General features: G+C 44.2%; 3 protein-coding genes across 3 annotated transcripts in view; all 3 read right to left on the reverse strand.

Annotated features, from left to right (window-relative positions):
- Positions 1-1621: 1621 nt before the first annotated feature.
- LOC114595453 (matrix metalloproteinase-20) lies at positions 1622-27298 on the reverse strand. Its single transcript, XM_077926782.1, has 10 exons — positions 27173-27298; positions 26072-26316; positions 22112-22260; positions 20231-20356; positions 19916-20077; positions 17591-17741; positions 15533-15669; positions 7586-7742; positions 5115-5218; positions 1622-3041 (listed from the first exon to the last, which is right to left on the reverse strand). Exons 1-10 carry the CDS (start codon positions 27296-27298, stop codon positions 2941-2943), a joined length of 1458 nt encoding a protein of 485 aa, XP_077782908.1. The 3' UTR covers positions 1622-2940.
- A 12367-nt stretch (positions 27299-39665) lies between these two features.
- Positions 39666-53255, reverse strand: LOC114595662 (matrix metalloproteinase-27-like). Its single transcript, XM_028726162.2, has 10 exons — positions 52934-53255; positions 50305-50543; positions 48163-48311; positions 47954-48082; positions 47104-47265; positions 44591-44711; positions 43529-43659; positions 41899-42058; positions 40784-40887; positions 39666-40123 (listed from the first exon to the last, which is right to left on the reverse strand). Exons 1-10 carry the CDS (start codon positions 53132-53134, stop codon positions 40023-40025), a joined length of 1497 nt encoding a protein of 498 aa, XP_028581995.2. The 5' UTR covers positions 53135-53255; the 3' UTR covers positions 39666-40022.
- A 7395-nt stretch (positions 53256-60650) lies between these two features.
- LOC114595663 (uncharacterized) overlaps positions 60651-71218 on the reverse strand; it is a 49610-nt gene continuing 39042 nt past the window's right edge. Inside the window, exons 15-20 of the mRNA XM_077926801.1 lie at positions 68397-68558; positions 66463-66574; positions 65786-65916; positions 63914-64073; positions 61492-61595; positions 60651-61001 (exon numbers count right to left, since the gene is read on the reverse strand). Coding sequence (XP_077782927.1) covers positions 60898-61001; positions 61492-61595; positions 63914-64073; positions 65786-65916; positions 66463-66574; positions 68397-68558 — 773 coding nt within the window. The 3' untranslated portion in view covers positions 60651-60897. The remainder of the gene's footprint in view (positions 61002-61491; positions 61596-63913; positions 64074-65785; positions 65917-66462; positions 66575-68396; positions 68559-71218) is intronic.

The following is a 71218-nucleotide window of genomic DNA, read 5'->3' on the forward strand; positions in this document are numbered from 1 at the left end:
CGGACAGTCCTGGCCGCCCCATCACAAGAAAGGGGCTTGGGTGGAAGAGGCTGATCATCAGGAGGAGACCAAGCACAGAGCCTGACTCTGCACTCAGCCTCCTCTGTCTCCTCAAGATTGAGGGGGCTCAGCCCCATCCCAACAGACTTTGCAGGGGCTGAAGATGCCTCAGTCCTATAGAACTGGTTCCTATGCCACCAACTACCATCCCTCCGTTGCCTGCAAACTTGCAACGATTAGAGAAGGGGGCAACTCGTCCTGCTCATCCGTATATTCTCAGTTCCACCCACCTACTGTTTGGACTTCCTGCATTTTGCCCTACCATTCTCAATGGGCCCCAGCCGCCACTGAGTGAGCCCCATTGAATTCAGTGTTCTTGCTTCTGAGTAAATATGCCTAGGACCGGGGCTGCTGTGCCTAAACATTGGTACGGTTTAGAGAGCTGCAGGCAGGGGAAATTTGTACATCTCTGTGGCTTGGGCAAGACTATCCAATGTAGTGTTGCGGTTTCCCCTCCTCAAGTGTTTGGGTTCTTTATCAGGATTGCTCAACTTCCGCCATCCCTGCAGCTTAAAAAATAACACAGTAATTGAGGTTGCAATCACTGCAGAGACAGTGAGCATGTTTGCCATCATCACTGTGATTCTCAGTACATATTGTGTTAGGTTACTTTCCCCGCTATAATAAACTGGAAAGCATGGAGAAATGCTTCCTTTCTATGATGTCAGGCCATGCCTGCCCCCCCCCCCCCACTTGTTGGTGAATACCAAGACTTGTTTTTCTAGGGGGAAAAAAAGCACTGGGTACAAAAATCACCACTAATGTCCGCCTGCCACTGAAAGGTTGCCCAGGAGCGAATGCCACCCTTAGACTCAATACAATAAGTTCTCTACTCTGGTGTAGAGTGCAACCTGGCCTCAGGTGTGGTGTAGTGGTTAAGAGCGGTGGACTCGTAGTCTGGTGAACCGGGTTCGCTTCCCCGCTCCTCCGCATGCAGCTGCTGGGTGACCTTGGGCCAGTCACACTTCTCTGAAGTCTCTCAGCCCCACTCACCTCACAGAGTGTTTGTTGTGGGGGAGGAAGGGAAAGGAGATGGTTAGCCGCTTTGAGACTCCTTCGGGTAGTGATAAAGAGGGATATCAAATCCAAATTCTTCTTCTTCTTCTTCTTCTTCTTCTTCTTCTTCTTCTTCTTCTTCTTCTTCTTCTTCTTCTTGAATGAATACTCACCTGTGATCTGAAACTAGAGTGGGGTGAAAATGGCCACCACAGACATGTCGCCCCCATTTGCAAGCAGTGAATGTGGGTCATGTGCTGATTTTCTTTTTGCAGGAGGAAGTGGGGAGATTATTTTCCCGAGATGACGTATGGGGTGGCAGCAGGCTTTCATTTTTGTTACTTCTGGTGCAAGCAGCAGCTGTGACTTGGGATGGGTGACTCTGACCATTTCTCATTCCCCCCCCCCCCAATCCTAAGCCCAGTTTCCCACATTTTCTCGTCAGTTTTATGCAAATTTATTTCATCATGAAAACTCTCCAGCATTTTAATGCACTTTTCTATGCAATTTTGCCTAATATGTATACACATTTTTGCAAAGCAGTTTCCCCAATATAATACATTTCTATATGTTGTTTTCATCAATATATTATTTATTATTTATTAATTTGCATACCACCCTTCATCCGAAGATCACAGGCCGGTTCACAACATAAAAATCCAAGGATTAGGCAAGTCGTTAATCTATACTTTCCCTCGTGAATTGTTTTGCATCCATTCCTCTGGGTAACAATTTGGTTTGCTCTCCCATCTCGTTTGCCCTAGACATTTTTCTTCCTCATTTTCAAGGCAAATAAAAAGCCCCCTCACTGCATTCCAAAACTTTAGAGGGACATTCCAGCCTTACATATGCATTTCATTGCACACTTTTGTATTATTGTATACATTTCTTGGGAGGAGAAGGGCAATGTTCCAAGGATGGCTTTTGTTACCGGTTTGTGTATTGTTTCAGAAAGCATGACTTAGGCAAATCTGTCTTTAAATATTAACTGAGGTGCCATCTGCACTCTGCATTTAAAGTATTATCGTACAGCTTCAAACAACCACAGCTTCCCTGCAGATTGTGGTGTGTGAAAGTTGTTTGGAGTTCCCCTCACAGAGCAAAAAAATCCAAGAAGGGGCATTTTACAACCATTCTGAGAATTGTAGAACCATACTGTATAGGGAAAGGGACCTTCTCACAGCTCTCAGCACCCATACAATTCCCAGGATTCTTTGGGGGGAAGCCATGATAGTTTAAAGTGGCACAATAATGCGTTAAATATATGGTGTAGAGGGGGCCTGAATGGAACTTCTCTCCCATCCTTAATAATAATAATAAAATTTTATTTATATCCCGCCCTCCCCAGCCAAAGCCGGGTTCAGAGCGGCTAACAGTAATCCTTGACTGAAACACACAACCAGTTGCTATCATTTGCACTTCAACACATCATCGCACACTTTCAGTGATGCTGTGTGGTGCTTAGTGTGGTTCCAGGGGCATTATGGGATTGAAATGGCACCCCCTCAGTGGTGGCGATCATCCCCTATCCCTATCCCCTGGCATAATGCGACCGTTGTTCTGAGGAAACATTGTTGGGTAGAAGTGTCAGCAGAGCATTGGGGTTCATCTTTCCTTTCTATCCCTGAAGATACCAGACTTTTAAAAGATGAGTACATGGAATTTTCCCCCTTGGGATTTCCCCAAGCTATCTTGAAATGCTATTGTGTCATTTATTTTGATGCGTTCCCCCTCTTCTTTTTTTTCTGGGCTTGAGCAATAACGGCACATCCTTTTGCCATTGTGCTTCTGGAATCAAATCCACAGAATGTGATTTTGCTTGACAGGCTCCAAAGTTTCCAGTTATCTTCTAGCTCACTGTGATAATCCACTTCCCACTTCAGTTCAGCAGCCCACCCAGGAGCTGGATTTCACAATATTAACCACATCTTCCTTTTCCTTGTCGTATTTATAGGCTTTGGGGCCTGAGAAGAAGTAAATGTGACCTAAAAAGGAAAGGAAACAAAAGTAGGAACTACTAATCAGGGGGCTTAATATTCGAGGAACCAAACAATACTATAGACTTCTTGGCACAGTTGTGAAATACGACCTCTCTATCCCCACTCACAAAGTTCCTTCTTTTCTTTGTTTAATCAGCTGATGTACACGTTTACCATAAAAAAATAACCAAGCAGTGTACAATAACAAAAAAGGAGAGGCAATGATAAAATCGACCTTTAAAAGAAAATTACGTAAGAACATCCATCAAGGTAACACAACAGCAGCAAGGAAATGTTCATGCCAAAAGTGTGTCACAAACTATGCAAAACTGTAGAGGTGTGGCTTGACAAGCCTCCAAGAGGATGGGGGTTCCACAGCTTTTTGGTGCCACCACTGAAAAGACCGGATTTCAGATGCTCTCCAGAGAACTTTTCACGGGTTCCCTGAGGAAAGCCGCTTGAGATGACATCAATTCTGAAGGCTTTGATGGGAGATTGTGCACCCTAAACTGGCCTCAGTAGCACTACTGCATTGCGTACACAGCACTTAATAACTTATTTCAAATCTGAATTCTTTTTGCCTTTGAGGGAAGCAGCTCTTCAGAGTCTTAGCCTTAGGCTTAGGCTTTATTGATCTTAAAGTTGCACGAGTGATTGCATTTCTTATTCCGGGGATAGAGTACCAAATCCCCCACATGATATGCATCTAGGTATACGCAACCCCTGATTTGCTCAGGGATTGCATTCGGGGTCATCACATGCATCGGCAGAATGCGCAAAAGCCCGCCCCACTCTCTTCTGGATCCGAAAATGGCCCACACGTGCACATTCGTGTGTGCTTTGAACACATGCAAAATTGGGGTGTTATATATTTTTCATGCGGGTGGCGCTGTGGGTTAAACCACAGAACCTAAGACTTGCCGATCAGAAGGTTGGCGGTTCAAATCCCCATGGCGGGGTGAGCTCCCATTGCTCGGTCCCTGCTCCTGCCAACCTAGCAGTTCAAAAGCACCTCAAAGTGCAAGTAGATCAATAGGTACCGCTCCGGTGGGAAGGTAAACGGCGTTTCCGTGCGCTGCTCTGGTTTGCCAGAAGCGGCTTAGTCATGCTGGCCACATGACCCGGAAGCTGTACGCTGGCTCCCTCGGCCAATAAAGCGAGATGAGTGCCACAACCCCAGAGTTGGTTACGACTGGACCTAATGTTTAGGGGTCCCTTTACCTATATTTTTCACTGAAAATTTCCAACTCACCATTCAAATGCGTTGATTCCTCTCCTCCCCCAAACCCACTCTGTCTTATTGAGCGGTAAAGGAAAGACTGTGTCTCCAGTGGGCTTGTATTACTGCACTTTACTGTGTTCAGTTCTGCTCTCCTTTACTTTGCAAATGCTTGCAAAATCTGTCCTCTGTGGCTTGATTTAAATATGAGGTAAAAGCACTTTGTTTTATAAGAGTTTGGTGCAAATGTACTTATCCCTTGCAAACATTTATATAGGCAGAAGAAGACCCTGCTGTCCAGGATCACAGATCATGGGTGTATTGATCCTGCACCCACACCAAATGTGTAGGTGTATTGAAATTATATAAACCATATGGAATTATTACACGGCCAAACCTTGCCCCCCAATGTCACATTTTAACTGGGCCTGAGAAGGAATTGTAGGGAAAGTAAGATGGACGAGTCAGTGATGCATTAGTAGGCTAAGGGTGTCTTGGTTCTTAGTCTAAATGATAGTTCAGCCATCTATGTGATGGGTGGGCTGTGGCCTCTGGGACACCAAGGCCATGTGTCTGACACTCCTAGGAGCAGTTGGCATGCCTCCCTGCCACCTACAGGGATGGTACCTCTGTCCTACCCCACTGCGTCCTGGTAAGTGGCAATGATGCCTTTGCCAGGAAGCCCTGCTTTTGTCTAAGATGGGGCAGCCAATGTTGTACCCTTTGCTGTTGGACTCCAGTTCCCATCAGCCCAAGCCACCTTGGCCATTGCCCAGGCATAATGTAAGCTGTCGCCCAGTCTGCAGTGCAACATTAGCTACCCTGTATTGATGATGCATCATGATGGAGTAACTACTTACCATTTACTTCTACTGCTGCATCAATCCTGCCGCTGATTCCCGAGAACTCGTCCTCAATGCTCTTTGGGAAATCCTTCTCCATTTTTCTTTTGGCTTCGTCATAGCTGTTGAGAGAAAGGAATGCCATAAAAGGAGAAATTCAAACCTGTTGCTCTTGTCTATCAAGATATAAATAGGTTTTGACCCATGCTTTAGAAGGTTTATTTTTATACCATATGCAAGACGTTCTTGGAAAAGCAGTTTCGCTGTAATGATTGCAATGGGACAGCAAGCTTTGAGTCAAAAGTGCTTTTGATTGCATGAAAGAACTGCCTAGCCAGGTCTCATCTACAGTGGTGCCTTGCAAGACGAAATTAATTCATTCCGCGAGTTTTGTCGTCTTGTGATTTTTTTCGTCTTGTGAAGCACGGTGTCGGGAAAGTTTTGGAAAAGCTTCAAAAATCACCAAAGTCTTCAAAAACCTCCAAAAAGGCTACCACACCACGTTCTATGAGTTGCTCCTCGAAGTCAAGTCGCAACTGTATTAACGGTGTTAAGAAAAAGGAAACAAACTTGCAAGACGTTTCCGTCTTGCGAAGCAAGCCCATAGGGAAAATCGTCTTGCGAAGCAGCTCAAAAAACAAAAAACCCTTTCGTCTTGCGAGTTTTCCGTCTTGCGAGGCATTCGTCTTGCGAGGTACCATTGTACTTTGCTGCTTAGTTGTGACTTGAGGCTTATCATTGCCTGATCACTTAGTTTGTCGAAATAGACTAAGGTCCATCTTAGCACACAGTTAATATTTCTTTGTAGAGGGGCATGGAATAAATCTAGTAAACAAACAAACAAGCCCAAGCCTGCCATTCTGTTTTTAACAGCAGTGAGCCAGATAGCTTTGGGTCTTCATAAACAGAACATGGAGGTAGTGATACCTACCTTCTGTTGCCTGGTATATACAGAGCTATACTGCGTCTTGTATATGGAAGTTCCATTAGGTAACGTGACTAATAGCTGCTGACAGAAGCATCTGTGTCAATGGGCATCACTGTATCTTGTGGTAGAGAACTGTGCATTATGCAAAAAATTACTTCTCTTTGTTCTAGGCAAGGGGCAGATTTCTCACATTCCATCTTGTTAGTCTTCAGCAGAACAGTGGTAACCCACCTTTGATTCCACCTGCCCTTGGATTTTTTTTTAAAAATGTCTAGGGTTAATCGGGAATTTGTGCATGTTTGGTTCTTCCACTAGTCAGTCTCTCTCTCTCTCCCTCCCCCCCCTCTCTCTCTCTCCTGTGCACATTAAAAAGTGTGCTTTGTGAATTTTACCTAATCAAAGGTTTAATAGTTTTTTTAAATGTATTTTTGTTAAAGATTTTCTTAGTTTACAAAAGTATGTGCAATGTCTCTCTCTCTCTCTCTCTTTTTTCTCCAAGTAACTTTTTTCTACAGATCAGTTTCATTTGTTGAGACATTAGGAAGAAGAAGGGGAAAGGGGGGGGGATGTTTCTATTATACTTAATATATGTGGGGTTTTGTGTCAGCGTTGCTTGTGCAGGTTCTGTGCTATTCACTTGTGTTCCTTTGGTGGTGAGAGAGGTTGGGGTTGCCCCAGGGTGTGGTTGTTTGTTTGTGACTGGCTGTGGTGAGCTTTGTTTTCATGTGTGAGGGGTGTGTGGGTGTGTTTTGGATCAGGTTAGCCATATGCTGTTGGTGGATTTTTGTCATTGTCTTGTTGGGCTGTCTATGTGATAAAGGGGAGCCATACTGGGGTGAAGGCGTCTTCTTCTATTTGTCCCCGTGTCAGTTTCAGTTTATTGGTTAATTTTTCTAGTAAGGCTGTTTCCCATACTATTTGGTATTAAGGTTTAATACTTAAACGGAAGCCCCAACCCTTGCAAATTATCCACTGAGAAGTGTGGATTGGGGACGGCAACAGGTTGTCTGGATAATGTAATAAGTAATGCTAGAAAAGGGGAAGCCATAGTTCCATCCTGATCAAGGTATGGAAATCTGTATTTCCACTCAGAACTAAGCCACACTGAGGGGCTTGTTCCTAGAGGAGTATAAGATTGCAATCTGAATGTCTGTTCAGCTGCAGCGAAACACACTCACACACAATTTAAGGTGACTAGCATAGCTGTAAACTTGTTAAAAATACAGCCCCAGGGCATGGAATGGGCATGCAAAAGATAAACTTCCTGAGCATTTCTCCCTCCTGCTCTCTTTTTTGAAGAAAGGATGCTTACAATTGCATTCTCCTCCATGCAATAGACCTGTTTTGCCGAGGGGCAACTGAAAAGAACCCGCCAGAGCTTACACTTCATTGGTTCTGAACCAATCACCTTAACTAGGTGACTCCAGGTTCAAATATTACAAGAAAGGAAAGCATGTCCTCTTTCCCCTTTCTCCTTTTCAGCACCAAAGGATGATGTCTGGTTTCACAAGGGATCCCCCCCCCAAAAAATGTTTGTATTAAGAAGCAATAACAAATGAACCTGTAATAGTCATCTCCTACAAAGAAGAGCGTCTTCTTTTCATCCCTCAGGTAGACAGCTGCATCTATTTGTAGCACATTCCTAGGAAATCCAAAGTCTGCGATGGCTCGCGGAGAGCCCTGCATTTGGAACCCACGAGTTGTCCAGTAATGGGGGCCTGGCAAACAGGAATCAACAACAGCAAGAACAACAACAACAACAACAACACAACGGTATATTTGCTTCGAGGACATTTGTAGCTTGAATCTCCCGACATCTAACCTTTGATTTATTTACTTGTGTACAGTAATTATAGACCACATAACTACAAAAATTTCAAAGCAGTGTATGGTAGAATACAAAAACCAGCAATGTCAGCAATATTATAAAAACAACACCAGCAAAATAATAATAATAATAATAATAATAATAATAATAATAATAATAATAATAATAATAACGACGACACAGGTCTTTGCTGATTTGTGGAGCCTGCAAACCCCCTTCTGTATGATGTCAGGTAGTTGTGGTTTGGCTGAACTGGCCTTGTGGGGAGTTTGAATTAGGCCTGTGGTTCCCCATAGGTGAATTAGAACAACAGGACAACTAGTATATGATTGAAATGTGGCTAGGTTGCTAACTCAGGAATGCTTGGGAATATTTTATATTATTATTAAGGGCTTTAATATGTGTTGAAAGACCAAAACTGCTGACACATGTCTGATGTCAATGCGAAGAGTATTCTACAAAGTGAGTTTGGATTTGTGCCTAATTCCATGAAAAGAAGAACCCATTGAGTTCACTCATTGGAAGTGGAGAAAATCAACCACAACCAATAGAAACCCTGTAAATTTGCTTGGGGAAGAGCACTGCTGAAAGCTTCATTCCTTTCCCATTGCTGACCACATTCTGAGGAGGCTTGGGGAAATCAAAATGGCGTCCTGAGGTGGTGACCTCCATTATTTTTCTAGAGCCCTCTTCTCAGAATGGTGTTGTGTAAAGGTTATGAGGCATCAGGCATAAGCCTGCATTTTATTAATGTTTGATCAGGACTTGTATATTAAAGAGGGCTTAGATTTTCAAAAGTTTCATGCCAGGCAGACCAGCTGCTTAAGAAAACACTGGCAATGTTTTCCTCCTAGACAAGGGGGCCCCTTGATTTATAGCAGAAAACAATTCTCAAAGTCGTAAAAGCTGGAATTACAGGTTAAAGAGCAAGGTTACGGACCCAACATAATTAAGAGTTAGTAAACAGTAAAATGATACCAGGGGCCTCTCTTAAACTTGAGCCACAGGACAAAAGGTCAAGAGCACATGTTGGGAAAGGCAACTGGCTTGGCTGGGGAAGAAGAAGCTTTTTCCTATTTTATTTTGAGGCTGGAAAGGAGGGTGAAAAGGGGGGGTGAACTGAAGAGGTTTCTTTTAAAACCTGTTTTTTACTGAGTTCCTTCCTTTCAACTTTGAGAAGCTTTATTCTTTTAAAAGGTTACCTATGATAATGTATGAAATATATTGGTTTAAATGTAATTATGCAAAGGATTTAAGAAATGCTAAATTCTTATTTCATATAGTTGTAAGAGTTGTATTTAAGTCAGCCCCCCTGCCGGGAATGAGACGCCATCCGAGCAGTTCTGATATATATGGTTGTCAGACATTTGTTTGGAAACCTTCATATGAAGTAGATCTTTCAATGTTGATGTGAAACTCAAGATCCTTGACATATGTTTAAGATAAAAATTTAAGATTAACCATTTGTTTTAGAAGGCAGTAGGGCAAGGAGGGCAGGAGGTGAGCTGGTAATTAAGATTCCTTGTTGAGACACATGTAAAGATATATTAATACTTGTTTGTCAATTATAAATGGAAGGAAATATAGCTCTTTGTCTCCCATAAAAGGCAATAGGAAATGAGTGTATTTTTGTGATTAGTTATAGCAATCAGCCAATAGGAAATCCAACCAGGCTGGTTGGACAGATGCAGCCCAAGGAGGAGCAAAGGGGGCTGGATTAAGGGAATATAAGTGCTGGCCATAATGGCAGGAGGCCAGGCCAGAGCTTGGTAACCATATACCACTGTGCCTCTCATTTATTTGTCTGACAAATAAATTATTATTTTAATTTCTCTGTTGCTGCGTTGAATATTTCATTCCAGCTAAGCGTTAACCACAAGCAGGGTGCTACATTTTATGGTGCCTGCGACTCGGATCAGTGGTCTGCTGGAACGCAGCCCCTTCGCCTTACTGGACGGGGTACAAGACAGAGGACCACACTGCCTACCCAGCGCGCAATGGAAAAAATTTTTCCAGGGGAACGCAGCAGTCTCGTCTGTCTGATACCCTGCCCACCGACGGCGACGGACCGGGGGGAAACGGAACCAGCTAAGGGTAAGTGCACTAAAGGGTTTTGGCCCTCCAATTAATTGGGAGGAAGAGAAGTCCTGATCAAACTTCTGCGTCTCAGTAAAGGGGAACTGAGTACGCTAGGTGGCTGGGTACATCAGATGGTGATCTGGTGTAGGGCAAAAGGGAAGATTGGGAGGTAGAGTGTGGTTGAAGTATCTAGCACATTGCATGTGTGAGAAAGTACAATGTGTAACTGACCTAAGTGTGGAGTGAGTACTACTTCGTTTCCCAGTAAGGTGTGTGTGTGAGTGACTGAGTGGATACTTCACAGGGCCATACAATGGGAGTTGGGGGTTCAAAGGGGGGAAATACACCTCTTGAATGTATGTTAAATAATTTTAAGAAAGCCTTCTCAGGGGCATATGGAGTCAAAATGACGCCAGGGCGCTTGAGAACGTTATGTGAACTAGAATGGCCAAAACAAAATACTGAATGGCCATCTCAAGGAACCTTTGATATAAATTTAGTAAGCAAACTTTGGTCTAACATCACCAAAGAAACTGGAGGGTGCCCAGAACAATTTTCATATATAGATTCCTGGCTGGCCTAATTCAAACCCTCCACCAGTTGTAACCCCAAGGCAAGAAAGTGGAACGAATAATGGGGGTAGAGACACAGAACTTGACTCCTTGATAGATTATGATAAATATCTTCAGGAGGCATTGGAGTCCTATAATGAAGCCCAAGCAGAAGTGGTTATTCCATCTGTGAGTCCCAGTAGAACTCCATCTACAGTCTCTTTTAGTGGAACAACTGATTGCCTACCCCAAACCCCTGTACATCCAAGTCCTAGAGAATTATTACAGAAGTTACAGGGAGACCTTAATCGGTCAGCAAGCAATACAGCTAGGCGTATAGAGCTGCCAAAAGAACGCCTTGGGACAAATACCATCCCCTATGATTTGAGGCCCCTAGAGCAAAGTGAAGAAAAAGGTCACGTAGTAGCCCCTCTCAGAAGAGTATTTGATGCACTTGAGGAGCCTGTGCTGGTTAATGGGCAACCTGGACCACGGCCACCTCGAACTTCGACCCTGCAATGTATTCCATTCACAACTACAGTCTGATGAATTGGAAAACGCCCCATCTTTCGCAGAAAAACCTCAGGCTATGATGGACTTGGTGACCTCAATAGTAAATACTCATAGTCCTACTTGGACAGATTGTCGCCAGCTTCTGAATACTCTGTTCACCACTGAGGAAAGGAGAGACGTAATTGAAAAGGCACAGATATATTTGCGTGAGCAGGCCAGAGTGGGAAATATTTATAATATTGACCGTCATCTCCAGGACAACTTTCCCTTGGAAGATCCTAATTGGGATCCAAACAATGCGATTCACCTGGCCAGGCTTACCACCTACCGCCAGACGCTTGTGCAAGGTATCTGCAGGGCATGCCAGAAGCCCACTAATATGTCTAAAGTTTCAGGAGGGTAGATGTGTTACCCATAACACTGTTTCGTGTTCGGTGTGCACCCACAAAAAGACTTAAGTTGTCACCTTTTGAGCTCCTGTATGGGAGGCCGCCCTCCTTTGTTCAGGATATTCCAACTGACCTCAAACAAATAGGAGACCATGTGACACAGGGACAAGTGCAATCTCTCTCCCGTGTTTTTGTCTCTCTCCCGTGTTTGTTTGTTTTTTTATCTTAACAGGTGGGCCCTCAAGCACACGCCGTGCAGCATTGCTGAGCAGATTCATCAGCTCCAGGCTGGCATAGCATATGGGTGAAAGAGTGGAAACGTGATCCACTTGCACCTAAGTGGCGTGGACCTTACACCGTCTTGCTCTCTACTCCAACAGCGGTGAAGGTAGCTGAGGTGACCCCCTGGATTCATCACTCCCGTTTGAAGAAGTCCGAAGGCAGTTGGACGTGCAAAGGTGACCCCTCTAATCCTTTAAAACTAACTCTCTCCAAAAACCCCTGTATCTAGCCCTACGGGGAACGGGCTAGGTCACGGGCAACATTAGACGACCGGCCTGCTGCAGCCACAATCTGGAAGCTGGCTGACCTGCGCACGCCTGAAGCTTGAGGAGCGTCTGAACCAGCGACTGTGAGCGGGAAGATTCTCTTATACAATTGATTGACTGCCCCCTTGTGGAACAATTATCAGAGATATTACACATTGGGGATCCTTGGGATATATGTTTTGGTCTTGGTGGTTCCCCATTTCTGTCACTGGGGGAATTATATTGGGACTAATAGTTTTATGCTATCACAATAAGGTAATCTTTTGTGGAAGGAATGCATATGCTAGACATCAACATGATTTTATTATTAATCCTGATCCCTTGGGAAGGGGAAGGGTCCTTGAATCTGACCAAATTTGCTAAATATGGATTCAGCTATGACCACAATATGTGGGTAGGTTTAGCTGAAATGGTAGCCAATGTTGCAAATAGGACCAATTGCCTTGTTTGCTCTCTTGGGCCAGATGATTCAGAGGGAGGTATGCCCTTATTACCGATACCATTAGATGCCATTGGTATGGTAAGCGAAATGCCACACCAAACAGAAATACAGAATTTCCCCGGATGGAACTCAACTAAACCATTACGAGTTATACCTGTACAAGGGGAATTCTGTGTACATAAATCATCAGATGCAGCTGATTCTATCATGATAGGCTCTTCTCATTGTCACTATACTTGGGATTATTTTAAGAATAGTCATACCTGGGCACACGGTACTACCTATCGAACTCGGAATACCTTGCCCTGTGCACCTCCTTTTATTCATGCATGGAAAGTGGTATGGAACACAACTGTGACAGAAAAAGGCAATCTAACATACTGCACTGTGAACTCTCTGCCTCTTTTGATATTTTCGCCTTCTGTACTCCACGTACCAAAAACCTCAGACCCGATGGTTGTGGTGGATATGTGGAGAATGGGCATACAAGAAACTCCCTTCCAAATGGAGTGGGACTTGTTTCCTGGGATGGGTATTACCACCAATGTGGATTTTTGCCCACTAGTTCAGCTAAGCGAACACAAAGAAATGCTGATATTTCTCGTATAGCAGGAGGAAGTACCCAAAGTTGGAGCGGTACTGATGATTGGCCACCAGAGCGCATTATAGCTTATTATGATCCTGCCTCCTGGAATCCTGGTGAGCTCATACAAGGGGCACGGGATCCTATTTATAATCTAAACAGAATAATTCAATTACAAGCAGTAGTGGAACTTGTAACCAATGCAACGGCCCAGAGTTTGAGACTTATTGCACAACAGTTGGATGAAAGTAGAGCCCCATTTTGCAGCTGAAAATGGGAATGGATTATGTACTTGCCAGGCAGGGAGGCCTATGTGGAGTCTTGAACTTGACAGGGAATGCCTGTTGCTTTAACATTTCTGATAATGGTGAGGCAATCCGTGTGTTGGCTACAAAGATGGAGAATATAGCACATGTCCCAGTACAAAAGGATGGGATATGGGATGGCTCACCAATTGGTTACCTAATGTCACAGGACTCAAAGGGATACTATTGTCTTGCTTGTTTTTCTTGACAGTAGTGGTAATGGTTTTATGTATGATGCCATGTATCATTTCATGTTTTAGAAGTACAATTAGCAAGATGGTTTCAAATGAAACTTTACCTCATATCATGGCCCTATACAGAGCCTTACCTCAGGAATGTGGCATAAGATCAAGCTATCAAGGACCTTGGTGTGAAGCAAGGTCCTTGAGCTTGAAAGGGGGGAATGAGGCATCAGGCATAAGCCTGCATTTTATTAATGTTTGATCAGGACTTGTATATTAAAGAGGGCTTAGATTTTCAAAAGTTTCATGCCAGGCAGACCAGCTGCTTAAGAAAACACTGGCAATGTTTTCCTCCTAGACAAGGGGGCCCCTTGATTTATAGCAGAAAACAATTCTCAAAGTCGTAAAAGCTGGAATTACAGGTTAAAGAGCAAGGTTACGGACCCAACATAATTAAGAGTTAGTAAACAGTAAAATGATACCAGGGGCCTCTCTTAAACTTGAGCCACAGGACAAAAGGTCAAGAGCACATGTTGGGAAAGGCAACTGGCTTGGCTGGGGAAGAAGAAGCTTTTTCCTATTTTATTTTGAGGCTGGAAAGGAGGGTGAAAAGGGGGGGTGAACTGAAGAGGTTTCTTTTAAAACCTGTTTTTTACTGAGTTCCTTCCTTTCAACTTTGAGAAGCTTTATTCTTTTAAAAGGTTACCTATGATAATGTATGAAATATATTGGTTTAAATGTAATTATGCAAAGGATTTAAGAAATGCTAAATTCTTATTTCATATAGTTGTAAGAGTTGTATTTAAGTCAGCCCCCCTGCCGGGAATGAGACGCCATCCGAGCAGTTCTGATATATATGGTTGTCAGACATTTGTTTGGAAACCTTCATATGAAGTAGATCTTTCAATGTTGATGTGAAACTCAAGATCCTTGACATATGTTTAAGATAAAAATTTAAGATTAACCATTTGTTTTAGAAGGCAGTAGGGCAAGGAGGGCAGGAGGTGAGCTGGTAATTAAGATTCCTTGTTGAGACACATGTAAAGATATATTAATACTTGTTTGTCAATTATAAATGGAAGGAAATATAGCTCTTTGTCTCCCATAAAAGGCAATAGGAAATGAGTGTATTTTTGTGATTAGTTATAGCAATCAGCCAATAGGAAATCCAACCAGGCTGGTTGGACAGATGCAGCCCAAGGAGGAGCAAAGGGGGCTGGATTAAGGGAATATAAGTGCTGGCCATAATGGCAGGAGGCCAGGCCAGAGCTTGGTAACCATATACCACTGTGCCTCTCATTTATTTGTCTGACAAATAAATTATTATTTTAATTTCTCTGTTGCTGCGTTGAATATTTCATTCCAGCTAAGCGTTAACCACAAGCAGGGTGCTACAGTTATACATCATGCTACCCCCTTCCAGATGTTGTGGGGCTCAAGTTCCTGACAGCCCCAACTAGCACGGCCAGTGTTCATGGAGGATAGAAGTTGTAGTCCAACAACATCTGTACGGCACCCTGTTGGCTACTCCCTGCTGCACCATGCAGCCTGCTAAGCTGAATGCTGCTCCCAGCTAGACATGGCAATTTCTGAGTGGCTTAATCACCCAACAATAATGATATTTCTCACAATGCTGTTTTCAGGATGAAAAAGAACCTTAGTAAGCGCTGTGGGTTAAACCACAGAGCCTAGGACTTGCCAATCAGAAGGTCAGCGGTTCAAATCCCTGTGGCAGGGTGAGCTCCCGTTGCTCGGTCCCTGCTCCTGCCAACCCAGCAGTTCAAAAGCACGTCAAAGTGCAAGTAGATAAATAGGTACTGCTCTGGCGGGAAGGTAAACGGCGTTTCCGTGCGCTGCTCTGGTTCGCCAGAAGCGGCTTAGTCATGCTGGCCACATGACCCGGAAGCTGTACGCCAGTTCCCTCGGCCAATAAAGCGAGATGAGCGCCGCAACCCCAGAGTCGGCCACGACTGGACTTAATGGTCAGGGGTCCCTTTAAGTGTTGTCAATATGGAAATGATGCACAATAATCCTTGGTATACTTAATATTCTGGAGCCAAAGTGCAACAGCTTTCAAGAGTCACTCACCCTTGAAAAAATAAGCAACTCCTCTGTCAGCTACTTCGTAGGCAGCGTCCACGTTCGACATGAGCTGAGGGAAAGAGCTTGTGATGGAAAGTGGCTGTACACTTGACGTCAGCTGAGCCTGCCTTCTCCAGAAGAGCCTATTCAGGGGGAGAAGAAGGAAGAAAAAACAAACTGAACAGAAAATGTTTGCATCTCAAGATGCTTTTAAGTGTCAGAATTCACTGGCTTGTCAACCAGAACGAGACATGCAGCTAGTAGCATGGACAATGCTTTTGCTTTCAGGCTGTTTGCCAGACAAATCAAGGGGGCAAGAGCAGATTATGTCCTACTCATAGAATCATAGAGTTGGAAGGCCCATCTAGTTCAACCCCCTGCAATGCAGGAATCTCAACTAGATCATACCTGAGAGATGGCCACCCAACCTCTGCTAAAATCCTCAAATGAAGGAGAATCCACCATCTTTAAAGGAAGTCTGTTCCACTGTTGAACAGTTTTTACTTTTAGAAAGTTCTTCCTGATGTATAGTCAGAATCTCCTTTATTGTAACCAGTACCTTAAGGAGCAGGAGAAAGCAAGCTTGCTCCTTCCTCATGTGACAGCCCTTTAGATATTTGAAGATGGCTACCATATCTCCTCTCAGTCTCCTCTTGTTGATATTTAAGCGAGAGATCTGAGGGGAGTAGATAGCTTTTTTTTGCTGTTAGAAACTGAAACATTTCATCCATCCCTGCTCCTAGGCTTGAGCTAACAAATGTGGGAGAAGAGACTAGTCCTTTTGACAACAGGAAGCCCCCCCCCAATACACAATCCACCCTCATTAAACATGAACATAACATACAGTGAGAATAACATACAATAATACAAACAAGGAAATAAAAGACTTCCTTTATCCTGTATCTGGCCTCCTTATTTACTTCTTATAAACTGTTTCCTTTATGAATAATTATTAAGATTTTTCTAATTATAACTTAAATATCCATAAAGTCTCCTGCAGACATTAATCGAAACAACTCCAGGTATGTATTTTAGGGCACTATGAAGCTATGTAGTTTCAACAACAAGGCCGCTCACCCCTTTTGCATGTGTTGGCATTGTGGGACGGAGGAGGCTTCACTGGGGCCCCAACATGGGAATTCAAACTGCTGTGCCTTTCCTGATAGGTGGAGGGGGCATGAACCCTCTCAGTCTATCAGGAACCAAATCCTAGCCTGCCCCCTACTTTGACAAATGGGGCAGCAGGCTGGGGCTTGGGCTATGCTGGGGGCAGTGCAGATGGAGCCGACGGTGGGCTTCCCTCAGATCCGCCCCTTTTTCATTTAAGCAGCCAGCACCTTGGGCTCAATCTGTTTGTTCCTGCCACCCACCTACCCTCAGTTTAAGCTGATAGTCAATGACTTTGCTGTAGCTACGGTGGTCGCCGTCCTTCAAGGGGCCGGGTAGGAATTTGCCCACACGGCTAATTGGCACTGACCTGGTGGTTTTGCCTACTTCATAGCAATCGTCACAACTGGTTGGGGATTGGGGCAATCCATTGTTTTGGATGGAGGGGAGGTTGTAATCTCCACCTGCCCCTCCAAATGCTGGGGTATCCCGTTAATGGGATCCAGAGGGAGTGGCCATGTCTGCGTGCCCAGGGGGGCCAGGGCTGAAGGCACTCCCCCAGATGACGGGGGTCACCCTATTGGATGTAAGTCTTAGGAACCCCCACCTGGATTGGCCATGCTTCACTTCTGGAGGCGGGCCAGAAGTATTTAGATTGCTCCATGCCCAAGCCAAACCTCTTTCATCAGTATTCAATAAAGTTGTGGCCTGTTTTGACCCAAAACCCAGTCTTATTGGTCTCTTATTATACAGGTTGGGGTATGGGAAGTCTGATGTCTAGTCCTGCAATCAAGGGATTATTTCATTTTTCTTTGCAAAGGAGGGGCTTTGAACTCAATTGCCATATTTGGATAGCAGAGTTGGGAGCTTCTTTAGAAAAGCAACAATCCCAAAAAGGCTTGGAAAACACAAGTACTGATATAGCCTCTCGCAGGTTGGATCAAGTGGGAATCTCACCTATCCTTGAAGAAAAGAAGTTCTTTCCCTAGCATCGTAACAGCGTCAAACGAAAACGTGGCGTCACAGTGGTCTGGATCAGCTGGAGTTGGTGGTTTGGGAAGAGGCGGATGCGGCACTTGTGGTACTTTGGATCCAGATAGCCGTGACCCTAGAATACGACACACAAACCAAGTTAAAACCGCACTTAGTACATATATTGACTTCCCTGTGGCCATGTATCCTGAGTGAGTCCCATTTTACCCCATCCAATATATTGGGTTGCATTCAACTAAAGTTTGCTCAGAGTAGACCCAATGCAATTGATGAACCTAGGTTAGTTATGTCCATTCATTTCAATGGGTGTATCCTGAGTAAAACATGACTGAATACAACCCATTGATTCTACCCTCCACCTCATTTTTATATTTTCTGCAGTATGTTTAACGTAGGCCTTTGCCAACTATTCTCCTTTTTTGCTTTTTGGGATACAAAAGAGCAATTTTGTTTCACACAGAATATTTTGTTTGGCAACTTCTATTGGCACAGACCCAAGGATTCCTCTTTAATCAATATCAACATCTTTTGTCATGTTAAGGCCTCTATCCCTGATCTGGAAAGGAAGCTTAGCCTGTATTTTTGTTTTTAGAATCTTCCCTTCAGTACTCCAGTATTATCTAAATTCTACCATTTTACTAGTTTCTGACATTCACTAACTCCATATCTGTAACAATTCAAAAAACTGCATTCTGGAACTTCTGGTGGATCGTGATATTTGAATAGTCAGGCTGAGAATTTTATGAAACATTGCATGGCAGAGGGCCAGTTCACATATGCCGACCATAACATCAAATTATAACTTGTTTGTAAGAATAGGTCATCCCAGATTAACCCAACACTGTCTTAAAGTGGAGATAATTCTGTACATTTAGCTGAAAGCTATTACGAGTTGTGCAATTAAGTGTTGGAAGTGTATTCATTGTATGTCTTCCTATGAGGCCCATTGCATATGGTTATGTTGGTAGAAAATATTCAATAAATCGTAGCCGACAAGGACTAGTTGCAGGCTGGAAATGAACACAGGAAGAAGGCACCTAAGGGGTTTAAATAATTATGGGAAGACTTGTAATTCACGAGGTTGGCCGCTGCTGCTGTGCTGTCCTCCTGGTTCTGATGCCAAGGGCTGAGTCTGGTGGGAATTTATACCTGAGGAGTGGACCCAAGAGAAGCCTGTTGGCTCGGCTGGGCCTGCCCCTAGGGCAGAGCCAGCCTAGCAGCCTGCCTGCAATTGGCCCATTTGTGGGCAGGCTACATTCTGGCTTCCCAGCTGGTGTGAGGTCCCTCTAGGGCAGGCATGGCCAAACTTGACCCTCCAGATGTTTTGGGACTACAGTTCCCATCATCCCTGACCACTGGTCCTGTTAGCTAGGGACGATGGGAGTTGTAGTCCCAAAACATCTGGAGGGCCAAGTTTGGCCATGCCTGCTCTAGGGAATCATGACAACCAGGGAAAACTCCAAAACAATTGCACCCTTGCCAGATACAGCTGGGAGGAGGTGCCGTCCCACAACATGGCCTGACCTTGGAAAGGTGAGCAAATTTGGGGTGGTCCTGCTGCTTCCTGGAATGGGGTGGGGCATGGGGTGGCAGCAAGGGGAGGGGAAGGTGAGCATTCCCACTGCTTACTTATTTGGCCCTCACCATCGCTCTGCTCCATCCTAGTCCTGACAAGTGGCAGCATTGCCATGGCCTCGGTCCAGTATATCTGAAGGAGCATCTCCACCCCCACCGTTCTACCCGGACACTGAGGTCCAGCGCTGAGGGCCTCCTGGCAGTTCCTTCACTGTGAGAAGCAAAGTTACAGGGAACCAGGCAGAGGGCCTTCTTGGTAGTGGCACCTGCCCTGTGGAACACCCTCCCACCAGATGTCAAAGAGAACAGCAACTACCAGACTTTTAGAAGACATCTGAAGGCAGCCCTATTTAGGGAAGCTTTTAATTTTTGATGCAATACTGTATTTTAATATTTTGTTGAAAGCCGCCCAGAGTGGTTGGGGAAGCCCAGCCAGATGGGCGGTGTATAAATAAATTATTATTATTATTATTATTATTATTATTATTATTATTATTATTATTGCCAAGAAGTTTGCGCTGCCCCGTCTCACTCTCGGTGGCTGGATTTTTAAGCAAAGGTTGGAGTTTCGCCTCAGTGCTGCTGCTTTTGTAACTGACATATGATTTTATTCTCTGTTGTTTTTAGATTGCTGTTTATACTGTACGCTGCCCTCTAGTTCGATCTGGAGAAAGAACTCTTGAAATAAATAAAAGCAAGCATCTAAATTATTACCGTAAAGGGCCTGGATCCCTTTCACGTCATCTTTCGGGAGATGGAAGCCATATGGATGTTGGTATCTATATGTTGGATACATCAGAGCTGATGGGTCGGCCGAATGGGCAAGGCCCAAGGCATGGCCAAATTCATGAGCCGCGACAGTGAATAGATTAAACCCTACATGATACAAAACAATATATTTCATATAAGCAATGGTGAGTTTCTCTCTGATACATATTCACTTGTCTGTGCATTCTGCCATACTTGATTAGCTGGGGACAAATTGCTTCTTTTGGGTGCTTTCAGGCCATTGTGTGGCTTTGTACCTACCATTCATTCCCATCGTCCACTTCTCCGCGTTGTCGAAATGGGTGTCTCCGCCCAGTCCTTCCCCAGGTGCGAAAGCGTGGGCTAGAGTCCCCCGCGGGCCGTCAAATGGGTAGGAGTCCCCATGATCTAACACAGAGTACAAGGAACATTATGTGACTTTGCAATCATGGCAGGTGGTGTAATGGTTAGATCAGAGAGACATAAGTTGCACAATGCGTTCCGTTGTGGTCTCAGCGGCTCCCACAAACAAGAGCATTTCAATGGAATCTGTCACATATTGCAAAATCCCTTCCAAATCTGCCAGTGTCTGGGTACAAAGACCAAGATCTCCTATAAGCCATTATGCCTGAAATGGTCATTTTTCATATACAGTACATGCAAGGCTTTGATGCTCCTAATGCAGAGGTTTCAGTGGCGTAGCGTGGGGGGTGCAGGGGGTGCCGGCTGCACCGGGCGCAACATCTGGGGTTAGGGCAAATCCACAGGTTAGGGGGTGCAAATCCATGGGTTAGGGGGCGCAAATGCATGGGTTAGGGGGCGCAAATTACTTGCCTTGCCCCGGGTGCTGACAACCCATGCTACGCCACTGAGAGGTTTTCAACCTTTTTGAATCCATGGCTCCCTTGACAATCTACATTCTTTCTGCGGCACCCCTGTGGGGCTCAGGAGCCCAGTGATGTCACCCCTTGCCTGCAGAGCTGGCAGCCTCTCACCCTTTTTTGAACACCCTTTTTTGAACACCCTCTCTTATAGGGTGTTCCCTCAGCCTCCTCTCCCCTCTCCTTGGGAGTCCTCTGAGCAGCTGCAGCTGCCACCCCTAGTCTCTGAGCTGCCCCCCTACACCAAAGAGAGGTGCCTCTTCACACTGCCCCACAGGGGCCTGAGTCTTGTCAGTCCATTCCCAACAGCAAGGGCTGGAGGTCTGGGTGGCTGGACTCCCCCACCTGCTTGCTTCCTTCCTCTGAGGCCACCTCAGCTCCTGGCAACCAGCATCCCTTGGCCAGCCCCAGAGGCACCATTCACCTGAGGAGCTTGTAGCCAGGGCTGCAGCAACAAACAGCTTTGCAAGCCTTTGGGAGGCAGAGACACGAGAGGGCATCGGAGGAGGGAGGGAAGGAAAGAGGGACAGAGGCCAGTGCTGCCCGCTGTATCGTTCAAGGCACCCCAGGATGCCACGGCACACTGGTTACACTTCTTTCAAATATTCCCTTGTTAAAATCTCAGGTCAACAGCAACCAAATCAAGGTCAGCCGTACAGTATACACCCACATCATTCCTGTTGTACTTCTTTCTCTCTTTCACTACTCCCTGCCTCAATTCTCTCCCTAATGTCAAATTTTGGATTGTAAGCTCCTCGGGGCAGGTTCTTCTCCCTTTACTTACAAAATGCAGCTTACGTTGATAATGCTCTATGGATACGCTGCTGTTGTTGTGACTGCTGCTGCTGCTAAGAGCTGAACTCTGGCTCTAACACTGAGTGAAGACTGGGAGGGGGGTGGGAGTAGCACCGCTACAGGAATTCGGGAGTTTGTACACAGGCATACCCCATGGAAGCACTTCCGTGTCACACAAACAGCACTTCCATATGAGCTCTGTGGCAGCCTTCCTGAAGCACTCTAATGCAGAACTGTGCAATGTGTTTGGCCATGAACATTTTCAGGGCAGAGCCCAGCTTTTAAAAATATTTAGAAATGTCCCCTTTTTGTTACAGCTGCCCTTTCACCCTCTAGCCATTTTTCACACTTGCCACTTTCCCAGGGACGGTTCCGTGCATCTAAACCAGCATAAATAAATCGCCTTATTATTTTGCCCAGCTTAATCTCTTCACAATAGCGCAAAGGTTGAGCAGTTAGTGTCGCAGAATTTAGCGATAACAGTTACCTCCGCTTTGGAACGATATCATGATATCCGCTTCTCCCGAGGTGGCCTTTACAAAATTCAGAGGGGCAGCAGCGCTCCAGGCTTTCAACCCCATCTCCACGGCCTTGTCAACATCTGCATGACTCAGGCTTGATGTATATTTTGTTACTCTGAGGAGGGAAATGACATATTTCAGGATGCAGATATGCAACGATGGCAGGAGCCAGAGGGGAAGAGTGATGCAGTAGACTGTCCCCCTCTCACCTGTTGCTGTGAACTGGGATTGCGAGTAAGGTGAGACTGGGTGGCAGTGGTGATGGGGTTGTTCAGGTGTACCGGCATAGCCAACCTGGTGCTCCTGCCAGTGTGCCTGAACCACCCTGGTCTGACCACAGCCCTACCTCACCCCTTCCTGGTTTGCCAGCTGCAATGTGGCTGCTGGCGGCCTAGGTCCACAGTGGACCTCCTACTGCCCCCTAGCTGCTCCTGAATGATGGGAATGGTAAAGCCAGGTTATCAAGATAAGGGGAAATCCAACACATACAGTAAAGAAAGAGTAATAATTTGAACTGGGAACGGAGGAACCTGCAATTTAAGTTTCTAATTTAACTCACATTTCTGCACTAGTTTGCATTTTTTTAAAAATCTCATGAAAATTCACCAGGATTTTATGCAATTTTGCCTAATACACACATTTCCTCCTAAAGTAATTCATTTTTGCATGCTGCACTTAAATGCACACTTTATCCAGATATATGCATTTTTGGTTTGGAGAACAAAATTTGGAGAAGTGTGATTTTTGATGAATAGCTGGGTTACGGCTGGTGTATTGTTTTGGGAAGTGTGAATTATAATGCAAAATGTGAGCCAAACTAAATTTCCTAGTCTGATAGCAATATTTGGAAAGGTAGATGAGCACTCCCATAAAACAGCTATGATAAAGGGCACTTTCCATGTAAAATGTTAGCAGAAAACCAAGGTCTGTGGTGCTTGGGTGTATTTTCAATTCATTGCTGTTTAAGAACATTTGTTGAGAATACAATGCAACCCCCAAACCTCCATCTTTGTCATGTAACAACTCCATATAGCAATCAGAATGAATGCTCTGTAAAGACTGGACATAGTCTAACTGCTGCAGAAACTTTGTGTGAGCAAATCAGGATAAACACTTGATAAATAAGTTGTCCGTCCCCATGTACCAGCTACATTCTATAGAGTGGTCTCCCACCATACAATTTGGCTCCCTAGTACTGCGAGCTGCTTCCAAGGATGTTAGGTAGGGCATGGAGCTCAAGGAAGGTCTATGCAGGATCCATACTTGAGTTGGCTGATGGTGAGGACATGTTGCATCCTTCAGGTGGGGCCATTGTCATTAATAAGAAAAGGGACCCAAGAGTAACTTTGTGGTCAGCCCTCTATCTCATTCCAAACATGACTGATGACTCTTTTGCACCGCTGTTGAAAATCCACATTTTCTAAATCTGTTTTCTTGATTGCAGCCCTCCATGGTTCCATACCAAGGCTGGTTGTTCACTGTTTTCATATTGCATTGCACTAGGACTACCCACATTTAGGAGACGCGGGTGGCGCTGTGGTCTAAACCAGTGAGGCTCTTGGGCTTGCTGATCAGATGGTCAGCAGTTCAAATCCAATCTACAGGGTGAGCTCCCATTGCTTTGTCCCAGCTCCTCCCAGCCTAGCAGTTGGAAAGCACACCAGTGCTGGAAGATAAATAGGTACCACAGCGGCGGGAAGGTAAACAGCATTTCTGTGTGCTCTGGCACTCATCACGGTGTCCTGTTGCACCAGAAGCAGTTCATCATGCTGGCCACATGACTGGGAAAGCTGTCTGTGGACAAACGCTGGCTCCCTTGGCCTGAAAAGCAAGATGAGCACCGCACCTCATAGTTGCCTTTGACTGGACTTATCTGTCCAGGGGTCCTTTACCTTTTTACCTTAGACATTCTGCCAATTTCTATTCCAGATCAAGAGTCATGTTGATGGTTTTTAAAAACCCAACCATGGACCCTTCATAAGCAGTCCATCAGCACTGTTGAAACAGCCTTCTATCTGTGTTTCCAGATAAAATAAGGAAAACACACGCACTCTGTTTGCGTCTCTCTCTCCCCATCACCACATATTTTTGAGGCATTGTTAGATTGCTACTATGCTCTGACTTTCATCCCTGCAACTCCCTAACAATGTGTTTCAGCAGTCAGAATTGCTATCTCACCCTGCTATCAGCTCAATATTTGCTCCGAGTACATTAATAGGGGGACGCGGGTGGTGCTGTGGGTTAAACCACAGAGCCTAGGACTTCCTGATCAGAAGGTCGGCGGTTCGAATCCCCGCAACGGGGTGAGCTCCTGTTGCTCAGTCCCTGCTCCTGCCAACTTAGCAGTTTGAAAGCACGTCAAAGTGCAAGTAGATAAATAGGTAACGCTTCAGTGGGAAGGTAAACAGCATTTCAGTGCGCTGCTCTGGTTCACCAGAAGTGGCTTAGTCATGCTGGCCACATGACCCGGAAGCTGTACGCCCGCTCCCTTGGCCAATAAAGTGAGATGAGTGCCACAACCCCAGAGTCGGTCATGACTGGACCTAATGGTCAGGGGTCCCTTTACCTTTTTACATTAATAGGGGAATAGTATATCATTTTTATTTCTGGGGGTGGGGGAGATGTGTGTCTCACAACAGCTGCCACCCGGTAAATAAAGGAAAATCCAGCCTGTGTTCTTTATTGACTAACACAACTCACAGCACAATCTCAGGCACTCCTACTCAGACGTGAGCCCTATTCAGTGCAAAGGAACTTACTCTCAGGTAAATACACCCAGAAAGGAGAGGAATGTGCACCCAGAAAAGAACTGCAGCAACAGTGAAAAAGAAACAAGGCGGGAGGGTGTGTGTGAGAGAGGACTGCATGACGTGGTTATGGGCACCAACGAGGAGGCAGGGTCTGGAAGCAGACAAACCCAATGTAATCCAAAAACCGCAATATGCCAAATGCATGAATGTAATTGTTTTAGAAAACCTTTTTGCATTGCTAGCAGGCAAAATGTGGGTTTTAGTTGCAGGTAAACTGACATGCCACCTGGATAGTGTCATGTAGTTCATACCCCTCAAAAAGCACAAACAGGCAACCCACAAGGCGAATTCTGATAAGATAAGCCCAGAGTCAGTTGCATAATTTTGCCAGTAGAAAATGAATGGTGTACACAGGTGACAAGCATTTAGTGCAGGGATTTGGTTTGCGGCCGACACGTGTGTCAGTGGAGCGTGCCCTGCCCCATCTCGCCCCAGTTTTGCCTTCTTCCAGGTCCCAAAGGACCCGTGCATTGGCGATCGCACATAAATTGGATATGCCAGGAAGAACCCAAAGGTGGAGCTATCCTGCCCTTGACCCTCCCATTCTGCCCTGCCTCTGCAGGAAATAAATCTCCTATTTTGGCTTCTTGACCACTTGTTGTGGTTGTTTCATTAGCCTTTTGCCTCTTTACCTCTTCCTTATTCGTTTTTCCATGTCATTTCCCCCCTCCCTTCTTCCTTTGTTGAAACAAACCAACCAACAAAAAAAGGCCCTGGGTGTACACCCTAATGAAATATGCTACACACTACATAATCACCATCGTCTTTCAAAGCCGACCAAGTTGGTGGCCATTGCTGCATCTTCTGCAGATTGCCAGACAACGAGAAGAAAACTCCTGGGGAGAGGGGACAATCTAAAACATTTCAAGTACAGCCATACCTCAGGTTACAGACGCTTCAGGTTGCATGTTTTTGGGTTGCGCACTGCGCCAAACCCAGAAGTACTAGAATAGGTTACTTCCAGGTTTCGGCGCTCGTGCATGCGCAGAAGCGCTAAATCGTGCTTTGCGCATGCACAGAAGCACCAAATTGTGACTCGTGCGTGCGCAGATCAAGTGTGCACGGATCACATTCGCAACCCGAGCGTCCACTGTACACTTGATGTCAGCCTGTTACCTGTATGTCAATGTGCTCTTTTTCCACTTCGGTTCCCCTGGGAAAAGGCGATAGTTTGCTACGTCAGGGACGCCACACCGAGGCCTCTTCATGACTCCCATGGTGCTGTAGTCCAGTTTCCCTGTGACATGCAAGCCAAAGAACGCCTGCATCTGCTGGACCTTCCTGGTCATGGAATTGCTACCGCTGGTCATTTCTCCAACGTGATGTTCTCCTTTCGGTGTGTAATATTTGTCCAGGTATTCCTACAGGCAGAGAGAGAGAGAGAGAGAAAGGGGTAAGGAAGATATTTTATCCCTCCTTTTTTTCTTTTCCCTTTGATATCCATACTTATGAAAGGCAGGGCAGGGCTGAGATGTTTTGGCTCCTGAGAAGGAAAGTCCATATTTTGGCTTCTCCGCCTCAGGTCAAAAGGAAAGCAACACCAACTTTGGGCAGTATTCAACTAACTCAATGCACAAATGAATCGACTTCTGCTTGCACGATGGGACTCCCCACCCCCCAGCCATAGTATAACTGTGCTTTGTGAAGAAGGACCGTTGTCTGTCTGTGCCAAATCTTTGGCGTTCAGTTTCACTGGGTGCCCATGAATTCCATGACATTGGGGGAATGGGGACACCTTTCTCCACCCACGCATAAAAAGTGAGGGGCGATATTCCACTCAGTGTAGTGCAGAAAATAAAAATCCCACCATTCCTAGCATTTCTACTCCTCCTGGAATAGCTCAGCTGGTTAGAGTGTGGTGCTGATCACGGCAAGGCTGCAGGTTCCATCCCCGCATGGGACAGCTGCATATTCCTGCATTGCAGTAAGTTGGAGAAAATACTCCTCAGGGTCCCTTCCAACTCTACTATGATTCTACTTGCCTTTTCTCTAAACAAAAAAGCATCTGACATTGCAACCTTTCCTCACGAGGAGATGCTCTCCAGGAGTGTGGTCCATGAGCTGGACTAACTGCTGCACCAGATCTAGGCTAATGCAGTGGTTTGCCTGTGTACCCCAACATCTTCCACCCTGGCTGCTGCTCTGCAAAGCCTTGCTGTGCTAGAAGGGACTTAGCATCACTCCCCAAGCCATTAAGATGTGCAAAGCACCACCAACCTGGGCCAGGTAGAAGTCCTTCCAACCGGCTGTCCGCGGCAGTGCAAAAAGAGCAGGGGCGGCAGCTGAATACGTCAACGAAAGCACGAGAAACCAAAGTGGGCACAGCATCCAACAGAGCTCCATTTCTTCCTAAATGTGCAACGGGTGGCTTGAGAAGAGCAGGTAGAGGGACCCTGCAGCCCCTTTTATAGAGGGAAGCAGCTCTGGGCGCTCAGAGCCAAGGTGACTCATGTCTCAGAAGGTAATTACACAGCTCAGTGTTTTGATGAAGGGGTAACACAATAGCACTTAAACAGGGGGAAAAGCTGGATTCCTCTCGAACTTATCAAGAGGACCAGCAAGAAAGAAACATTGTATAGTAGCCAGGGGAGATGCAGCAGCTGGAGTCAAGAGCAGGGCTTCCACAATGGGGCTTTCCCACTCCTCTGTTCCTGAAACAGCCACTTTGGCCCCTCCCAAACAGCTGCTCCTGAGGGTCTTCCTGAACTACAGGTGTGGTGAACCTCAGGCCCTGGTCTTTTGAATTCTTCCCAGTCACACCTGCTTTCTGTAGGCCACTCCCTCCATGAATGCTTTCCCTGGAATGTGTCCTGGAACTCTGGTATTGATGGATACAAAAACTTACGGAGTATGGCAAAACTTACTGGAAGAATAAGAAATCGAGATAACAAACTTTTTATAAAAGTATGGAAATGGTTTATTGAATATTTACAGATAAATTACAAACAGATAAAAACATTGGCAGGATTATTGCAATAACCTGCAGTTTCACAAGAGAATATATTTAAAGTAGATAATTAAATGAATTTGGATATGCAGAAGATATTAAAAAAATAATAATTAAGGAACCGCAGAAAGAGGGGGAAGGAAGTCAAACTTTGAAATCTTAAATTGATTGTAAAACTAATGAAATGCATAAACTAGAAAAGTATAAATAAAAACTTTTTTTAAAAAAGAAACTTTGATGTTGACTTTTTCCTGCCTGCATGGAGGCAAATGAAATTAAATGTAGGTGGTTGAAGGTTCAGCCTCTAGTATATCCAGGTAAGGCTGGTGAAGAGCTCCGTGTGAAACTCTGGCAAGCCACTATTTTGGAAAGGCAGCTTCCTATATTCTTCAGATAATGCACCTGCCAAATGTGAAGAAGCAACTATCTGTTGTTATAGGTGTCTTGCCTAAAATACACCATTTTGCAAAGCAATTTTCCCAAATAGATTCTGTACAGTCATACCTTGGAAGCCGAACGGAATCTGTTCAACTTCCAAAACATTTGGCAACCAAGGCGCGGCTTCCGATTGGCTGCAGGAGCTTCCTGCGCACAATTGGAAGCTGCAGAAGCCGCACCGGACGTTTGGCTTCCAAAGAACAGTCACAAACCGGAACACTCACTTCCAGGTTTGTGGCGTTTGGGAGCCAAAGCGTACGAGTGCCAAGGCGTTCAGCTTCCAAGGTACAACTGTATATTTTTGCTAATATATGCACTTTAATAAACACTTTACCCCAATATATGCATTTTTGTAACTATTACATTATATCATATATCAACAACCTCAGATATGCAGATGACACAACCTTGATGGCAGAAAGTGAGGAGGAATTAAAGAACCTTTTAATGAGGGTGAAAGAGGAGAGCGCAAAATATGGTCTGAAGCTCAACATCAAAAAAACGAAGATCATGGCCACTGGTCCCATCACCTCCTGCCAAATAGAAGGGGAAGAAATGGAGGCAGTGAGAGATTTTACTTTCTTGGGCTCCATGATCACTGCAGATGGTGACAGCAGCCACAAAATTAAAAGACGCCTGCTTCTTGGGAGAAGGGCAATGACCGGCCTAGACAGCATCTTGAGAAGTAGAGACGTCACCTTGCCAACAAAGGTCCGTATAGTTAAAGCCATGGTCTTCCCAGTAGTGATGTATGGAAGTGAGAGCTGGACCATAAAGAAGGCTGATCGCCGAAGAATTGATGCTTTTGAATTATGGTGCTGGAGAAGACACTTGAGAGTCCCATGGACTGCAAGAAGATCAAACACATCCATTCTTAAGGAAATCAGCCCTGAGTGCTCACTGGAAGGACAGATCGTGAAGCTGAGGCTCCAGTACTTTGGCCACCTCATGAGAAGAGAAGACTCCCTGGAGAAGACACTGATGCTGGGAAAGATGGAGGGCACAAGGAGAAGGGGGTGACAGAGGATGAGATGGTTGGACAGTGTTTTCGAGGTTACCAGCATGAGTTTGACCAAACTGCGGGAGGTAGTGGAGGACAGAGGTGCCTGGCGTGCTCTGGTCCATGGGGTCACGAAGAGTCGGACACGACTAAACGACTAAACAACAAGAACAACAACAACTATTACATTACTGCAGAATTGCATTTCAAAAATTCATAGAAAAGCAGATTTTGAAAGAGGGTTGTGTTCTGGTTTGCATGTTGTCCTGGAAAGTGCATATTAGTAGCTCTGTTTTTAAATATGAACTGAATCAAGTCCCTCCCCCATCCCTAATGGGTAAACAGATGACCCTTGCGTGTGGCATTCTGCAAGCATTTCACCCAAAATGGAGACATCGGTGTTGGGCAGAGTGATCTGCACATGACACATGACTGAAAGACACTTCACAATCACAACACATAGTCAAGTTTGGTGAAATAAAAGATTGCCTTCACTGCATGACATTGCATCTACACATGTCTGCTGCGTTGGAATTTCAGCTATCAGTTACTCAACAATAGTCCAAATAGCACTTGCCTTTGCGGAGAAGGGTGGTAAAGTGTGTTTGCTCTTTAAGAAATCTGAAGTCTGTTAAACTCCCGTTACTGTTAATTATCCTAAATGTAAGTTTACTGGGTTATATTCTGAAAGATGCCCATGAACAACCATTACAATTATAGCCGGGTTTGGGTGTGCTAGGAAAGAAATCACATACTGGATGCATTGGCAAACTGTCGGTTCATTGCACCGTTACCAGTCTCCTAAATTATAGGGTACTTTGGCATATAAATCAGCATTTTCTCTAAGTGAAGTTGACATCTCTCCAGCTGAGTTTCAGCATCCTGCTGGAAGAAACTATTTTGCAATAGCTCTTTGTGGGGTCTCGAAAGCCCTGCATGGCCACATTTACAATCCCCACTCTCTCAGGGTATAGAGGAAGGTTGGGGTTTCTTGTTTAAGCACTTTTCTTCTGAGTACCTCAGAAACAAAGAAATCCTGTTGTAGGAATATAATAACACCAGGGCACTGTAGGGGGTTGTTTTAAGAATTACAGTCATACCTCGGGTTACAGATGCTTCAGGTTGCCTTTTTTCGGGTTACGCACTGCCGAAACCCGGAAGTACCGGTATGGGTTACTTCCGGGTTTCGGAGGTTGCGCATGCACAGAAACGCTAAATCGTGCTTTGTGCATGTGCGGAAGCGCTGAATTGCAACCCACATGTGTGCAGATGCGCCGCTGCAGGTTGTGAATGTGCATCCTGCACAGATCATGTTCGCAACCCGAGCGTCCGCTGTACTGAGATAATGTTTGTCAAGCAGGTTGTATTTAGGACACAATTCAGTGCCTAGCTGAATCCTTCCCTCTCCTGTTACTCTCTAGTCATCGACTTCTGTCCTGTTGTTGTTGTTGTTGTTTAGTCGTTTAGTCATGTCCGACTCTGCGTGACCCCATGGACCAGAGCATGCCAGGCACTCCTGTCTTCCACTGCCTCCCGCAGTTTGGTCAAACTCATGCTGGTAGCTTTGAGAACACTGTCCAACCATCTCGTCCTCTGTCGCCCCCTTGTGCCCCCTTGAGATGGCCAAAGTACTGGAGCCTCAGCTTCACGATCTGTCCTTCCAGTGAGCACTCAGGGCTGATTTCCTTAAGAATGGAGAGGTTTGATCTTCTTGCAGTCCATGGGACTCCAGCACCATAACTATACGGACCTTTGTTGGCAAGGTGATGTCTCTGCTTTTTAAGATGCTGTCTAGGTTTGTCATTGCTTTTCTCCCAAGAAACAGGCGTCTTTTAATTTTGTGGCTGCTGTCACCATCTGCAGTGATCATGGAGCCCAAGAAAGTCCTGTTAGGTTTCCCCATTCTCCTATTGGCACCTCACACAGAGAGAGATACACAAATGAAAGAACTGGAGTAAAGGGATAGCCTGAATTGTGCCCTACTATGCCCTACTATGATGGATCAGGCATACTTGTATGATGATGATATTGCCACTGGGGAAGGAATCTGAATATTCTTCCAACCACAATTTCACTCGCCATGGACTTGTAGCTCAGTGATAGAACATTTGCTTGGCACGCAGAAGGTTCAATACCTGGCGTCTCTAGGTATGGCTGGGAATATTCCTGCACCAAACCCTGGAGAATCACTGTCAGCCAGTTTACACTATACTGAACTAAATAGGCCAAAGAGAGGTCAGTCATACAGGTCTCTCTCACCCCATCAGTACCCTGCTCTTGTGACAGACTCCAGAGGTAAACGTTACTCCAGAATGACATCAATTTCCCTTCTTTCATCAACTGTGCAGCAATAGGTCCAGCGCCGAGGGCCTCCTGGCCGTTCCCTCGCTGTGAGAAGCCAAGTTACAGGGAACCAGGCAGAGAGCGTTCTTTGTAGTGGCACCCGCCCTGTGGAACGCCCTCCCACCAGATGTCAAAGAGAAAAACAACTACCAGACTTTTAGAAGACATCCCTGTTTAGGGAAGCTTTTAATGTTTAACAGACCACTGTATTTTAATACTCTGTTGGAAGCCGCCCAGAGTGGCTGGGGAAACCCAGCCAGATGAAATAATAAATTCTATTCTATTCTATTCTATTCTATTCTATTCTATTCTATTCTATTCTATTCTATTCTATTCTATTCAGTGGAGCATTTCCAGAGGCCATTTGTGCAGAGCTGTCGTTAGCACACCTGCACGAATTCGTGAAGGACTGTGCATGCATTTTCTCCTTGGATTATTTGCATCCAATTCAGAGACTGCAGCTCCCTGCCCCCAAAATAGATATTTTCCCTCTGTTTGGAATATTCCAACTGGTTCAGGATCTATGAGAAGAATCCACAGCATCAAGATGCGTTTGTTGCTTATAACCTGAAACTCTCTTGATGACACCCAAGGGCATATTTTGACATTTCAGATGCGGGTATCATTCTTTCATCCGCATCCTAGCACTTAATGTACCATCTCAGCTGTTTTCTGGTAGCGCGTCTAAAAAAGCAAACAAATTGACAGGCTATCCTTTGCAGCGGTCCATTGTAGGCCTTGTAATTATACCTTGGGGCATGTTTGCATTTCTGAACCACAGGTTTAGTCATGGTCACGTGCCCTTCCAGAAATGCAGGCATAGATCAAAATGATTCAGTGATGTGCTTTTCCCCCTTTATGCTACACGCTTTTCATTAGATCAGATACCTTTATATTAGAGAGAATAAACGACACAGGCACAAGGCCATCATTTATTTATTTACTTCGAACGCTTGAATCCTAGTCTTCATCCCCTGGACTTTCAGAGGCGCTCACATAAAATGGAGGAGCGAAAAACCACAAGAAAAACAACATATTGAAACTGCAGAGTAGCATAAAATGAAATCCGATGCACAGCCATCATAGGCACCAACCCTCACCCCCCCCCATGGGACAGGGCTGAGGCTCCCCCCAAAAAAACTTTGAGGGGACGGGCCTCACCAAGCCTCGCTGCAGCTGCCATGGGGCTTGAGCCAGAAATTAATATAAAAGAATGCCCTCTAGAGCCAGCGGTTCTCAACCTGTGGGTCCCCATATGTTGTTGGACTACAACTCCCATCATCCCTGAGCTCTGGCCTTGCTAGCTAGGGGTGATGGGAGTTGTAGTCCAACAACATCTTGGGACCCAAGGTTGAGAAAGGCTGTTCTAGACACTGACCCCAGACCTGGGGGCTGACCCAAGGATTACATAGTCCTCCATGAAACTATATGCAGAGCAGGGACAAGAGATTTACCGTATTTTTTGCTCACTTTTTCCCTCCTAAAAAGTAAGTGGAAATGTTTGTGCGTCTTATGGAGCGAATGCAGGCTGCGCAGCTATCCCAGAAGCCAGAACAGCAAGAGGGATTGCTGCTTTCACTGCACAGCGATCCCTCTTGCTGTTCTGGCTTCTGAGATTCAGAATATTTTTTTTCTTGTTTACCTCCTCCAAAAACTAGGTGCGTCTTGTGGTCTGGTGCGTCTTATAGAGCGAAAAATACGGTAAATAATGCCCATTCTCAGCATATAGGGGCAAAGATGGGGGGAAAACAATATGCCATCTGTCTGGCCACTTGCTCTTGAATGTGCAAAAAGTTCTTTATTTTGCAAAATAAAGAAAAAGCTTGCCTATGCACTTGACATGAAAACATTCACAGCAGAGAACTTCATTTCCATAACTTAATTACAGTGTTGGATTTTTTGCTATCTCTTCTCTTTCCCCCCCGTTGGCATGTTTACTTAGAAAGAATGCTGATCCCCGTACTGTACCTTCATTTACCTTGACATGGACTTTTTCCATATAATAAAACATCTGTAATAGTTGTTTGATAACATGTGATTTTAAATTGTTATGTGGTTTTTATTGTACATATATAACAGTTGTAAACGGATTTGATAATTTTTTAATGAAATTGCAGTGGGCAAGTCCTTTTTAAAGAAACAAAATAAATAAAAGTAAATGATTGATATTCACCCTGGGACCTTATGGTGAAGGGTGGGCAAGAAATCTGAAGAAGACAAAGTCATACTACAATGTCCCTATTCATTGCAGGGGGTTGGACAGTTCTACAGTTTTATGATTTTTCATTTGTTTGTTTCTATTCCTATGCAAAGGGTGGCACTGTGGGTAAAACCTTAGTGCCTAGGGCTTGCTGATCGCATGGTCGGCGGTTCGAATCCCCGCAGCGGGGTGAGCTCCCGTCTTTTGGTCCCAGCTCCTGCCCACCTAGCAGTTCGAAAGCACCCCTAAGTGCAAGTAGATAAATAGGTACCGCTTAATAGCGGGAAGGTAAATGGCGTTTCCGTGTGCTGCGCTGGTGCCTGCTTGCCAGAGCAGCTTCGTCACACTGGCCACGTGACCCGGAAGTGTCTTCGGACAGCGCTGGCTCCCGGCCTCTTAAGTGAGATGAGTGCACAACCCTAGAGTCGGACACGACTGGCCCGTACGGGCAGGGGTACCTTTACCTTTTTATTCCTATGCAACAACATGTCCGATCAACCCTAAGTCAACATTTGCAATCAGAATGCATTAGCAAAATTATATATTTGCAAATACACCCAGACTCCATTCTTTTTTCTGATCACAGAAAAGAATCAAAGGTCGAGAAAGGGGAGATTCAGAAGTATCGAATTCCTGCCTCTGCATGGAACACATTTCAGTGGCTTAGACTGGCCAAATGGTGAAAGAATTTTGGAATAAACAAGCCCACTAGGTGGCAGAGGAAGATCTTCATATAACACACAGAACCGGAGGAAATTCTTATTGGCACTGACGATGTCCATAGTGCTTTCTGAAAATCAACCTGTTTATTCTTTTGCATGCTAAAATGCTCAGCGATGACACCGCCCCCTTCTAATATTTTTGCATGCTATATTTTTGCAGGGATTGTCTAGTCAGGCATTTATGTCCAAAAAAGAACATGGCTTTCCACCAAGACCAAGAAAGGCATTTGTTGCACAGGTTTCCTGTACTTTTAACAATTTTTATTTACTCATTAAAAACCCCGAAAACATTGATCTAGTGATCAGCACCACTGAAAACAACACACCACATATAACGGATGCAGCAGTAGTTAAATATTTCCCCTAGTCATGTAGATGATGGATAGGGAATCTGGTGCTTTCCAGAAGCTGTTGGTTTCCAAAAATTCCTGGATACTGGGAATGCTAGCTAGGGCTGATGACAATTGGAGTTGAACAATGCCTGGAAGACTTTATCACTGGTATAGCTTATATAACGTTTCTGCAACTTTCTTCGGTTTTGTCATCCATTCAGCTAGGAAGGCTAAATGTAAAAGGAGGCAGAGCAACTGTAAAAGGTAAACGTAAAGGGACCCCTGACCATTAGGTCCAGTCGTGGCCGACTCTGGGGTTGCAGCACTCATCTTGCTTTATTGGCCAAGGGAGCCGGTGTACAGCTTCCGGGTCATGTGGCCAGCATGACTAAGCCGCTTCTGGTGAACCAGAGCAGCGCACGGAAACACCGTTTACCTTCCCGCCGGAGCAGTACCTATTTATCTACTTGCACTTTGATGTGCTTTTGAACTGCTAGGTTGGCAGGAGCAGGGGCCGAGCAACGGGAGCTCACCCCGTCGCGGGGATTTGAACTGCCGACCTTCTGATTGACAAGTCCTAGGCTCTGCGGTTTAACCCACAGTGCCACCCCCCGCATCCCATCTGTAGCTCTGTAGAAGCAGCTGCGGCACAACCAGTTGGGGGGTTGGAGGGCAGCCGGGTGCAATGGTACTGCATCCGGCTCCCTGTTCCCTCTCCCAGACAGCTAATCAGTACATAAGAACATAATAAGTGTCTGCTGGATCAGGCCAATGGCCCATCTAGTCCAGCATCCTATTCTCACAGGGGGCCACCAGATGCCTGTGGGGAACCCTCAAGCAAGACCTGAGCACAAGAGCACTCTCAAGCCTGGATAGCTCAGTAGGGTTAGAGAGTGGTGCTGAAACTGCCAAGGTTGCAAGTTTGATCCCTGTATGGGACAGCTGCATTTTCCTGCATTGCAGGGGGTTGGACCAAAGTGATCCTCAGGGTCCCTTCCAACTCTATTATTTTAGGATCCTGTGATTCCTGAGGTTTCCAGCAACTGGTATTCAGGAGTAGAGGCAGAGCAAAGCCATTATGCCTAGTGGCCTTTGATAGTCGTCTCCTCCACGAATCGGTCTATTCCTGTTTTAAAGCCATCTAAAGCTGGTGACGCGGGTGGCGCTGTGCATTAAACCACAGAGCCTAGGGCTTGCCAATCAGAAGGTTGGCAGTTCGAATCCCCACGACAGGGTGAGCTCCCGTTGCTTGGTCCCTGCTCCTGCCAACCGAGCAGTTCGAAAGCACATCAAAGTGCAAGTAGATAAATAGGTACCACTCTGACGGGAAGGTAAACAGCATTTCCGTGCGCTGCTCTGGTTCGCCAGAAGCGGCTTAGTCATGCTGGCCACATGACCTGGAAGCTGTACGCCGGCTCCCTCGGCCAATAAAGTGAGGTGAGCGCCGCAACCCCAGAGTTGGTCACGACCGGACCTAATGATCAGGGGTCCCTTTACCTTTACCTTTAAAGCTGGTGACCATCACTGCCTCCTTGTGGAAGGCAGTTCCATCGTTTAACTGCACGCACTTGCAGTTTCATTGGGCCCCAACAGACGGATTGGAATTTGTCGTGCAAGTTCCTCATCCACCTGAGCGCAAAGTTGGCTTCAATATGCACATGAAACACGTCTTTCCTAGCCCGGAGCAGTCAAAGTGACGACTGACTCCTGCATCTTGCTTCACTCTTTTGACATCAACGTACATGTTTGGTCACGAATAGAAGCGAGCCATTTGCAGAGTGAGAGGGTTGTTTAAATAGCAATTGCTTACAATGCTATTTAATCTCCCACTCCGAGTTGCTCCTAAACACATTTTTTTCCTTTAGAAAATAGCAATAGCCATGACTCATAAAAAGCCATGACTGAGCTGTAATTGTATAGGTAATTGTTCTTTTTTAGAGGATTCATCTGGCTAATCAAACACGGTGTTTCATCTGGGAGTAGGCAGAATTACACCTTAAATTTATGTAAGATTACATGACGGGGCATGGCTGCAGAGGACATGACGCCAGGGGTTGTGGGAGGCTAACAACTGAAGAGGCCTAAAGATTAGCCCAGCTCTCTAAGCTCTGCCCTGCAGATGCTGTTAAGATAATTCAGTGAAGGTGACAAGAAACACAGCACCTTCCAGTATCTCAAACCCAGTAAGTGGGTAGCTTGCCTATTATCATAGAATTGTGGACTTGGAAGGGATCTCGGGGGTCCTCTAGTACAACCCCCTGCAATGCAGGAATCTCGGCTAAAGCATCCATGACAATTAGCCATCCAACCTTTGCTTAGAAACCTCCAAGGAAGGAAAGTCCACAACCTCCCTAGGGAGACCATTCCACTGTAGAGCAGCTCTTACCATCAGAAAGTTCTTCCTGAAGTTATGATATATAATGAGTTGAAGAAAATGTCTAAATTAACATTTGTAAAAAAAAAACCAGAAGCATTTTTGTTAGGGATTGTAGGAAAAGACCTGCCAAGGAAAATAAAGAATTTATTCATGTATGCGACAACGGCAGCAAGAGTCTTAATAGCACAAGGATGGAAGAATGAGGAAACCCCGGCAAAGGAACAGTGGCAAGAGAAATTGATGAACTATGCAGAACTGGCGAAATTGACATACAAACTGCGAGGCAAGGACAACTGTGACTTTAAAGAAGAATGGGAACTTTTTATAATCTACTTAAAAAAACAACAAAATGAATTGAACTCCTTGGCAGGTTTTGAATAAACATACACAAATTTATTGATTGTTAACATAATAGACAGATAATTTAAGGATCTTTACAATTTTACAATATGCAGAGAATAACAAGTGCTGAAAAATCAGAGAGAGGAGCTGAGGGAAGTCTTGGGGAGGGTTTTTCTTAGGGAGGAGGGGAGGGAAAAATGGGGGGGATGAAGATGATATGTTTTGATAATTTGTTATGCTGAAATTCTTAATATTTTTTTTTAAAAAAAGTTCTTCCTGAAGTTAAGTCAGAATCCCCTTGTAACTTGAAGCCATTGGTTTGAGCTCTAACCTCTCTGAAGCAGAAGAAAACAAGCTTGCTCCATCTTCTATTGAGATATTTGAAGATGGCTATCGTATCTTCTCCCAGTCTCCTCTTTTCCAATCTCATCCTACCCAGCTCCTCCAACCATTCCTCATCACTTGTAGCTTCCTTATAACTACCAGTCCCAGCCCAGCTACAATCGGTTACGACAAAGTGCCTTTGAAACTTATTTTATGATTTATTATTACCCAGCACATTTTCAGAAGTACACAGGCAAAAGGGCAGAGGTCCTTCCCTTGAGGAGCTTACAGACAATGATGAAAACAATAGATGGAGGGATAAATGAGCAAATGCAGCCACAGCTACTTAACTGGGAATGTTGACACTATGGGGATGAATGAGATCCAGCTGCTCAGCCACACTCCCTTACCCCAGATGAATTGTTACCTGCCAGCTGTCAGCAACAGAAGCTGCTTCCATCATGGGCTGAGCAGGATCCAGCTGCTTAGCCTTATTCCCTTGCCTCAGAGGACCCCAGAGGGATGTGTTGATTGGCAACCATCAATTGCCAGCAAGGCAGTTCCATCGCAGGCTGAGCGAGATCCAGCTGACTCAAAAGACTTTGGTAGGCGCCTGAAGAATCCCAGTTCCATATGGACACCATGCAGCTTCTGCTCCTGTGCCGGATTTGAGTGCAGTTTTAGTCTGGGAGTCTTTTGTAAGCTATTGTGAGAACCTCTTGGGGCCATTCTAACATAGGAATAATGCAGGAAAGCTAAGTTTTGTTCCATTGGTTCCAAGGGGAATAAAGCTCTAATCCCATACCCCATTGAACTCAACAGGGATTGGTTCTGGGTAGACATGGGCAGGACTGAGGAAGGGAAGGGCCATAGCTCAGTGAAAGAGTCCCTGCTTTGGATGCACAAGGTCGCAGGTTCAATCCCAGGCATCTTCAAGTAGATAGAGGGACCAATGGTCTAACTAGGGATAAGGCAGCATCCCTATGTTCCTATGAGTTGCTGCAAGTTTAGCTGGATTGGGACCTTGTTCCAAACTGTTGCACAAAGCACAGCTGTTAACCACATGATATTTGGTTTACCATGGGGATTAGGTAATTTTCGCTATAGCAACCCATTTTCAGGTGTTGAAAGTTTCCTAACGTATGCAAACACCTCACTGCTTTGCAATATCTGCCACTTAGAATAGCTTCTGCTTGTGGCAGCCACTGATCCACAGTCAATAAGTGTGAATGGGTGTACTTGCCTTAGTGAAACTTGATGATAAAGGCACCCTTGTTCATCCGATCCAGCCATAAGCCCCTGAAAATTGTTCCTTGAAGCATATGAAAGCGATTAGAGGATCGTTTTACACCATGCACATTTCAGATACATACGCAGTGTTTGTTCTGAACTGTCTTTTCATCTTTCCCTTGTGTGTCTTCTCTCCTAAACTTTCCCAGTACAAACTGAATCACTTATGACCGAAAGCTGCCCCAACCTCTAATTTCCTATAACCTTTCCTTTCTTCCCTTTGAACAGTTGCATTTCTCATTTTGCAATGCGAGGATTTTGTGCTTTATCTGAAAAAGTTGTGTAATATGTCAGAGCAGTTTCGTAAATTGCTTTTCATTTTTTTAAATGAAAAAACCCCTCAGAATTTAGTACTTTAGATGTCCTCTTATTCAAAAAGCATTAAATGTAGACTGTAACAGTGAACCGGTTTTATTGCAAGCCCATTCAGAATGTAAACACATTAAAGTTCCAAGCCTAAACACACTCATCTTAAAGGAAGTCTCACTGAAATCGATGGGGTTTACTCCTGTGCTGATATGTAAAGGATTGCACAGGACATCTCAGGAAGATACATTAGCGCAGTAATAAAAAGGCAGTTAAAGTCTTGCCACTGTTTTATATGTATAGCGATTAAATACAGACTGTTGAAAAAGGCATTTTGTTTTGAAGACAGAATTCAAGATTGCAGAGTTCTGGATGTACTCGACTCTTGATGTCCTGGCAGAAATGTTAATGTTTTCTTCCCTTATAGGAAATGGATTTTGAAAATGCTAACAGCTAAACCAGCTGTTGCTGTTCATGACACAAATCACTCTTTTCGCATTCAGATCGAACTGCCACTGCTTCGACCCACGGAACAAATAGAAGGATCCTAGAACCAAAAGGAGATTGTATTATTATAGCAGATTTATATTAAGGAGGGTTGGTGTCAAGACAGCAGAGGCAATGTTCCAAAACACTTTTGGGTACCATGACAGAAGAAAGGTGGGGTTTAAAATGCAAGAAAATAGAATTTTGAACTCCTTGCAAATTGTTCCTGTGGCTGTAACTGTGGACTCAGCTACATTAGTAAAGAAAAAGCGCTTTATATGCGTTATAACACTGGGACACCAGATGGCGCTGTGGAGTCCTGGCTTCCACCAACGTGATTTCCCATAATAAAGTTTACAACGTGTTTTCCTGAAGCACTTTTTTGATGTGTCTAGATCCAGCCTTTGTTTGTCTTCAGAATTTCCCAGTACTGGAGAAGGTTGATGGATTTAGCAAATCAGGTTTCCTCTCCACTGCGTGGTGATGTTTGCCATGCAATTATCCCATGAAGGTGTCTGAAAACGTTCAAGGCTGATGGGCTTTGATGCCACCAAATTGTCTGAATCAGCAAACCTGGTGTCATTCACTTTTTTACTGATGACTTGAATGTCACTACATTCTCTCTCTCCCTATGAGGTCTCTCTCTCCCTATGAAATTATCAACCAGCTCCATGATTCTATACATTAACTTGTGTTAAGTTATGCAGAAAAGTCTCCTTACCATTGTGCTGAAAGGCAGCATCAACCTTCTGGCCAATTGCAGGAAAATCTTCTCTTATTTTTCTCGGGTAGCCCTTGTCCATGGATCGATTGTTTTCATCATATCTGAAAAAGACAATTTGATAAAACGAGTTTGTTCACATCAGGCAGGGAACCTGACCAAGGTGAGTTCAGCACATCATCCTAAAAAATATGAATGAAAGGCATATAGTGTGTAAAGATATAGCATTTTTATCATTTCTGTTTTGGCTGCTATTTCCCCCCCACTCCCCTTTCCTAAAACAAGCATAGAAAACATGGTGAGATCACTGATATATTCAGAATTATCCTCTATTATATGCCTCTTGTTTTGTCCATGGAGTTTTCTTGGCAGGGATACTGGAGTGGCTTGCCGGTTCCTGCTCCAGGTAGATCACTTTTGGTCAAAACTCTCCACTATGACCTGTCCATCTTGGGTGGCCCTGCACGGCATAACTCATAGCTTCTCTGAGTTATTCAAGCCCCTTCGCCACGGCAAGTAAGTGATCCATGAAGGGGAGAAAAGCAATGACAAACCTAGACAGCATCTTAAAAAGCAGAGACATCACCTTGCCAACAAAGGTCCATACAGTTAAAGCTATAGTTTAAAGAAGGCTGATCACTGAAGAATTGATGCTTTTGAATTATGGTGCTGGAGAAGACTCTTGAGAGTCCCATGGACTGCAAGAAAATCAAACGCACCCATTCTTAAGGAAATCAGCCCTGAGTGCTCACTGGAAGGACAGATTGTGAAGCTGAGGCTCCAATACTTTGGCCACCTCATGAGAAGAGAAGACTCCATGGAAAAGACCCTGATGTTGGGAAAGATGGAGGGCACAAGGATAAGGGGACGACAGAGGACGGGATGGTTGGACAGTGTTCTCGAAGCTACCAACATGAGCTTGTCCAAACTGCGGGAGGCAGTGGAAGACAGGAGTGCCTGGCGTGCTCTGGTCCATGGGGTCACGAAGAGTCGGACATGACTAAACGACTAAACAACAACATCCTCTATTAGGACTTTGGAGAACATTCCCTGTGAGAGCCTAATGCAACATCTGTCCATGCACTGTTGCAAAATACATTCCCCAAAAATCTTACCTCCAGTACTTGTTCCCAACGAAGAAATAGGTTTTCCCAGTATTTTTATCCAAAGCAGCTGCATCAATTTTCTTAATGCGTTGTGGGAAGCCCAAATGGTCAATGGTTTGGGGGTAGCCAGGCTGCATCTGTAATCCGCTAAAGACCCAGAAGTGATTATCTGTTCGAACAGGTGGAAAATGTCGTGTGAAAGAGTTTCTGGTTACATTTAACAAAGCTCACATAGATGTCAATGTTATCATTGCAAAACAGTGTAAATCAGTTCTAGTAGGTTTACATCTTCTAGAGAGCAAGGCTTATTCTATCTCTTTTTCCTGGGGATGTCGTACGCACCAGTTGGTCTGCTGAGGAAAAAGCAAAGTTCTCCTGAGCAAGGCCTGGAGAACTTACAGTACATGGGAGCTGGGAAAGCCCATCTCAAAATGAAAATTGAGATTTACAAGGCCCAGAATTCTTCTCCAGCTTGGATGAAAATCCAGCCTGTAGAGAGATTCCCAGCTTCCCCTTCCCAACTCGCCAGCTGGGTACTTCCTCTCCCAACCTCAGATGTTTTGTGCCGGGTCTGGATCTTTATATATTGAGTGTTGGGCACACACTAGGGAGACCTCAGCCACTTGCCATCTTAATTTTCCAATGATGCATTAAAATGAGCATATGCAAAGCTCATAGTCCTTTTCTGACCTACCTAGCAAAGTCCCTGCTTGTCACCTCCCAAAAAGAGCAGGAGACTTCAGGAGAACTCCCCGCCCCAGAGTCCCACCAATCACATTGCTAGTAAGATGGACAGAGGGGGCATAGGAGAATAAAACCTCCACCTCTTGCTTTCCTCCTTGATTAGGTGGTCCAGCTACTGTGAAAATAAGAGAGACTGGCATAACTCTCTAGGTTTCAGGCAGAAAATGTTAGTTTCTGTTTGCCACTGAGCAGCTGCTTAGAGTCACAAGGCTCTGTTTACATTCCAGAGACAGTTCAGGCTATTGGAAGTCTCACGGGAGAAGGGAGATGGATGTGACGTACTGGTTTCTCTGTTCCTTTGTTCCTTTGTTCAGTTGCTCTCTGCTCTCACAGGGAGAAGATGTATTTTTCTTTGCTCTCCGTGCAGCTTAGTAATAAAGCATAGCATGTAGCCCTAAACCTCATCATTTCTGCTGCTTTGGAAACTCTGCTGAATGGGGGAACGTGCCTGAGGCCTTATCAAAGGCTCAGGTCATTAATTATTCGTCAGAGGGCGATTCTGAAGGACTCAGCCGGAAGATGAGCTTTATCAGCTTGGCCGAGTGGAGATTCCGACAGAAAATCCTTTCCCAACTCAACCTGGAGATGATGGAGGTTGAAGCTGGAATCTTCTGCACACTAAACAGATGCTTACCGGTACTCCAGAGTAGAATAGTTCTCCCAATCAATGGCTGTATACCACTCCCAAGTTCAAGGGCAGCATGTGTCCAATTGGGCATCACAAGTAAGGAAAGGGATATTGCCCACATGCCCTGCACCCTGTTGGTGCAGATCTCCTGTAGGCATCTGATTGGCAATTGTGGGAAACAGTGGCCAACACCTTGGAGGCTTCTGAATACCAGTTGCTGAAACTACTTTCAACAAGACAAATAAGGATAATTTCAGGGCGGCTTACCTTTAAAAAAGAGGAGCTGATCTTTCATATTTTCATAAGCAGCTTGGATGTTAGATGGTAAAGAAGGCCAAAAGGTAGAAATTGATTCAAAATCAACTTCTGAATGACTGGGATACACTCTCCAGAGGTGCCTGAAATGAATAGAATTATTTTGTGTTTGTCTTGTAAATAATAAATTTAAAAATAGTCCAGTAGCACCTTAGAGACCAGCCATGTTTGTTCTAGTTATAAGCTTTCATGTGCATGCTTATACCTAGAACAAACTTAGTTGGTCTCTAAGGTGCTACTGGACTATTTTTTAATTTTTTATTTCGACTGTGTCGGACCAACACTGCTACCTACCTGATTGTAAATAACAACAACAACAACAACATCTGGCTGGTTCCTAGATTGGCTTTTTAAGGATCCTTCTTAGCAATGGAGTGTTGCATCATTGCACCTTTCCCTGCAGTCCATTCTAGAATGTGTGCCAGTGCTTTGAATCCGGTCCTTTGAGGTTGGGTGGGGGACATGGAATTATCAACTATTTCAGCAAGTCCAGCTACCACATGAAGTCTTTGAGTCACCAAAAATGCACTCTGTGAATGCTAAGTAGCTGTCAAGATTAGCTGTCAACTTCCCATCCCAAGTCTACAATCTAGTGTGACCAAGATAGGATTGGGCTCATCAAGGGCAAGGAGGAGGTCTAGTCCCCACTCAGCTCTTATGAATGAATGGATACAATTTACTCCTAAAAGGAAAGGTAAAGTACTTGGGGACATAGTTGCAGTGAGACTACCAGCTCATCCCTCACGGACAAGGTCCCTGCTGGGTTGCATCTTGTGTGTGTATGTGTGTGTGTGTGTGTGTGTGTGTGTGTGTGTGTGTGTGTCATTTATAAGTGCTTTTTCTTCATATGCACATACTCTATTCAACGTTATTACATGCATTTCTATCATGATGATTTTAATTAATTAGAAGAATCGCTACAGCTGTCCATCCATACACTTGTCTGCATATTCAGGCCACGGGGAAAATGCAAACTTCAGTTTTTAAACAGATTCCAAGGGTGCTTGTACTTACCTGCCCCGTAGGAAAATGATTTCTCTTCGCATCGTAGTGACGGCATCAAAAGTCATTTTTGGATCACAGGCCTTAGGGACTGATGGCTTCACTGGCTTTTTGGGTGGATTTCGCGATGGTCCTAAAAATAAGGAGGACCATTTCAACCCCTTGCCGACAATACTTACCTCTCCTCCCCAAAGTACAAGGTGATAGATGTGGTCCTCCTTCATTTTATCTGCCCAACAATCCTGCGAAGTAGGTTATGCTGAGAGATTGTACCTGGCCTGAGGCTCTCCAGGGAGCTTCGTCATGGGGATTTGAACTTGGGCTTATCCTATCACCTCTCAAGCAGGCAAATAAGTGCAGAAGGCTGGACAGTTGCAGCATTGTGACCAACAGAATTTGAGGTTTTGCACAAGGTGTTTCTATGGGATGCGGATGGCGCTATGGGTTAAACCACAGAGCCTAGGACTTGCTGATCAGAAGGTCAGCGGTTTGAATCCCCGCGACGGGGTGAAAGCTCCTGTTGCTCGGTCCCTGCTCCTGCCAACCTAGCAGTTCGAAAGCACATCAAAGTGCAAGTAGATAAATAGGTACCGCTCTGGCGGGAAGGTAAATGGCGCTTCCGTGCGCTGCTCTGGTTCGCCAGAAGTGGCTTAGTCATGCTGGCCACATGACCCGGAAGCTGTACGCCGGCTCCCTTGGCCAATAAAGTGAGATGAGTGCCACAACCCCAGAGTCGGTCACGACTGGACCTTTACCTTTACAAGGTGTTTCTAGCTCACATGCCGGACCACCAGCAGCTCCTCCTCTCAGATGGATTGTGGCTACTCGTATACTTTATTATTATTTTTATATAATTTTTATTAGTTTTTTTTAACATATCATTTTCAACCGTAATTAAACATACTTTTACATCTTATTCAAATTTTTGACTTCCATCAATCCTGTCTGAAAATTTTCCCATCTAATCTCTCAGTATGCATTTCTCATCATCCCTATTACATTTCAAACTCATAACCAATATCTCTATCTTTTTCTACTTTGTAACACTTCGTATATTTCTCCTTACAAAACTTCTTGGAGTCCTACTAGCGTAATTTGTTGATTACAGTTGCTCTTCAAATAATTCATAGGCTACGCACATACATTAAAGCACATTTTCTAGCTCAAAGAATTCTGGGCGCTGTAGTATATACCTCAGAGAGTGGCGATTCCCAGGAACCATTAACAAACTGCCGCACCCAGAATTCTCTGAGGGAAAGAATGTGTTTCATAGAACCATAGAGATGGAAGGGACCTCAAGGGTCCAACTCCCTGCGATGCAGAAATCTCAGCTTAAGCATCTATGACAGATGACCATCCAACCTCTGCTTAAAAACCTCCATGAAAGGAGAGTCTACAACCTTCCGACGGAGACTGTTCAAACTGTGCTTTAAAGTTACAGTGTTCATGTGGCCATGTGACTCAGCCTCACATGTTGGAATTTCAGCATTTGCAGAGGCAGATTTAGGGCATTGTGGTCAGTTCTGCCACACTGGGCTCTGAGCCTAGGGGGCGCCACAGGACACCACAACCATGGCATAGTGAATTGAGAAGAATTGAATTGGGAGGAAGGGGCACTGAATTCTGAGCTTGCACAGGGTGCCGCTAAAATTTGAAAGATCGGAGTCTGCCCCTGACCATTTGGCTCAAACAGGCTACTTGCTACTACAGCAACTGCAGAAGCCATCCACCTTAACCCACAAGTTTTATTCCAATACAGTGGTACTTCGGGTTACAGACGCTTCAGGTTACAGACACTTCAGGTTACAGACTCCACTAACTCCGAAATAGTACCTCGGGTTAAGAACTTTGCTTCAGGATGAGAACAGAAATCGTGTGGTGGCGGCACGGTGGCAGCGGGAGGCCCCATTAGCTAAAGTGGTACCTCAGGTTAAGAACAGTTTCTGCTTAAGAACAGACCTCCAGAACAAATTAAGTTCTTAACTTGAGGTACCACTGTAGTGGAAGCAGGCTGTGCAGAGCTTATATGAGGCCCAGGGTGGGAGTCTTGTTCTTGACATTACAGCATAAATCCGGCAGGCCCCTGGGAGCAGTGGCGTAGCGTGGGTTGTCAGCACCCGGGGCAAGGCAAGTAATTTGCGCCCTCTAGAGTGAGTGAGCCAGGTAGGGGGAGAGAGCTGCGAGTACGAGCGCGCCCCCCTCCAGATGTTGCGCCCGGTGCGGCCGGCCCCCCCTGCACCCCCCACGCTACGCCACTGCCTGGGAGGGTGCCCCGGATTGTTTAGCCCTCCAAGACCTGGGCAAGTGTACCCATATGCCCTCCCCTCTGCGTGGGCCTGAGTGGAAGTGTGTGTGTTCTGGAAGTGTGTGTACACACACACACACACAACTGTCCTTTTCAACTCACTGGAGAAAAAAATTTGTACGCACAACTTAGGATTCTATGCATACATTCTAACTTTAGAGATGTTGATATTATGCTCTTGGTTATTACCACGTGTTTTGGACTTCTTCACTTGTCTTACCATAGATGGCCTGAATGCCATCAATATCATCTTGGGTGAGTGGGAAATCGATGGGCTCCATGAGTTTGTAATTGGGGAACATCAGTGCTCTTGGGTCGCCAGAATGTGCAAGGCCGAGGGCGTGGCCAATCTCATGAGTAGCAACAAGCATCAGGTTGAATTCTAAATGACGAAACAAGTGTGCAAAGACAAGTTACATGTGCAGCCTGACGTGTGTTCTGCCTCCCGCTGAATTCCATGGGTCTTACTCTCAAGTAAGTGTGTCCACGATTGCTTGGATGAAGATGGAGAATATAGCAAATATTTAAAATGTATTTATAATGCATACCACAACTTGCTATGGATTTGCATTCCAGTACAGTGGTACCTCAGGTTACATAGGTTGCAGGTTAAAGACTCCACTAACCCAGAAATAGTGCTTCAGGTTAATAACTTTGCTTCAGGATGAGAACAGAAATCGTGCTCCGGCGGTGCGGCGGCAGCAGGAGGCCCCATTAGCTAAAGTGGTGCTTCAGGTTAAGAACAGTTTCAGGTTAAGAAAGGACCTCTGGAATGAATTAAGTACTTAACCTGAGGTACAACTGTATAACCTTTAACCTGAACTAAGGAGGGAATGAAAATTCTAAAGGTTCCTATTTGAAGGGTGTGCTTGGCTGCCCAACAAAATTTCCATTTTTCTCATTTAAGTTTCACTTTATGTTTTCTCTCAAGGATTGAAGAAAGATCCCCGTGGTATAGACAGAGAGGCATGGAAGGCTACACTGGGCCTCTAGACCTGAAGTTCCCCACCTCACCCCAATCAACCCTACGTGGAGCCATCATTTCTGCAAGGGACCCTTGTTCAACTTACGGACTAAGCTGGCAGTCCAATTTTCGTCGTCATCCAAGTGGACGTTTCCACGAAAGGGGTCGCTAGGGGGGAACGCATGACCGAGGACTCCCAGAGGACCGTCAAAACGCCGAGGACAGTTGCCATGTGCTGATCGAAAGCATAGGGAGGAGTCATTATTCATGTACTGCTATAGCAATGGAAAGAGTTCAACGAATCTCATATACTACCTCCAGTTACAAACACAATATAGAAGTCTGCTGTCTCTTCGTAAACCCTGCTGAAAGTCAGAGGAGTCACTGCACTCCAAATTTCAAACGCCTTTTGGATAGATGTGTCCACATCAGCTTGTTTCATATCAGGGGTGTAATTCACAATCCTAAAGGAATAAAATGCAAGAAATGGTTTCACCCTCATCCTTATTGTTGCTGTCACAATCCACGACGAGCTTTTAAGAACTGAAGATTTTAATTAAGTTCGGAGATGGGCTGGAAAAGTTGCCAAGCAGCTTTTGATTTCTGCCAGATTTCACTTTTGATCAGTTCCAGAATATGGGCCCAATTCACATGACTTGATGTTGTTGTTGTTGTTGTTGTTGTTGTTGAATCAAATGTGATGAATTTAAGCTGATCTCCATCACCCCTCCAACATTTTGTTGCAATTAACTGGTTTTGTATATGTTCCAGCTTTCTGCTGACTGCGTTCTGATGCAGCCAGCAGGATTAATCATCTGTTCCTATGCACGTTTAATCAGAAATAAGCCCACATACGCAAGTAAATGTGTTTAATTATTGCAGTCTTACTAATCAATCTGATGCATTAAAAAAAAAAAAAGGTAAAGGACCCCTGACAGTTAAGTCCAGTTGCGAACGACTCTGGGGTTGTGTCGCTCATCTTGCTTTACTGGCCAAGGGAGCCAACATTTGTCCACAGACAGTTTTTCCGGGTCATGTGGCCAGCATGACTAAGCCGCTACTGGCAAAACCAGAGCAGCGCACGTAAATGCTGCTTACCTTCCCACCGGAGTGGTACCTATTTATCTACTTGCACTTTGACGTGCTTTCGAACTGCTAGGTTGGCAGGAGCTGGGACCGAGCAACGGGAACTCACCCCGTCGCAGGGATTTGAACCTCCGACCTTCCAATCAGCAAGCCCTAGGCTACCCAAGCAGTTGTGTGCTTAGGATTTTTGCTTTGCAGCAGGGCTGGCCCACCAGAAGGCAAAGCCAGGCAACCACAGGGCAGCAGATCTCAGTATAGATCTTTATTCCATCCTTGTTGCCAATGTAGATCTCCGCTCATCCCTTCTTCACTGGTGGGGAGGAAGGGGAGCCCATTTGTAGTCTCAGATGCCAAAATGTCTTGGGCCAGCCCTGCTTCATAAACACACTTACTGGAGAGTAAAACTCATCAAATTCAGCAGAAGTTACTTCTAACTAATAGGAACAGGTAGTTAATTAGTCTATGCAGGTGTATTCACAAGAGCAGGTTAGCATGTCAAAATCCACTGAAGCCGAGCCCTTCTCCTGGGTTGATTCCACTATGGAAGCAATGGTCATGGAAAGCAAGTCTAAGACTAAGGACAAGTTGTCTAAGAATCATTCCAAAGCAATTTAAGTAGGGCACTGAAGGGCATCTTAAATACACAGGCCGGGTAAGGGCTGTGGCTCAGTGATAGAGCATTTGCCTTGCATACAAAATTCACAGGTTCAATCCCCAACATCTCCATATAGGACTGTAGATATAACATTCTCATAACGTTTAATGCAGTTTCCCTTTGCCGGTGGCTCACTGCTCTGCAGCACCCTCTGGTGTCCCATTTTAATAACACATTTTAAACGTTATAAACCACAAGTGTAGATGCGCCCCTGGAAACCAGGAAAGCCACTGCCAGCCAGTGTGGATGATCTTGAACTAGATGAGTTGATGGTCTGGCTCAGTATAAATCAACTCCCCATGTTCCTTTGGCTATTGTTCTTTACTCTGGACTCAGCTACATTCGTAAAGATAAAGCCCTTTATATGTGTTATAACACCATGACACTAGATGGTGCTGTGGAGTCCCGTCTTTTGCCAATGGGATTTCCCTGTATGAAGTTTACAACGCGTTTAATTGAATCACTTTTTAAAAATGTGTCTATATCAGGCACCCCCAAACTCGGCCCTCCAGATGTTTTGGGACTGCAGTTCCCATCATCCCTGACCACTGGTCCTGTTAGCTAGGGATGATGGGAGTTGTAGTCCCAAAACAGCTGGAGGGCTGAGTTTGGGGATGCCTGGCCTAGATCCATCCTAGATGTGCATGTTACCATTCGGAATAGAGAATCTCCCACACCTCCCATGATTCATCCTAACTGCCACCCAAAATTGTTACCTGTATGTAAGCTTGGTTTTCTCCCACCCAGGAAGGGCCAGGACGTACTGTCCAATATCAGGTACGCCACATCTGGGTTGCTCCATCACTTTCATGGTGTCAGCGTCTATCATTCCGGTTACGTTTAGTCCAAAAAATCCTTGCATTTGTTGGATTTTCTCTACAAAGGAAGATTTATTGCTTTTCCAGCCTCGTTGTTGTGGTTCATTTTCCTGCTCATAAAACTGATTTAGATATTCCTGATAAAAAGAGATAATAGTAAATTTGCTACAGGATTGGGAAGGGGCCTTATAAAAACTACCCCCCCCCCCACCTGTTGTGATTTCTGCATTAGAATATGAAGAGTTTTGCAATTTCCAAGGAACAAATAACAATTTCTTAGGAATATTAAACAAATAAATGAAATCCTCTCTAGTTATTATTTGATCACCTCTGCTGATTTTACATCATCATCATCATCATCATCATTATTATTAGAAGGAACCATGAGTGTCTATAATTTATTTAACTAGAAAAATTTTCTGTACTGCTAATGTTAAGAAAAAATACAGCATAAAGTCAACAACAACTGCATGGTTGTTTAGGATCCATTTATTATTTATAAACATATTTATATATTTTATTTCATTTATTTTTTTAAAAAAATCAAAGTGGCTTACAGCAACGGTACATAAAACTCTTCTGGCTGGTGAAGAGGAATAGGGGTCTCCCCTCCTCCTGTGACAAGTTCCCCTCCTGGTCATTATAATCAATTACTTGATGTTCACCCAAAATTCCCATGACAGATTAAAACAATAAATCACAATATTAAGAAGAGTATAAAACTAATTATAATCACAGAAAGAAGGCAAATCCTACATCTCTCCTTTTTTTAACACTGTCCTTTGGCCCCACCCACAAATTATTTGGTCCCACCCACCTGTTTTTGGGCCCCACCCTCTTTGCTTTGGTCTATTATACCAGCCTTGCAAATGGGTACAAAAAAAAAAGGTTGTAGCCTAAACGGTTAGGAGTCTGTCTTTCCATGATCCCAGAGGGTGGGCGACAGGAGCCACCGGCAAAGTGGTTAATGGCTTACACCAGTCATTTATTCAAGCCTGGTCGCTATAGGTGACTAGGAATTCTTTGCAGGTGAGTGAACAGGATTGCCAAAAAGAGGGGTTTAATATACAGTAATTATTTCATTTTTAACCTTTCCTATCTTCAAAGTCCCAGGGTAAGCAATAATACCAGAAAGGGTGCTGAGGCCAGGATAATCACCCCCCAGTTGCATTTTATTTAGGCATTCCTCCCACCCCACCAATCATTTAATCTAGGTGCAACATTGAGAAAATCTGAAATACTGAGAACAAAAGTGAAACACAGTAGTGATCAGGAAAGTGAGACTGATCTTTTGAACGGTGTTCAAAGAATTTACGTGTGCACCAAAATAATAACTCCAACCCACATCCACAGACACTTCGTTCGTCCCTGAACGAAAAGCACAAAGAAAAAGAAGGGGAAGAACGAGGAAACGGGTGTGTGTGTGAAAATAATGTCTCTACTTAGAAGTGGTTGTAGTATAGATGATCATCTAGCGCAAAAGAAGGATGGAGATTACAGTGGACTGATCATCGGCTGGATAGCTCAGTCAGTAGAGCATGAGACTCTTAATCTCAGGGTTGCGGGTTCAAACCCCACGTCGGGCGAAAAATTCCTTCATTGCAGGAGGGTGGATGAGTTGACCCTTGTGGTCCCTTTCAACTCAATGAATCTATGATCTACTGAGACCACAAGGCTCAGGTGACATTTGTTGTTTCCCCCCCCCATTTTTTTTTATTAATTTTCCAAATTTATAACAAACAGGAAAAAGAAAATCAAACAAACCAACAAACATTTATCCTGATTATAATAATTCCACTTTTGTTAACATTGTTAGGTGACTTCCTCGAATCTCCCTGGCTGAGTTTCCATATAAATCATTGTAACAGTTTTCCAAAACGATTTCCCCATAAAATTTACTCGGTCAATTAACATCTTACTTTCTTTTCATTTTTAACTTTAACACAATATTTTACACATCACATTTTCAAATCCTAGGCCTATTTGGTACTTGCATGTAATTCTAATTATATTATCTTAAGATAATTAGCTAAAGAAGCTCAGGTGACATTTGAACGCATCACCTTTCAGCACTTAGGCGCAAGAAAGTCCTTCAGTGATTTCTTCAAATCAGCCTCAACAACATCAACAGATTACAATGCTGAGCACTTTCAGGGACTCACAGTGCTTCCAGTACAATCTCTTACAACAACTCTGCAACAAATTAATCCAGTATAATTGTCGTATTGCAGATGTAGGGAGTGAGATTGGGTGATAGTGGCTTGCTACAGACCACCTGCATCACAAAGGTGAGCTTTGAACCAGGGACCTCCTTATTTGCAGGTCCATTTCTTAGACACCACACTACCTCAGAAGAACTGCCGTTCCTGATCAGCCACACAAGTCTTCGCCCCTGCCCCAAAAGACCTGCCAGAAGTATCCTTAGGCTCAAGCCTTGCCTCTGCAGGAAGGGCCCTGGACTTAGAATTGGAAAGGCACGCACTAGCAATGACCTCCAAGTTTCTCAGGGGCTGATCACGTTTGTTACCTGTGCAAGCTGTCTTTTTTGTTCTTCACTTTGCTTCCCTGAAAAAATGGGCAATCCGTACGAAAATGTGGCCGACAGTAGGACAAGCAGGAGACTCGTCATCTTAAAGCTGGGTGGTCTTGCTTTGTGAGAAGGGTCGGTGGCATATTCTGCTCCTGCAGTAATTCTGACTTTCAGGCTCCTTTCTGCTTTAGGTTTCATAAAGCCAGCTGTGGACTGACTCACAGTTTATCATGCTCTGATTAGCAACAGAAAACATAAGGCTCACTAGAGGGTGTCACAATGCAAGTAAACTCAAAAAGCCTGGTTTTGTAACCCTTTGTTGCAGCTAATAAATGATGTTCTGCAAACCCCCCCACCCCCCCAAAAAACCCCAACACACACACACACACACACACACACACACACACACACACACACAACAACCCACTTGCTGATGAGCTTGTTTAGCAGTCTGACACCATATTGACAAGCATATTTGCAATGAAAGAACAGAGTCCAGCTTTTGTGACACTTGCTAACAAGAAGGTATGCTTGGGATGAAGATGTAAAACAGGAAATGTTTTTGCAACTCTTGAGTGGCTGTTTTAACCCATAAGCAATCTAAGCACACTTTGTCCTCCTCCTGTTCCTAGGTCATCATCGTGAAATGCCCCCCCCCCCAAATGTCACAATTAAAACAAGTACAATTTAAATCAAAGTCATAAAATAAAACCACAAAATGACCAAGGAAGCAAGCATCTTTGTCCTGAAGCTGAGACTAGACGCTGCCATAAATGCAAATGTTTTTCCCCCACTTGAAGATCTACTTTGAGTACGGATCTCATGACTGATACCAAGGTCAGACAATCAGCATTGCATACAGACTTGCTGTGAGAATGTTAAGTGGTTTCATGATTGACAGATTGGCCGGCCGATCAGTGCTCTGCACAAATGTCTTCTGAAGCAAACCAGGAAAAAACAGGTTTCTGGTGAAGCTGATATGGGGAAGAAGATAGCATGTGTGTCTAAAATAAGGTGAATTTCTGCTGCAGACTCACTTATGAAACAATGTACTCTCTCTCACACACACGAAAACTTGCACCTTGTATTCAAGGCCAGCCAATGGAAGGGCATACAAAATAGCACAGCACTCAAGAATGAATCTTCATCCCAGCTTTTCCTCACCCATTGCTTGTTCCTGGGCCCTACCATGTATCCTGTTCACCAGAGGTGCTCAACCTGGGGCCCCAGTTCAGCTTAATTTCCTATAGGTGGCAAGGAAAGGGGAAACAGTGGGAAAGGACTGGTAGAAGAGAGAGAGAGAGAGAGAGAGAGAGAGAGAGAGAGAGAGAGAGAAGGTGTGTACCATATCCACTGTCAGCACATGTCCTTTAAAGGATTATCCCCTGAGAATGTGCCTGTGCACCATAAGAAAAAGGTCCCCGAATGCTGTTCCACACCCAGGCTGTATGTGGTCTGAGACCAAAAGAAGGAGGGAAGGAATATGACAAAGGTAGCTAATTTTACATAGGAGACATGTTGGATTAGACCAGAAGTCCATCTAATCCCACAGAAGCTAACTAGGTGTCCTCAGTGTGCCCCTTGGAGGAGAATACCTTTGTCCAGCTCACCTTCCACTTCAGGAGCTGGTACTAATCTTCTGGAAATCAACCACAAATTGCTGACATTTCCTCTGTTGAGTAAGTTTACAAAACATGTTTCAAAACTCATATATTCCAAAACAAGTTGTTGTCAGCAGGAGGTTGTCTGTTCATGTACAGCAGGGATGGGGAACCTGGGGCCCTCCAAATGATCATAGAATCTTAGAGTTAGAAGGGACCCCAGCAATGTAGGAATCTCAACTCAAGCACCCATGACAGATGGCTGTCCAACCTCTGCTTCAAAACCTCCAAGGAAGGAGAGTCCACCACCTTCCCAAGGGAGATCGTCCCACTGTTAAATAGCTCTTATTGTCAGAAAGTTTATCCGAATTTTTAGTCGGAATTTCCCTTCTTGCAACTTGAAGCCATTGGTTCGAAAATCTGAATTCTTTTAGAATCATAGAGTTGGAATAGACCACAAGGGCCATCGAGTCCAACCCCCTGCCAAGCAGGAAACACCATCAGAGCACTCCTGACATATGGTTGTCAAGCCTCTGCTTAAAGACCTCCAAAGAAGGAGACTACACCACACTCCTTGGCAGCAAATTCCACTGTCGAACAGCTTTTACTGTCAGGAAGTTCTTCCTAATGTTTAGGTGGAATCTTCTTTCTTGTAGTTTGGATCCATTGCTCCGTGTCCGCTTCTCTGGAGCAGCAGAAAACAACCTTTCTCCATCCTCTATATGACATCCTTTTATATATTTGAACATGGCTATCATATCATTTTAAAGTAGCTAGGTGTTCCCTTACTACCTCTTTTCCTATATTGGGCTGCAGCTCCCTCCTTACATCATTTATTCTGTTATCGCCAGGCTGGGCATCACTTTTCTCTTGGGTGAAGACAGAGGCAAAGTAGCTGTTGAGTAGTCCTGCCTTTTCTCTGTCACCCAATAGCATTTCTCCATCTTCCCCATGCAGAGGACCTACCACTTAATGTTAGACTACAACTCCCATCAGACCAGGCCATTGGCAATGCTGACTGGGGCTGATCAGAGGTGCAATCCAACAACTTCTCGTGGGCAATACGTTCCCCATCCCTGCCTCCTCTCAAGGTCCTATAGGTACCAGGAGGAGATGAAGTTCTCAGAACCTCAAAACGATGAGGAGGTTCACCATTGTCTGCAAAACTGCCTGTTACTAAATTCCCTCGCTGCAACTTTCATCACCATGAGGCAACATCTGTGCTCTGTTTTAAGCTTCTTGCTTCACCACCATCCTGTTCCCGTGGAGTAGAACACAAATTTATCAGCAGAATGTGACTTGTTGTTTATATGCAGTAACGTATTTTGGGAACTGGTTTCTCCATTTGTTCTCCATAGCTTTGGACATCTCTTGAGATATCATTGTCAAACTCAGCACAAGGTGTCCTGAGGTTGGGGTGGCAGACTTCCTCACCCTTTGGATTCCCAGCGCCATTTTGAATCAAGATGGTGCAATGAGAAAGTCACTTTGGTGTGACTTTTGTTTTGTTATATTTATTAAATTTGTATACCGGCCTTCATCCGAAGACCACAGGGCTGTTCGCAACATAAAAATGCAAAATGCAAACACATAATACGTAATAAAACAAAACAAAGCAATAACTCCCCTCCCAGAGACACATTTAAAGTGCCGTAGAATGTTAATCAGCCCAGTGGCTGGTTGAAGAGAAAGGTTTTTGCCTGATGCCTAAAGATATGTAATGAAGGCGCCAAGCGAGCTTCCTCAGAGAGAGCATTCCACAAATGGAAAGCCACAGCTTAAAATGACTGTTCCCATGTTGCCACCCTGCAGACCTCTTGTTGGAAAGGCCCCTCTAGAACATTACAAAATGTACATCTTATTATATCATATTATATATCAAGCTCTTCACGGCCTAGGACCCTCATACCTATGGGACCGCCTCTCCTGGTATGCCCCATGGGGGACCTTAAGCAATACCCTAGAGGTCCTGGGCCCTAAGGAAGTTAGATTAACCTCAACCAGAGCCAGGGCCTTCTCAACTCTGGCTCCGGCCTGGTGGAACGTTCTGTCTCATGAGACCAGGGCCCTGCAGGATCTGATTTCTTTCCTCAGGGCCTGTAAGACAGAGTTGTTCCACCTGGCCTTTGGCTTGGAGCCAATTTGATTCCCTCCCCCTCTTTCTTTTTCCTTTCTCCTCCTATGAAGAGATTGTACCCTAATGTTTTAATGTTGTATCTTAATCTTTTAAATTGTATTTTAATCAACTTGTTTTTATTATTGGTTGTTAGCCACCCTGAGCCCGGTCTTGACTGGGGAGGGCGGGGTATAAATAAAATATTATTATTATTATTATTATTATTATTATTATTATTATTATTATTATTATACTGGCCTTTAAGTGCATAAGAACATTGCATTTGCCCATGAACATTTTCAGACTAAAAGTGCTCTGAAATATATGTGTTTGTGTGTGTTCCCTGATCCTACGGCAGCCCTTGTTCCCCCTAGCTCTTGCTACAGTGTCATCATATTGTGTTAGGGTTTCTGGGCTTGGCCCTGGCCAACCTTTCATTCTCCACTGGTTCTTCCATAAGAACATAAGGAGAACCTGCCAGATCAGGCCTATGGTCCATCTAGTCTAGCATCCTGTTCTCACAACGGCCAACCAGATGCTTGTGGGAAACCAAGCAGAAAATGAGCACGACAGCACTGTGTTCCCTTGCAACTGGTGCTGAGAAGCATTACTGCCTCCAGCCACAGAGGCAGAGCATAGCCACCATGACTTGTAGCGACTGATAGCCTTCTCTTCCGTGAAGACTCCTCCTCTACTTTTCCCTTCTCAAGGTAGGCTCTTGCAATTTTTCATTAGTTTCAGGTCACCAAAGAGGCATGTTGAAAAGCACATAGCCTCAAGAGGAGGTGTGCGCTCCATACTGATGTTTATCCCACAGTGGAAACTGGAAAGAATGTAAACCACTGACATGGAGCGATGTCATAATTGCTGCTTGTAAACGAGATTACACATCAGTGCTTCGTGTTGTGACATCGCCTTCCTACTGAAATGCAGAAAGACACTATTCGTGTTACCAAATTCCCTTCCGCACTGTTCTTCCTTCTGATTCTCTCCCTCTGCCTGCAGGTTCTTTTCTAAGAAGCTGAGTCAGTCTCCAAATCTGCCTGGAAATGAACCTAACCGATCAGGGTCCTGGGAGAGCATTTGCAAAGTAGATCTAGTGGATATAGGAGATGTGAGGCCTCCCTTGCCCACCTTCAAATGGTCCCCTGTAAGCATCTCCTATTCTTTTCATTTCTATTATTTTAAAAACTGCTGGACTGGGACTGAGCAATGTCTTCATCCCCTCCCCGCCAGGCTGTTTGGTCAAACATATGAAATCCTTTGTGGGTGTGGGTGAATTTTTAGTGCCCAGTTGGAACACCTGAAATTCATGATTTGCCCACGGGTTTCCTCTTCCCCTTTCCCCCTTCCCTTTCCCATGCAGTCCAGCTACAAATTATGTTATCTGCAGCCGAGAAAAGATCCCTCAGGATAGCCAGTGTGGTGTAGTGGTTAAGAGCAGTAGTCTCGTAATCTGGGGAACCGGGTTCGCTTCCCCGCTCCTCTACATGCAGCTGCTGGGTGACCTTGGGCTAGTCACACTTCTCTGAAGTCTCTCAGCCCCACTCACCTCACAGAGTGTTTGTTGTGGGGAAGGAAGGGAAAGGAGAATGTTAGTCGCTTTGAGACTCCTTTGGGTAGTGATAAAGCGATAAAGCGGGATATCAAATCCAAACAACTCCTCCTCCTCCTCCTCCTCCTCCTCCTCCTCCTCTTCTTCTCCTCCTCCTCCCTCTTACCTGCCTCTTTAAGGTAATGATTTTTAACATTGAGATGTTGGAAGCAGAGTGAGAACCCCAATTTGAATCTGGTTATGTACAAAAGGAGCTTTACTAGATGTGAATTGGATCCGCCCTATTCTAGGGCTGCCATACAATCGGAATCTCCCAGACATAGCAGGGATTCATCCATCAAAAATGGCGATTGGGTGAAATTTTCAAAAATCGGTTTAAATGTGCGGGAAAACTTGGGTGTATGGCAGACCATATTGGAAGTGTTGATTTTGGGGGGCAAATTTCCATTAAAAATAGCTTAAAAGCTTCATTTTGGGAGGAGATTTTCACTTTTTGAAATATGGCAACCCTACCCCATTCCTGAGAGGTGAATTCATATTCCGGCTTTCCCCCGTCAAATGTTTCTCCCTCTACCCTGAACTTCAAAACGATGTTGTTGTTTGTTATAGTAATTTCATATGCAAAATATATATATTTTGGTTTGGTGGGTAATTTTTTAAAAAAGAGATATCAGGATCTGAACACATACACATATGGCTCAATGTGTGCTGTCTGGGATTACCAAGTGATGTCCTGGGTTGAATGGCATGCGCCATACACAACCATGGTGAAACCAATCCTTTGTACCCCATTGCTCCTTCTGGCCGCCCAGTGAGATAGAGCTGGGGAGTGTTGTATGACTGGTTCATCTCCCTTCTCCCAGAGCCTCTGGGTCTGTGGAAAATGGGTATATTAAATAGTACTTCGATAATAGGGAGAGTTCAGCCAACAATTCATGAAGGCCCCTGCAGAAGAAAACTATGTGTGTGGGGATGACCATGTGTTAATTTGTGCCAGTTAACCATGCTGCCTTTTTCAGTATGAGGAATCAACCTTGAAGATCACATAGTTCAGGGGTGCCCAAACATTTTTGAAAAAGGGCCAGATTTGATGAAATGAAAAATGCTTGAGGGCCTACCAAAGGGTTCAAGAAGGAGATGGCCTTGATCAAACTGGAGAAAAATGTGGGTCTCACTCTATTGCTGTCCCAGATTTCTCCACCTTTATATGTAGGGTTGTTGGTTTTTGATTCTGCAACTCTGGATTCTGAACTCTGCAAGAATGGAGAAACCCCACATTTAAAGGAGGGAACAATGGGATGAAGAGAAAGTCATATGGATACTTCTACGTCAATGGGGAGACAGGCAGGTGTGAATCCACATTTTGCTCAGTTGTGGAGAAGCCTGATGTATCCCGCAGTCGCACAAGTTTCTCCTAATAAACCCTTTTTGTATGCAGTTTGGACAAACATGCACATTTCCACTTGTATGCGAATTCTTTTTTTGCACACTTTACCCCACTGTATGCATTTTTGTACACATTACTTGGTTGGAGAACTGTGAGTTTCACAAAGTGCAAATTAGGTAGGGTCCTCTTTAAATGTGAACTGAATTGAATTTATCCCCCATCCCTATGACCACATAACACTGGTCTTGAAAGACCTACACTGGCTCCCAGTACGTTTCCAAGCACAATTCAAAGTGTTGGTGCTGACCTTTAAAGCCCTAAATGGCCTTGGTCCAGTATATCAGAAGGAGCATCTCCACCCCCATCGTTCTGCCCGGACACTGAGGTCCAGTGCCGAGGGCCTTCTGGTGGTTCCCTCACTGCGAGAAGCCAAGTTACAGGGAACCAGGCAGAGGGCCTTCTCAGTAGTGGCATCCACCCTGTGGAAGGCCCTCCCACCAGATGTCAAAGAGAACAACAACTACCAGACTTTTAGAAGACATCTGAAGGCAGCCCTGTTTAGGGAAGCTTTTATTGTTTAATAGACTATTGTTTTTTAATATTCTGTTGGAAGCCACCCAGAGTGGTTGGGGAAACCCAGCCAGATGGGCAGGGTATAAATAAATATAATAATAATAATAATAATAATAATAATAATAATAATAATAATAAAATAATAATAATAGTAATAATAATAATAATAATAATAATAATAATAATAATAAATTTATTATTATTATTATTATTATTATTATTTCATGAGTGAATGAGCCATCAAAGAGATAACATTACAGATGGCAATTCCATACTGAGTTATCCAGTGGTGATCAAGTGATGACCAATCCAGTGAGGCACATAAATGTGTGAATCAGGCCAAAGAGTTGCAAAAGGGTGAACTTCTTCCTCTCTGACTTCAGAGATTTAGCACTGGTTTTTGTAGGTTGGTTGTGAATCTAACAGAGCTGTATATGTGTTGTTCGGTTCAGAAAATCACAAAGTAAACACACACAGTGATGTTCCTCATAACAAGTCTTTTATAGAAGAAGCAGAGTCAAATCTGTTACAACACAGTGGATTGCATAAGCACATTTAGGGCACGTTTTACTCAGCCAAAATTTCTGTACGTTTGGGTGAGAAGATAATTCCACGTGCCATTGTTGATTCATCAGTTGACAGTAGATAAAGGAGGAATTGCTGTTTATAAATTAAGGTTAGGCACAACAGGAGTGCTAACTAATAATTAGAAAGCACTCGTTAGATGTTTTAACAGTTCAGCCAGCTGTTGCTCTTTTGAATGGGCGGAACAACGCTTTTACTCCGAGGATCAAACTGAGTCACCCGTCTTCCCCGGAAGAAATAGATGTACCCTAAAAAAGGAGAAAAGAGATAGGGATAAATGAAAAAGCGGGATAAAAAATCTCTTTCAGAATAAGTGAGCTGTGCTTGCAAAGGAAAGAAAAAAAGAAAGTTATGATTTCATGACTGTATCGAAGTTCAGGCAAAATTGTAAAATTGGAGAAAGTCCAGTCTTAGGGTATGTCTACAATGGTTCCTGCTGTTATTAAATTAATGTAGTGCTTAATGCCCAAATCGGCAGTGGAGTAAGTATAGGGTTGCCAAAGTGGAAATCACTAAAAAATGTCCAGGAAAATCTGACGTCAGCAGTGATTTTACCCAAAAAAGCTCAACCAACTTTAAAATATGCATCAAAACAAATCCATTAAAACAACACAGCAATTAATACATTTTAATAACACAATATATGAGATCCTAGACTATTCTTTAAGCCATGCTGAGTTCCAGGTGAATCTTATTTCTACAATTAAAAAAAAGGCACCAATTTATTCCTTTACTTACCATTTTGCTGTATAGCAGCATCAATCTTTTTGCCAACTCCTTTGAAATCTTGGGCTATCAGCCTTGGGTAACCTGTTTCCATGGATTGTCTAATTTCATCATACCTGATCAAAGACAAGCATTGTTACTTGAAGCTAAAACAACCTATAGCATGTCAGGATTCTCGACCGCAGTCAGAGGTAACTGGCCTCACACCAGGCATTCGGCTCGAGATCCTTGTTGACCTTCCCGTCTGCTTTCCCCGGCAGGATACAGGCAAGGCATTGCTTTTTCCTGACATAGCATAGGTTTTATTCACAATTCACAGAAATACGAAGCTAAGGAGACTTCTGATTTCTATAAACAAGGCCATCAACTGGATTGACGGAAAGAACCATTAAAAAATGGGATGACGTATGAAAATAATGTATCGGAAAACACTGTGACTATGAAAATAGGCTATGATTCCCAGCACCCTTAGCAAACTATAGTTCCTGGGATTCTTTGGGGGAATCAAACTCAGCAGTGGCCAGAAGACTGGAGAAGATCAGTCTACATCCCAGTCCCAAAGAAGGGCAGTGCCAAAGAATGCTCCAACTACTGCACAATTGCACTCATTTCACACACTAGCAAGGTTATGCTTAAAATTCTACAAGGAAGGCTCAAGCAGTATGTGGATCAAGAACTCCCAGAAGTGCAAGCTGGATTTCAAAGGGGCAGAGGAACCAGAGACCAAATTGCAAACATGCGCAGGATTATGGAGAAAGCTAGAGAGTTCCAGAAAAACATCTACTCCTGTTTCATTGACTATGCAAAAGCATTTGACTGTGTCGACCACAGCAAACTATGGCAAGTTCTTAAAGAAATGGGAGTGCCTGATCACCTCATCTGTCTCCTGAGAAATCTCTATGTGGGACAAGAAGCTACAGATAGAACTGGATATGTAACAACTGATTGGTTCAAAATTGGGAAAGGAGTACGACAAGGCTGTATATTGTCTCCCTGCTTATTTAACTTATATGCAGAATTCATCATGCGAAAGGCTGGACTAGATGAATCCCAAACCAGAATTAAGATTGCTGGAAGAAATATCAACAACCTCGGATATGCAGATGACACTGGCCACTGGCCACTGGCCCCATCATCTCCTGGCAAATAGAAGGGGAAGAAATGGAGGCAGTGAGAGATTTTACTGTCTTGGGTTCCATGATCACTTCAGATGGTGACAGCAGTCACAAAATTAAAAGACGCCTGCTTCTTGGGAGAAAAGCAATGACAAACCTAGTCAGCATTTTAAAAAGCAGAGACATCAACTTGCCAACAAAGGTTTGTATAGTTAAAGCTATGGTTTTCCCAGTAGTGATGTATGGAAGTGAGAGCTGGGCCATAAAGAAGGCTGATCGCTGAAGAATTGATGCTTTTGAACTGTGGTGCTGGAGGAGACTCTTGAGAGTGTCATGGACTGCAAGAAGAACAAACCTATCCATTCTTAAGGAAATCAGCTCTGAGTGTTCAATGGAAGGACAGATCGTGAAGCTGAGGCTCCAATACTTTGGCCACATCAAGAGAAGAGAAGACTCCCTGGAAAAGACTCTGATGCTAGGAAAGATTGAGGGCTCTAGGAGAAGGGGATGACAGAGGAAGAGATGGTTTGACAGTATTCTCAAAGCTACCAACATGACTTTGACCAAACTGCGGGAGGCAGTGGAAGACAGGAGTGCCTGGCGTGCTCTGGTCCATGGGGTCACGAAGAGTCGGACACGACTAAACGACTAAACAACAAACAACAACCTGCGTTTTACATGTGTTAAATATATGGCATGTATGCAGCCTCTATTGCTTCCTCCTGAATATCAGGATATGTTCTCATAGATTGAACCTGCCACCTTGGGTTTCCTCAATGAAACCGAGAAAAAATATAAATGCAAGTAAATTAATATATAGTGGCCACACTTTAAGAGTGACACATTAGGAAAAGAGAGTTTCCCCTTTGTATTTTTAAGCAGGCCCCAACCTAATTTGTACATCCTGGACTGATATACAGATCTGAATATTGTTATCCTTCATATTTCAGGCTTCTCCAATTTTTTCAATAGTTTCAGCTCAAAAAAATGCATAAAAATGCATGTTTTAGGACAAAATGGGGTTAGAAAAGTGTACACTGAAATTCCCATTCCTACAATTTGTTTTAAATCCATAAATATGTGTGTTATTATTAAATACTTATTTAAATATGCATTTAATAGGCATTTTGCGATAAAATACATATTTTAGTTTGCAGTTGAATGTATTTTTTGTATCTATGCTTTTTTTTAAAAAAAAATCACAGATAGATGTGGAAATGGGACGGGACAGAGTTACAAATAAATGCTGGCAAAATCGGCCAGACTGAAAACAGACTGTTCCATCCCTCATTTGGAATTTCAGAATAGTCAAGCCATACCTCCAATACTTCTCATTTACAAAGAAATATGTCTTCCCAGATTCTGGATCGCTAAATGCAGCATCAATTCTCTTCACAGTATTTGGGAAGCCCAGCTGGTAGATGCTCTTAGGGTAGCCAGATTCAATGGTATATCCATTTAGAGCCCAATATTTGTTTCCTGGGGGAAAAAGAGAGGGGGATAACATTCCATGTAATTCAAGGGAAACAGTTTTGTTTAAATAAAAATATTTTATAGGGAAACCTTTTTATGCTAGATGCCTCAGGAAGGTTTGATAGAGAGTTAGGGTATATAAATATTTTAAGAATGAATGAATTAATGGTTACTGCTGGCTATGCTCATGTGATTGTATCCAAAGTGGCTTGGAATTAAAAGGTGATCTGAAGACCGAGTGCTATATTATTGCTTTCTCCCTGTGTGAGAGAGATTGCATGGACTCTTCTGTCCTACTAAGCAGATGTGGCAAATATTAGAGGTTACTGCCCACACACTTCTGCTGCGCTTTTGTGCTTGTGTGGTGGCACCTCGGTAAAACCACTTCTTAATGTTGGTAGCAGAGTTTTCCCTGGAGGCAGAGGACAAGAACAGGAGTCATACTCAAATTCACAGTCAAGAGCTTCTTTATTGCTTGACTGGTTGCACAAGCATTTCTGTTACTATTACAGTGGTACCTCGGGCTAAGTAGTTAATTCGTTCCGGAGGTCCGTTCTTAACCTGAAACTGTTCTTAACTTGAGGTACCACTTTAGTTAATGGGGCCTGCCGCTGCCGCACGATTTCTGTTCTCATCCTGAAGCAAAGTTCTTAACCCAAGGTACTATTTCTGAGTTAGTGGTGTCTGTAACCTGAAGCGTATGTACGGTAACTTGAAGCGTATGTAACCCGAGGTACCACTGTATATACAAGCTATCTACATTCCTTCTTTATCTCTCCAGCACGGTATAATCTCAATCCAGTAATTAACAATCCTGACACAGCAAAACTCACAGTATCAGCAGCACACATTGTCTTACTTCCAAACTTGTTGTCAGAATGTGTGCTGACAGCATGTGTGTATGTGTGTGTGTGTATGCTTTCCTTGTGCAGAAATTGCAGCCTGCAACTTCCTCCCTTTATTTGCACCTCCAGCTGACACCAATCAAGCCTAGAGCGCCATTCCTACACACTAAAGAAAATTCTGGAACCCTCTTTAAAGCTTCCAGGAACTTTTATCTGTTTCTTAAATAATGTTTTCCTAACAGCAAAACACTCCAACCTCCTGCCTTACACTGGGCTTGGAAAGGGCATTTCCCTTTACTTGGTTCAAAGGAACACAGGGGTAGATATTGCCTTTCTTCTCAGTAGTGGATGAAGACCAACTGCAGCTATTTAACCTCCCTGAAATGCAGGTACAAACAACACTCAAGTGAAACATGTAACTCCTGACTGGAATGTGGAATGGTTCACCCCCCAAAAGTATTATACTATTCAAAAAGGTTTTCGGGAACGCTAGCATTGATAGATGGAAGAAGCTAGTATTACAAAAACTATGGCCTTCCTAGCTTCCATTCTGCGATGTCGCTGAGAGTGTGTGAAGCCTTTGATAAGCCTTGGCTAAGTCTGAAGGACAGCAACGTGGCAGAACTTAGAACATGAAGGCCAAATTATATGAGCAAGTTTCGCTTGGTCAGGCTGCAATATTACTTGGGGTTCAGTTCCACAGAACCCAACAGAACTTACTTCAGGGTAAGTATACAGTACGTAGGCTTTCACATACCCTAGGCTTTCACATAGCACCCTGAAGAGGCCATGCTGGCTGAGGAACACTGACCAAATGCATTTCAGTACTTATTCTGCAGCAATTTTGCAAGGACATCAAAGTTCGCCACTCACCTTTAAAAACAAGGAAGTTATCAGTTTCATAATTTTCATAGGCAGCTTGTATTCCAGATGGCAGTTCCGGCCAGAAGGTACCGATGAATTCGAGCTGAACACCTGACTGGAAGTGTTTGCGCCAGAAATACCTAATTTGAAAACGTCAGTGGAAACATGTAAGTGGCATCTCCAGATAGGGGATGAGAAAGACTCCAGTCTCAAACCCCGGAGAGCTAGTTAATGTGGAAAATACTGAACAACATGGTCCAGGGCTCTGACTTCAGTCTGATGCTTTTCTCTGCATTCTATGATTGCAGAATTCCATGATTCTGTTTTTGTGACAAAATGGCAGAATGAATCCAGACTATTAGCCGGATTTTGTGAGTTGTGGGGTGAAGCCGCCATAGAGTGATCTGTAGTCTGTCTGTCTGTGTAAGAGAGAGTCACACAACACTGAATTGATCCATCATGACACATACAATTGAAACGATAGGTATGTGGTGTTGCTGTTTTTAATGTCATTTGTTTATGGCTTCTTATGGCTCATTTTGTTGTTACCTCGCCTCGAAATGCAGGGCTGAGAGTGAGAGCATGCTTTGGTACAGGTGGGGTGCTGGAGCAAGGCATTAGAGAAGCAAGTCCTGTTTGGAGATGGAAATTTTGTTCAAATTGGTGTTTTTAAGAAAGCAACTTACCTGCCCTTAAAGAACAACATTTCTCCACGTAAGGTGGTGACAGCATCAAAAGTGGTGCTGGGGGCACAAGCTTCTGGTGTTTTGGGTCCTTTTACTGGGATATCAGGTTTTCCTAAATGGAAAGAAAAATAAAGGAAGCCTCACGTCAAGTGGATAATTTAAGCAATCTTAAGCATATGGAAATACAGTAAGTAAGTAATTAAGTAATTAAGCAAGCAAGCAAGCAAGCAAGCAAGGTGATGTTCAGAGCAGCAGCATTCAGTGAAGGTTAAACTAAAAAAAAGCCTTTTGCTACAATGTGTGTGTGTGTGTATGTGTGTGTGTGTGTATATATATATATATATGCTTTCGTAGATTTTATATATATATATATATGCTTTCGTAGATTTACTGGCTCTGTTCCAGTAACAAGAAGCCGAAAGCACCAGCCTGAAGATGACGAGTGAGACCTCGTCGAAACGTCGCCTAGACACCCCAACTTTTACACGGGAAGACACCCGAGGACACCAAAACCTGCATATATATATATATATATATATATATATATATATATATATATATGCAAAGCAAGTCTCATTTTGCTGCAATAAGGCATATTTCAGATGTGGGCCCAATCTGTCAGAGTTCTATGCAAACCCTATTGAAACGGAGGACCTATGGCAAAGCACCTCTGAATTGCATTCCATTTCCCTTGAAATCCATATTCCAGTAGGTTGTGGTCCGCCCATCTATTCATCAGCTTTATTTACTTATTTAAAATAGGTTCACAACCACCCTTCATCAAAACATCCGAGGGGCGATCTGCGGAAGGGTGAATCAAATTAACTCATGCAACATATAGATCCAATTTTAAACCATCACTGACCCCCAAAATGGCAAAATTCAAGGTTTTTTTTTAACCCCTCACAAAAAAAAACTATTTAAAAAAACAGAGCACAATTCCAAATTCAAAAACCTATGTGCCTACAAAAATCTTCATGCAGCACCAAGAAACTTGAGGTGTTGGCAGCAAATGTGCCCCCATGCCAGAAGTCATTCCAAAACAAGAGTGGAAAAGGCCTTCTCCTTTGTAGAAGCACAACATCAAGACAGAGGGATGGCCACCTGTCATGGATGCTTTCCCTGAGATTCCTGCATTGCGAAGGGTTGGATTAGATGGCCCTTGGGTCCCTTCCAGTGTGGTGTAGTGGTTAAGAGTGGAAGACTCGTAATCTGGTGAACCAGGTTTGCGTCTCCACTCCTCCACATGCAGCTGCTAGGTGACTGTGGGCCTGTCACACTTCTTTGAAGTCTCTCAGCCCCACTCACCTCACAGAGTGTTTGTTGTGGGGGGAGGAAGGGATAGGAGAATGTTAGCCGCTTTGAGACTCCTTCGGGTAGTGATAAAGCGGGATATCAAATCCAAGCTCTTCTTCTTCTTCTTCCGACTCTACAATTTTATGATTCTATTATTCTTCCCTCTTTTGCAGAGAGAATTATGTCACACTTTCACAAAGGAGAGCAGCAGTGCCTCTCCAGAAGACCAGAAGACAGGGATGGGGAACCTCAGTCCTGAAGGCCAAACACAGCCTTCCAGCCCACTCTTGGGACTCCCCCCCCACAAGCTACACCCCTTCCAAGCCACCTCCTCTCTCCCTAGACCAGAACCTCCTCTGAGATTGCGTCACATCCTCCTTGAGCAACAGGGACTCATGCTTGCCAAGATGAGAAGATAGAGAGGACCAATTCTACTTCACCAAGTGAAAATTTACATTCTTTCACCTCTAGCCACCAGTGCCATGCTGCCCCCCCAAAAAAGGTTGCCAAGAAGGAAATGTCGTTCTTGGAGTGGCAAATGTTCCCCACTCCCATCTTAAGGTACGGGCAGGCAAAACCAATTCCTTCGTTTAAGAACACATGCGTTTCAACTTTATGGTGATTTCTCTTAGCCTTACCATAGAGGGTTTGGATGCCATCAATATCGTCCTGGTTGAGCTGAAATGTGCGGGGGTCCGAGTATGTGTAGGAGGGGTACATCAGTGCCCCCTGGTCGGTGGAGTGAGACAGACCCAGTGCATGTCCGATCTCATGGGCAGCGACAATGAACAAGTTGTGGCCTGAAAAGGAGGTCATAGTTCCATTAGGGGGGGAAGTGGGAGAAAAAGGGTCAGAATATAGACTCCAGGCATGGAAATAAAACGAGCTGCTTTCACTAGGGGCTGCTGCTCAGAGGATGAGCGCAGGCTCTGCTTATCAGGGTTGCAGAATGTGACCCAGCCACCGTGGTCTAGTGGCTAGAGCGGTGTTTCCCAACCCTGGGGTCTCCAGCTTTTTCCAGACTACAATTCCCATCATCTCTGACCACTGGTCCTGCTAGCTAGGGATGATGGGAGTTGTAGTCCAAAACAGCTGGAGACCCAAGGTTGGGAAACTTCTGGGCTGGTGTTGGACCAGGACCTGGGAGACCAGGGTTCAAATGCCCACTTGGTCAGGAAGCTCACTGATAGGCTGATGGGAGTTGGAGTCCTTAGGCCAGTCACCCCAACCCAGGGTCACTTTGGGCATTAAATGAGGAGGGGGAGATTCACGTAAAGCACCTTGAGATCCTTGGAGAAAAATAAAGGAAGGAAGGAAGGAAGGAAGGAAGGAAGGAAGGACAGGTCAAGCTACATTTAACATGTCTGGCTTCCCTAGTGAGGTGGGCACTGCTCAGGATTGGGACCACAATGCATAGAGATGCTTTTTGACCCTTTCCCTGCTCCACAGTCCTGTTGAAAATCACCCCACCCCCCTGCTATTTGGCAGAAGAGGGAATCTCCTGCTGCGAACTGCCCTATGATCTTCGGAGGAAGGGCGGTAGATGCATTTAATAAATCAAATCAAAAATATTGTGTTTGGTCCAAAGGAAAATTCGATTGTAGGGCAGTTAACAGGGAGGAAATATTCATCAGAATGCCGGGGGTGGGATGGGGCAAGTGGGGAACTTTAATTTCCAGCATGTCCTAGCGCTAATCCTGATATCCTCCTGGTGGGTTGTTTTTAGGCAGAAGAGAAAGCCAAGTCCTGCACACATTACATTCACGAATGCATTTAACATTGTGTGTAATTTAGCCTCAAGTCCTATTGGGATGTGAATTGGTGCGGCCAAGTCCCGTTTGCATTGCTTTCAATGGGACTCTCACTGCTGCGGATAGGTAAGCGACATAGGAGGGAAAGGGCTGGGCTAGAGCCTCCCCGAATCTCCTCAATGGTCACGCTCTCATTCATAGAGATGTCCCCTGTCACCACTCTTATTTATCATGGCCTTAGAGGTAATTCTAAATAAAATAAGAGCAACACCAGAGATCCGAGGGATCAAAATAGGAACAAAAGAATTTAAATTAAAAGCATATGCGGACGACCTAATGCTCTCCTTAGAAAACCCGCAAAGAAGTGTTGGGACAGCGTTGGAAATGCTAGAGAAATTTGGTGAGGTATCTGGCTTTAAACTAAATAAAATAAAGACAAAAATGTTGACTAAGAACATAAGAAAAGAAGAAAACGAAAAACTGGAAATAGAATATGGAATTAGGGTTGCAAAAAAAAAAAAAAGATATTTGGGAATTTGGCTAACCGCAAAAAATATAAATCTGATCCAAGACAATTATCTCGTAACATGGAAGGAAATCAAGAAAGACCTAGAAACGTGGAATAGAGTGAAGCTTTCGTGGAGGGGAAGAATGGCAGCGATAAAAATGAACCTACTCCCGAGAATGTTATTTTTATTTCAAAATATTCCTGTAATTAGAGGTACTAAATTATTTAAGGAGTGGCAAAGAACCATCTCAAAATTTATATGGCAGGGCAAAAGACCTAGAATTAACTTTAAAATTCTCACAGACAGGAAAGAGAGGGGAGGTTTTTCAGTACCCAACCTAAAACTTTATTATGAAGCTGCCAGTCTTTGCTGGATTAGGGACTGGATCATCTTAAAAAATACTGATTTGTTGGACCTGGAAGGGTTCGACAATCGGTTCGGTTGGCACTCTTATTTATGGCAAAATAAAGAAAGAATACATAAAGGATTCTCAAACCATATTATTAGGGGGCCTCTTTTGGAAGTTTGGGAGAGAAATAAAAAACTTTTAGAAGGGAAAACACCTTGGTGGCTATCCCCATTGGAAATATTAACAATAAAAAAGATCAATATGGAGGGAGAAAGGCTAACATACGAGGACTTATTGACAAGATCGGAAAGTGGATGGAAAATGAAAACGTTCGAAGAACTGAAACACAAATTATCCGGCTGGTTACAATTCCATCAAATAAATGCGATATGGACAGCCGATAAGAAACTAGGAATGAATGAGAAGAAATCTAGGTTTCAGATAGAGATAATTGAGGGCAAAAATAAATTATTATCCAAAATGTATGACATATTACTGGAATGGGACACCAAAGATGAGGAAATTAAAGGGGTAATGACAAGATGGGCAATGGACCTGGGGTACAACATAGAGTACGATAAATGGTTTAAACTATGGACTAGTGGAATGAAGTTCACCGCATGTGTAACACTCAGGGAGAATTTAGAAAAGATGATGTACAGGTGGTACATCACGCCAGCAAAGTTGGGGAAAATGTATAAAACAGGGAATAAGAACTGCTGGAAGTGTAAGACCAAAGAAGGTAATTTCTTCCACATGTGGTGGACTTGTGACGAAATGAAGAAATATTGGGAACTCATTTATAATGAATTGAAAAAGATATTAAAATATACATTCCCTAAAAGACCGGA

Source organism: Podarcis muralis, chromosome 4 (assembly GCF_964188315.1).
Source record: "Podarcis muralis chromosome 4, rPodMur119.hap1.1, whole genome shotgun sequence".
Lineage (NCBI taxonomy): Eukaryota > Metazoa > Chordata > Lepidosauria > Squamata > Lacertidae > Podarcis > Podarcis muralis.

Excerpts from the sequence above, each read along its gene's own strand:
- LOC114595453 (XM_077926782.1), bottom strand. The coding sequence starts at position 27,298 with ATGGAGCTCTGTTGGATGCTGTGCCCACTTTGGTTTCTCGTGCTTTCG. Across the intron at positions 7,743-15,532 it reads AGTTGCTTATTTTTTCAAGG|GCCCCCATTACTGGACAACT; the intron begins GTGAGTGACTCT and ends CCTGTTTGCCAG. Across the intron at positions 3,042-5,114 it reads TGCAGCAGTAGAAGTAAATG|GTCACATTTACTTCTTCTCA; the intron begins GTAAGTAGTTAC and ends TTTCCTTTTTAG.
- LOC114595662 (XM_028726162.2), bottom strand. The coding sequence starts at position 53,134 with ATGAAACCTAAAGCAGAAAGGAGCCTGAAAGTCAGAATTACTGCAGGA. Across the intron at positions 50,544-52,933 it reads AAAAAAGACAGCTTGCACAG|GAATATCTAAATCAGTTTTA; the intron begins GTAACAAACGTG and ends TCTTTTTATCAG. Across the intron at positions 40,124-40,783 it reads TGCTGCCTTTCAGCACAATG|GATCCTTCTATTTGTTCCGT; the intron begins GTAAGGAGACTT and ends TTTTGGTTCTAG.